General features: G+C 39.6%; 5 protein-coding genes across 5 annotated transcripts; 2 read left to right on the top strand and 3 right to left on the bottom strand.

Annotated features, from left to right (window-relative positions):
* Positions 1–7465: 7465 nt before the first annotated feature.
* On the bottom strand, positions 7466–10907 carry LOC306828164 (cytochrome P450 2J2-like). Its single transcript, XM_079350441.1, has 9 exons — positions 10637–10907; positions 10358–10520; positions 10017–10166; positions 9772–9932; positions 9488–9664; positions 9134–9275; positions 8790–8977; positions 8574–8715; positions 7466–8410 (listed from the first exon to the last, which is right to left on the bottom strand). The coding sequence occupies exons 1-9, from the start codon at positions 10841–10843 to the stop codon at positions 8235–8237; spliced, it is 1506 nt and encodes a 501-aa protein (XP_079206567.1). The 5' UTR covers positions 10844–10907; the 3' UTR covers positions 7466–8234.
* Positions 10908–17940: 7033 nt separating this feature from the next.
* LOC306828165 (cytochrome P450 2J2-like) lies at positions 17941–22277 on the bottom strand. Its single transcript, XM_079350442.1, has 10 exons — positions 22124–22277; positions 20813–21113; positions 20535–20697; positions 20277–20426; positions 20030–20190; positions 19742–19918; positions 19419–19560; positions 19086–19273; positions 18868–19009; positions 17941–18314 (listed from the first exon to the last, which is right to left on the bottom strand). Exons 2-10 carry the CDS (start codon positions 21017–21019, stop codon positions 18139–18141), a joined length of 1506 nt encoding a protein of 501 aa, XP_079206568.1. The 5' UTR covers positions 21020–21113; positions 22124–22277; the 3' UTR covers positions 17941–18138.
* Positions 22278–22599: 322 nt separating this feature from the next.
* On the top strand, positions 22600–26223 carry uqcrh (ubiquinol-cytochrome c reductase hinge protein). Its single transcript, XM_079350452.1, has 4 exons — positions 22600–22756; positions 23039–23074; positions 24066–24227; positions 25982–26223. The coding sequence occupies exons 1-4, from the start codon at positions 22712–22714 to the stop codon at positions 26012–26014; spliced, it is 276 nt and encodes a 91-aa protein (XP_079206578.1). The 5' UTR covers positions 22600–22711; the 3' UTR covers positions 26015–26223.
* Positions 26224–26815: 592 nt separating this feature from the next.
* faah (fatty acid amide hydrolase) lies at positions 26816–38777 on the top strand. The gene is made up of 15 exons (XM_079350437.1): positions 26816–27275; positions 27715–27828; positions 29704–29841; positions 29959–30092; positions 30231–30437; positions 30533–30573; positions 30662–30786; positions 31628–31753; positions 31878–31975; positions 32923–33022; positions 33173–33216; positions 35232–35271; positions 35731–35839; positions 36279–36424; positions 38012–38777. Exons 1-15 carry the CDS (start codon positions 27063–27065, stop codon positions 38132–38134), a joined length of 1758 nt encoding a protein of 585 aa, XP_079206563.1. The 5' UTR covers positions 26816–27062; the 3' UTR covers positions 38135–38777.
* A 5957-nt stretch (positions 38778–44734) lies between these two features.
* Positions 44735–49692, bottom strand: LOC306828446 (diencephalon/mesencephalon homeobox protein 1-like). The gene is made up of 5 exons (XM_079350929.1): positions 49460–49692; positions 47456–47623; positions 47100–47278; positions 46467–46899; positions 44735–46292 (listed from the first exon to the last, which is right to left on the bottom strand). Exons 2-5 carry the CDS (start codon positions 47607–47609, stop codon positions 45874–45876), a joined length of 1185 nt encoding a protein of 394 aa, XP_079207055.1. The 5' UTR covers positions 47610–47623; positions 49460–49692; the 3' UTR covers positions 44735–45873.
* Positions 49693–52266: the final 2574 nt, after the last annotated feature.

Below are 52266 nucleotides of genomic sequence, written 5' to 3'. Positions count from 1 at the left end.
GACTCTGACCCCTTCATTCTTAGATAGGGGATATGAGGACCTGTTAATCAGTGACCATTAAACAATATTCAGAGATTAAGATGGTGTCCCATGATAACCCATTTTATAACTTTCATTCTGTGTTATAATTCTTCTGGTGTCAGGTGGGTACTACCCAGTTGCAAATATATATATAATATATATATTTTTTTGCAATATATAATACATTGCAAAAATCTGGGAATAAATTCCTTACCAATAGATTTCTTCACAAATGTGTTCAAAAAGATGTCTTATAACACGTATAAAAACATTTAAATCCAACTCGGGGTACCTGGAACCTTATTGGCACTACTTATTGGTGAAAATTTGAAAATGTTAACCTTTGCTTTTGGTAGCTTGTGAGGAGTCAAACTAGGGGTTCATTGGGATTCTGAATCCATTGCAAACATTTGTTTATCAAAAAATCGATTCCTTGGTGGAAACGTTGAGACGCCCACTTACGTGTAAATTCACAGTAGCTTTATATGTTTATTTTAATATCTCAAATACTAGTTAAAAACTATACTGCACCACTACGTTCATTGTATTAGGGGTCCAGCTCTGAGTCTTCTCCAGACTCTGCTGTTCTTAAAGTGGAAATTGGGACCCCTGGGGGCTAGTGAGACACTGAGAGAGTGTCTCACTAGTGTCTCAAAAATGTTTGCAAAGACGACACCATCTTAATCTCTGAATATTGTTTAGTTCTGTTTTTAATCCGAATCCTTCCACTTTACTGGAGATGACACCCGAGACTTGTGAAAAATTCATCGCCTTTTTTAATGATAAGGTTGCTGCTATTAGAGCCACTATACCCGCTTCTGTACCTGCTCTTACACTAGCTACTCAGTGCTCTACTGTTTTTATTTGTTTTGAGCCTGTGTCATTGTCTGAGCTCACAGGGCTAGTTAACAAACCCTCCTCCTGTCCCACAGACCCAGTCCCTCCTCGCTTTTTTAAGGAGGTCTGGAGCACCACTGATTCTTCTGTCAGGGAGATCATCAACAGCAGCTTGACTTCTGGCATTGTGCCCTCTTTTTGTAAAAAAGATGTTGTTGAGCCCTTGATTAAAAAACCTGGTCTTGATCCGACACTTTTGTCAAATTACCGGCCCATTTCCAAATGACCATTTATGGCAAAACTTCGAGAGAAGTGTGTTTTTGCACAATTGCAGTCTTTTATGAACGGTAATGGTACTTTAGACCAGTTCCAGTCTGGGTACAAGGGATTTCACAGCACTTTTAATGATCTCTTTTTAATTACTGATTCAGGTAGTTCTGCCATTTTAGTGCTTTTAGACCTCACAGCTGCCTTTGACACAGTCGACCACAAAATTCTTTTAGACCGCCTGAGGGACTTTGTGGGTGCCAGGGGGACCACTTTGGAGTGGTTCAGGTCCTACCTGTCAGAGAGGTCTTTCTCTGTCAGGCTGGGGGACTCCACCTCGTCCTCTACTCCACTTCATTGTGGGGTCTCCCAGGGATCTATCCTGGGACCTATCTTGTTCACAATATATCTCCTCCCCCTTGCACAGATTTTTCAGAAACATGGCATGTCGTACCATCTTTATGCCGACGACTGCCAGATCTACATGCCGATCTCTAAAACCAGCCACTGCCCCCTGACACCCCTGTTTGACTGTCTATGTCAGGGGTGTCAAACTCCAGTCCTGGAGGGCCGGCTTCCTCAGACTGTTAGATATCTCCCTGCTCGGATGCAGCTGAATCCAATGAGTGACTCGTTATCAGGCTTCTGCAGAACTTGATGACAACACATTGGTTTAAAGCAGGTGCGTTAGTCTGAGGAAGCCGGCCCTCGAGGACTGGAGTTTGACACCTGTGGTCTATGTGATGTCAAGGCTTGGTTAGCTCAGAATTTTTTAAGACTAAATGGAGACAAAACTGAGGTTATGGTGTTTGGCAGCGCCCCCATCAACCTGGGAACCCTCCAAGAGTAATGAGCGTCCAAAAGTTACCAGCCTTGGCATCGCCATAGACAGTGATTTTAAATTTGCCAAACAGATAAATGGCGTTTTAATATCGTGCTTTTATCATCTTCGTCTTTTAGCAAAAGTGAAACCGTTTTCATCTTTTAATCTTTTAGAACAGATCGTGCACGTTTTTATTTCAAGTTGACTGGACTACGGCAACGCACTTTATTCAGCTGTTAGCCACAAAGCCCTCTCTCGTTTGCAGTTAGTCCAGAACGCAGCAGCACAACCTTTTAACAGGGACCAAAAAGCGAGAGCACATCACCCCAATCCTCGCATCTTTGCACTGGCTCCCTGTTAATTTTCGAATCGATTTTAAGATTTTATTGTTTGTTTTTAAAGCTTTGACTGGACTGGCCCCACAGTACATCAAGGACCTCGTCCAAATTTATACTCCAGTGCGCGACTTGAGGTCCGAGGGCCAGCTCCAGCTCATGGTGCCTAGGGCGAGACTTAAAACCAGGGGGGACAGGGCTTTCTCTGTGGTTGGCCCCCGACTTTGGAGCGCTCTCCCCTCCACGTCCGAACAGCCTCCACGGTGGAGTGTTTTAAGTCTCGTCTTAAGACCCATTTTTATTCCCTGGCTTTTTAACTTTGCGTGAGTTTTGTGGTCCTCTGTGTCTTTTACTTATTTTACTAGTTTACTACGTCTTTTATTGATTTTATTGTTTTATTTATGGAATCGTCTTTGAAATTTTTCTTTAGTTGTTTTTATTATCATATGTACAGCACTTTGGAGACATTTCTTTGTTGTTTAAATGTGCTATACAAATAAAGTGGATTGGATTGGGTTGCGAGATGCTTTCAATCACCAAATACAAAACTTAAATGATCTAAAATTGCATATCTTACCCTTTATGGTGAAGAAAACAGTCAAATATTAGTTGAATTTTAACTAATGATTAAAATGGTTAACAGTGGCAAAGTAATATTTATGCTTCCCATAAGTGAAACAATGCAGGTGGTTGGCTGCTCCCTATGGAAGTAAATTTGACACCTACATAAACTACTATATAAATATATAAAATCATATTATTATACAGCCTTTCCGAGATTACACTGCTGAAATACAGACGGTGGGGTTCCCTGGTCTCTAGCACAGTTATTTCGGGGCTCCATTGCTGACATTTTTTGGGAACCTCTGCTCTATATCATCATTGATACAGTTTTTGCAAGTCATATCATTGCCATTTAGCTTAGACTATGCCCAAAAAAATCCAACCTGGCCTGAGCCAGTTCAGTTTTGTCTCTGAGAATTCTGAGATTAGCCACATATCTGTTAAAAATTCCCTTACTAATAGGTTATTTCAGAACCCAAAGTGCCAATGACAAATCAGGCACAGACAAGTAGTGCCAGGGGGACGTTGATCGAACACCAGCTCCCTCTGCTGGCGACGAGGAGATTTGCGTGGGTGACTCTTCCCACTTGTATAAACAGTGAGAAATAGAATAAAGGGTGTGAAATGATGGAAAACAAAACACCCGATAGGCTGTGCATGTAGTATTCTAAGACATTTCAGATACATTTTATATGACAGATTATATGAGACCTTTTTACAACGTACATAGTACACATGGAGTAAAATTTTCCATAACACTATGTACTGAAGGGAGGTGGAGACAACAGGACACAGTTGAGACACATTAGGTAATCAGCAGTACAGGAGACAATGGGGAGAGGGGCAAAAAGGATCAGTCGTGAAACAAAACACAGAGTAAAGTCCACAAAGCGGTATGGAATGGATGAGTACAGTTTGGTACTATTTGATTCGTTAAAGCCTGATCCTGTTTTGATTTCTACAGCCAATCGTGCCCTATTTGGTAGGTGCCGTCTAAGCCGGATGTTGCTCCTGACTTTTTTAAAAAATTTTAAATTAAATTTAAGAGAGAGGGATTGGGATATGAGAGAGGAGAAATAACCTCATAGTATTTTGTGCGACGGACGCTTGATATCAGGACAATTAACACACTTCTGAGTTGGCATGTGGCTCTTCATTACAAAACGCAATCCAGCTTTGCTTCAAGAAAGGCTGTGTGCCGCGAGGAGAAATACAGCAGGAAAAAAAACAGTTTACAGTGTATTTAAACATGGCAGGGTTGTGTTTGTCTTTTAATGCTGCGGTCGTACTGCAGTGTTAACTCCACCTTTTAGGGTCGGATCAATATACTTGGCACCCCAACAGAAGGGTCTCAAAAAGTGGGACGGTACAAATCAGTAATTTGGGGATCTTTCCCGGCTTCAGTCTATGGAAACGCCACAAAATGTGTGCTACTGAGATGAACTAAACTGAACCGCTTGCTGGAAACGGGGCTTAAGGAACTAAAGTAAAAAACAAACAAAAGACATGAAACATGAGGAAAACAGAATAAAATGAAACACAACAGAGAGCGTATACAAAGAGTTGAGCACGCACAGATCATGTTTTTGGTTTGGTCAGATATATATTTGCTGTTCAAAATGAAAGTATGTGCTCACGAGAGGGCCACTGCGCTCTCAGAACTGTCTCCTCGTCCTCTCGCCAATGTGGCACAATAATAAGGCCATACTCAACTCTACTCATCGCCAGATAATTCGGTCTACTGAAGTGCTAGATATGATCGGCTCCTCTCAAAATTTGTTAGTTATTCCCTGTGTTTTTTCCAGTACTAACAGAGTTTTCTCTTCTGTCGTCCAGATTTTCCAACTGTGTCATTTCATCCAGTCAACTTCATCTGCAAACTCTTTAATTAAACCTTTAATTATTACCTCCATCAGTCTCTGCTTCTTATTAACTTGTAAACTTCCTGTGATTCAGTCTACAGAGACACACAAATGAAAGACAGAGTACAGAGTTCCTTTATATATGTCAGGGGTAAAACAAATATATTGACAAGCTCTGTTGGAGAATATAAGCCATTTAAATACATTGAACCTTGATAAGAGGAAGGTCAGATGTCCATGCAGAGTCACTCTTGTTGATTCAAAGTTCATCCAAACACTTCCACAGTAGATGCTGATGTTTACCTAAGCAGTATTTATTTTCAAATGTTTAGACAGTTCACAAAATAATTAGAAATAATATTAATATCTTCAGAAATAGCGAAAAGCAAGGTCATCAAAAGGGTGGATTTTGTGATGTTGGCTCTAATCATAAAAATAGAATAAAAAAAAAAATCAGATTTTATCGTCATGTGTAAGAGAACTCAAATGACCCCAAATCCTTTGTTACACAGTTAGTGTTAAGATCTCCTGTTAATTTAATTTGAGGGTTTTGGCATGAAATTTGTCAATACTACCGTGTTAAGTTACAGTTTATTAATCATAACAAAAAGTGTCTTAAAAGGCCTGCTGTGACCTGAAGCAGAACCACATTTTTAAAGATAAGAGATTACTGTTAATGATCCCTGTGCTGTCCTTAAAGTTAATCAGGACATAATTAATAAGTTAAAAAGTAAGCTATTGTCAGTTGGGATTTAAAAATAGCGTCGGAGTGAGTACTCTGTGTTTTTTGTTTCGTTTTTAGAAATAGCGACAGAGTGAGCGCTCTTACCACTGTTTGTTTTGTCGGTCTATCTTTGACGTAACTTCGTTTTCTTGCTAGTTGGCTAAGTCTCTCGTGTCGAGCACAAAGAGACAACAGAATTCATGGAGTTGCTACTGTTTTTGTGATACGCTTTTGCCTTGGAGAACATTTGTCTTTTTACAAAAAAGAACCATAACGGTCAAGACTCAGTAAAGGACAGGAAAAGCAAGCCCTGTGTGTTTATTGAAGACCTACTGGATGTTAACTAGCTGTCTAGCTACGCACAAGTTCACGCGCTGTGAGGGCAGCATAATCCCCAAACGTTGTATTCAAAATAATTTTAATCTCACAGTCTACAATTTATGAAATGCACAATGAGCTTCACAAAAAAGATGCTAACATACAGTCACAGTACTGTACTACATTGTTATTGAGCATTCTGGGTATAAAGGGATAATGATCAAACTAACCACTTAATTTTCTCATGTACAAATCAGGGTTTTTTTTATATAAAATGGTGGTCTCAGTTTTACTCGGGTTGTGTATTAATCCAAAATGTCATATAGCTCTTATTTTGAGACGCTTCACACACCTGAAACTTTACTAAGTGTACAAAGAGAATTGTGAAATTGAAGATGTTACACCCTGTAAGGGGAGAAATAAAGAGAAAGAAACAAAACGTGCTGTTGCTGCTAGGGATGTCCGATAATATCGGAGGGCCGATATTGACTTAAAAATGTAATATTTGGAAATATCGGTATCGGATTTTTACAACCGATATTGGAACCGATATTGGAATTTCCGAGTCTGCATGAACGCAGCACGAGACGTTTATGGGCGCGCGCTTGATGATGTTAACAACAACAAATACGACAGGCTAGACTCGTAGCTAACAAGTTAGCTCACCCGGTGAATGAGGTGTCCGTGGTTTGGAACTATTTCCAAGTGCCAACTACGGACAATAAATTTGCAATTTGCAATGACTGCAAAGCGTCGGTTATGCGAGGAGGAAACAAGGTGTCTTCCTTTAATACATCATTTAAAAACCCATGTCAAGAAGAATCACACGGAGTTGCTACATTTGCGCAGCAAAGTGATGAAAAGAAGCAACAGCTGAAACCGAAGAAAACCACACAGTTGTCGCTTAAAGAGTCAACTGAAATCCTTGTACCAAGAAATCCTTGCAGAGAATGAAGTTGCAGCTCAAGCACCTACAAGCGAGACAGGTGAGTAATGGATTAACTTAATCATCAAACTAAATTTAATCTGCTGTGCTGAGTGCGTCACATTAAAAATATACATTGCATACAATGAATACAATAACCATTTGGCAGTCAGTGCTTCAAAGAAAAATAAATAATAGAAATTCTATTAAAGAAATGGAGGAATTCTATTATATATTTATTCCCTGTCTTTTTTATTCTTTCTTTAGGTGCATGCATACCTAGGAGAAGCCATACCCTCGAAAGGATGCCCTTTGGAGTACTGGAGGCATCAGGAGAGAGGATTTTGTTACTCTTAAAAGAGATTGAGCCCAGTTTGAGTATATTATTTGACAAGTTATGGCCAGTCATTCATTGACTGTTTGTTTACAACTAATGGACTGAAGATATGCCTCTTCCTTTTTTTTAATATTGTCTGTGGTGTTGCACAGTAAGTAAACACTAAATAAATATGGCACTTTTTTCCATAATTTAAGTTGTTCTCTTATTTTTCTCAGTGTGTACATTTGGAAAGCCATGTTTCATTCACATATGCATCCAGTGGGGCATCACAATAAAATTAGGCATAATGTGTTAATTCCACAGGAGATATTTTATGTTGTTGTTACCTAACAGTTTTGATGTAAAAAGCCTGCATATATCGGTATCGGTGATATTGGTATCGGAAATTAAGAGTTGGACAATATCGGAATATCGGATATCGGTAGAAAAGCCAATATCGAGCATCCCTAGTTGCTGCCTCTCATTCGTTTTAATGAATCAATTGAATCATGCAATAACACACATTACATTTTCTCTGCACACAATAATGCACCCAAAGAAATATATATGCAGTGTAATCCTTCTTTAAACTGTATTAAGTAACTGCAATAAGTAACTGTAAATGTTCAACTACAAACATGACTCAAATATGAGCACTGTCTCAGCAGACGCACCAAATGTGTCTCTATCGTGCTCCCGATCCAAGCTAACATGCACGCAACACAGCCACCACATTCACACTCAGACCGCGCAATAAACACAACCAAACGACTTAATACACAGAGAACACATGACTCACTTGTTCTTGTGAACATACAAAACCTATGTACTTAGGTTCATTGACTTTTACACAGCATTCTTACCTGTAAGGGGAGAAATAAAGAGAAAGAAACTAAACGTGCTGTTGCTGCCTCTCATTCGTTTTAATGAATGAGGCTCAGACAACACGCTCCCCCCTAGTGGCGCAAACCTGGAAGTGTAAAACAATAACAAACGGTAAATCCAAAGCAATCAATCACAGACCAGTGAAATTAGTTTTTAACATGCGGTCTTAATAATTTTAACAAAATAATCTTATATCCATTACAAAGACAGGCTTCATTGCTTTAAGTGCTTTGGACATTCATTCACAAACTCAAAGAGTTATTAGCACTGAACAACATGGACTGTTGTAACTAATAAAATCCAAGTATCTGAAAGCAGACCCACGCAATCATGACTCAGGTTGATGAGCTTATTTTAACGTAATGTTGCACAGATTTCATAAGGACATGGTGCCAGAGTAATGCCAAAGTTAAAGTCCAATTTAGCCTTGACCCCAGCAGGCATGGAGAAGGTGAAGCGCTGCATGAAGGAGGTGAAGAAGAGGAAAAGCTCCATCCTTGCCAGGTTTTCACCGAGACACACACGCTTACCTGAAACAAGAAAATGACCTGAAAAACTAAACAGCAATTAGGCAAGAACTTCTAGAAAAATTCTTGAGAGAAAAGTCAGTTATCAACTCAAGAACAGATTAGACCAGTATACTGTATTAACAGTAAAAGATGTTTATAAAACTGGGATTATCTTGATACTCACCAGCAGAGAAAGGCAAGAAGGAAGCTGGCTTTACAAACTTCCCCTTGTCGTTCAGAAAGTGTCCTGGGTTGAAGGTGGAGGGAGTCTCCCATACATTTTTATCGTAAAGCACCGAGGTCAAATTTGGGATGATCGTAGCTCCCTTGGGATTGGAATATTATTTTATCATATCATATCATACAAAATGAACTTTTTTTAATAAAATATAAAATTGACCTTTGGGATTGTATAGCCTCCCAGCTGGATCTCCCTGTTGGTCATATGAGGCAGGCTTAGAGGTACTATGTTGCCCATTCTCATGACCTCGTTGAGGACAGCATCAGTATAGGGCATGTTTACACGATCTTCCATTGATGGCTGTCTGGACTGTCCGATCACTTTGTCTACCTCAGCCTGGACCTTTGCTGCGAAACAGGAAGGAAAAGAGTCAGGAGCTAAAAAATAAGGGAGTTCTTTAACAGGTTGCAAAATTAAATACCAGAGACTTGTGAAAAATGAATGCAAAGTGATAATATATTTGATTACCCCGTGTTTGTACATGGCCTAGTCTGTGCTCTTACCCTGGATCTCGAGGTATTTTGCCATGTAGAGGAAAGCCCAGCGCAGGGTGGTGGACGTGGTCTCAGAGCCAGCCACAAACATTTCAAAGCCAGAAATGACCAGGTTTTCCTCATCAAAAGTGTTGTCAGCTTGCCCCTTACTCTGAAAATAAATTACACGTCATCCATTAAACATTTAGCTGTTCTGGAAATTGTACCTTGCTATTTTTATATAAGGCAGTGCTTTATTTTATTTATGCTTTGATTAAATAGGTTGTATTCTGTCAGAAACACAACCTTAAAGATACTGCTGTGAGGCACAACAGATAGTGTCTTCCTCACAGCACAGTGTAAATAATACAAAACGCCAGTCACCTCCTGGATCTCATTTAGGTAGCAATCAATGAAGTCTCTTGGGTCCGAGGGATCCCAGTTATTTTTGTGTTCTTTAAGCTCTTCTCTAATGAAGTTCTTCACATCATTCCACACCCGCAGGACTGTATGATGTGGCCCCGGCAAACGTCTCATCAGCTTAGGGAATGAGTTGTAAAACTGCAGAGTTGAACAAATTAAGAGAAAGAAAAAGGAATAAGTTCCACAATGATTTTCTGTTTTTAACATTCATCCTTAATCTTGAAAACTCTGGTGAGAATTGGTACCTGTGTCCAAAGTGAGGCTTCAATCTGGAGCGCTATCTCAAACCAGCTGAGCAGTTTCCTGAACTTCTCATCAGTGTACTCAAATCGATGCCCAAAAACCAGGGAGCAGATGATGTTGGAGACAGTGTTGCCAATGATGAGTTTAGGATCGAAGGGCTTACCTACATATTGTAACAGAAAAACAATTATAAATAATGTATTTGTTGTTTCTTACTGCTGATGTGATTAAGCAAATCTATATTTACCCTCAAAACTTTGGAATTCTTTTGAAGAGTGTGTGAATTCCTCTAAGATGACAGGTTCAAGTGACTTCTTGCCAATTCCAAAATATCTGAGAGTTGAAAGGGCAAAACGCCTCTGCTGCTTCCATATGTGCCCACTACTGAAAATAACACCTGATGGGAAATACTTTGTCACAAATACATTTTTAGATCAACTTGTTCACTTACTAAAGATTACACAGGAGTCTGTGTGTGTGTGTGTGTGTGTGTGTGTGTGTGTGTGTGTGTGTGTGTGTGTGTGTGTGTGTGTGTGTGTGTGTGTGTGTGTGTGTGTGTGTGTGTGTGTGTGAGTTACATGGTCTTACCTAGTCCTCCACTTACATCATGAAACATAGGGAGGGGTGGGCGGTCAGACAGACTGTCTCCCTGATTAACAAGAGCTTCTTTCAGAACCTCATACCCATTTAAGACCACAACCCACTCCTGGCCCATCTGCAGGCTGTACACATCTCCATATTTCCCTGCTAACTGTGAGTGGATTCAAGACAGGAGAAAAACAAAGTTATTATGACAGATAAAAGGATGACAAGTCCTTTTAGTTGACCTCTTGGGGTTTTTTTAAAATATTTTTTTTGTTGAGCTACCTGTGTCATACTCTCATGACTCCTGCTGTGGTCGACAGAGAACATGCTGCCCACTAAAGGGAACGATTTAGGTCCTGGAGGATAGCTGGCCGGCCGACGGTTTTTAATATAGTCTGCAGTGAGAATGAAAACTGCTGTGAAGAGCAAAAAGCTTTTCACATCCCAATCCAGAAAGGATCCAATAACAGAAAAGATGAAATCCATCATCAAAAGAAGGGCTCAACTCAGTCCAACAGAAACCTGTGTTGTCCTTTCTTCTTCTATGATTGTTTTTGCCTGGAGTCACCCCTCTTTATTTCTTCCATGAGAGAGAAGCATTATATAATGGACTCTTGGTAATGGGCCAGATGCAATGACTTGATCAGACTCTGACCTCTTCAGTCTAGGATAGGGGATATGATGACCTGTTAATGAGTGACCATTAAACAATATTTGAAAATAGTAGAATGTACTCATTGTGCAGTGAAAAGAAGCCTAAATTTACTTTAATCCAGATACCAATAGAGAGCAAGATTGATCACCTAAACATCTGTACCTTTGTTCAGAGATTGTGTCGTCTTTGCAAACATTTAAATTAGTGATTTCCAAATCCCCTTCTTTTTGAATGGGATTGGTCTTTAACTGGGTGTTAAATTTAAAAGATCCAAAATAGGCTATGTTGCCTGAATGTCTGTAGGCAACATAGAATCATAGAGGTTAACACTTGAAACCTTTAACCCATTTTTTAACTTGGTGTAATTCTTCCAGTGTCAGGTGGGTCCTACCCAGTTGCATAGGTTCTTCCACCAGGAACCCAAGGTGGTGCAGACGAATCAGGCACAGACGAGTGGCACCACAGGGAAGGTTGGTAAGGAGGAGACGTGCACTCCCTCTGCCTCCCCCTTTTACTGTCAAAAAGTCTCTTGTCTATTTTTAAGGCAAGGGCTATTATTCCGTCCAGATCGAAGGGAAGATCAAGAGGTGCTAGTTGATCTTTTAAAGTGTCAGACAGCCCCTCCTAAAAGGCATCAACAGAGCTGCTGGATTCCGATCGCTCTCTGCCACCAGCGAGCAGAACTCAATGGCATAGTCCACTATCCGCCTTCATCCCTGCTATTATTTCACCAGTGCCCGGGAAGCCTCCCATCCGGGTGTGGTGTGTTGTTACATCTGACCAAAAATCTTAGTAAATGCTGGTATGGATGTACACAGGCAAATTTCTTCCCGACTCTGCCGTGACCCAAGCCTCAGCTCTCACTTTTAAATAGGAGATAATACGCTATTTTTGCACAGTCTGAGGAAAAGGAGGCAGCTTGTAACTTGAAGAGCAGCTCGCACTGGGTCAGTAAGGCTCTGGGTCCTCAGAGAACATTTCTGGTCGGGTCAACTGGATGGTGGAGGGAACAGAAACAGCTATCGGTGGCAAAACTTCCACTGCCTCTTCTGGAGGTGACACTAGAACGGGTTCTCTATCAACGTGATGTACCGCCATCACCTGCATCTTTTGCAGTGAGTTCAACTCAGTTCCAAAACTAGTCATCAAGGACTCCTGCCATTTGGTCAACTCTTTTACCTGATGGCAATGGACATCGATCTGATCTGCTGGGCAATCCTTTTCCCCTGTCCCTAAATGGCATTAGACACAGGATCAGAATCAGCTGGGTCCATTTCTGGCCAGTTCATACTGTCACAACTGAACTCAGAAACCCAAACGCATGACTCGGGAGACAAAAAGGCAGTTTCAAAGTCTGTTTATTACAATCAGGTTCGGCACATAAAAATCCAAAAACTCCAGGCAGAGGTATCCAAAACGAGAGGCTGAAGACTAGGTCACTAAACAAAATCATATCAGAAAAGGCTACTAGAAATTCTGGGATGCTGACACAAGGTAGAAGATGAAGTGGTGCAGAGGGAGGGAAACACAGAGACTATACACAGAAGTTAGTATAGGCAGCAGTGGTGCGTAGGCTATGGAGTTATTTTAGTACCAATAAGTCACAAAAAGCGTCATATTGCATCACATGAAGAAAACTTCCAGGCAAAGAAAAACATATTTTTCTCGTCTCAGGGCAAAATGAGGGTTGGATTCACGACCATTCAACACTACTACCATGTTTCTAATGATACAAAGCTTCACGCAAATGAGTGAAGTATCCCTTTAATTATTGAATTTAAACATGTTTTCTTTAACTCTGTGGATTATTAAACTGTTTCTCTTTACCAAAAAATGGACTAAACAAACTATTTTAAGCTAAGTTAGCAACACAAGCTGTGTACAGATCTTACAGATTTTCAGATGCTATGTTATATGATTAAAAGTAGTGGTAAAAGATGCACAAAAGTCACATCTGCTCTCTCTTGTTACTTGAAGTCTATGTACATTTCCATGAAAATTGATGTCCATAATGTGTGACATTATGTGTGTTTCTCTGAATTGCTGTGGAGTTGGTAAATGAATCTGTTTCATTAAGGTTCCTGTTTGTATGGACCTTTTCTCTGGTTCTTTACCTAATTCTACCGCTTTGAAGATGTTGTGTATCTCATGTATTCGATAGTTTTTTATTATCCTCATTTTAGACAAAAGGAAGAAGAAATATGGCTGATACAGATACCAGAAGTAAGTAATTAGGGTTATGTCTAAAACGTTATCCCATTGTGATTTATGAGTTTAATTTTTTGTTTAAAAAAGCTGAATGTTTCATACATCTTTCATGCTGTACCCCTGCCATCTCACCTGATGGTCTCCCTTACTTTTTTCTTCTCTCGGTGAACACCTTTGGACAGTGGAAGGAAGCTGGAGAGAACATGCAAACTCCTCATAGAGAGATTCCTGTCAGATGTGGACTCAAACCAGGAACCTCCTCATTTTTATTACTGAACCACCGTTTAGCCAATGTGTTATAAATAAAATAAAGTATTTATTGATTTAAACCTTTTCTCTCCTGTTTTACGCTGTAAAAAATATAATGTATCATGTTCTTCTAGGGCAAAATGCATTGTAGTTGTATTTGCATTTGTGGATCGTATTTGCATTTGTGGATCTTCATACACCCATTTGTGGATCTTAGGGCATTTACAAATCGCCTTCTGTTTATGACTTATTGGAACTAAAATAACTACATTGATGTGCCACATATTGACACACCAATATAACCAGTGCTGCAATTTTTTTTTTATTTTTTAGGAGAGGAGAAAATTAAATGAAAGCAAAGGGAGAAGAGAAAACGAATGCACAGAGCTCCTGCTTATCTCTTTAGAAACTAACATTATATTATTTGTGCTAAGAGCTCAAATGTGACCACCGCTGCTGATTTTCTTTTATTTATGAGAGAGGAACAGGGAAATGAGAGAGGAGATATAACTTAATAGTATTTTGCGCTACGGACGCTTTATATCAGGACAATAAACAAACCTCTGAGTGAGAAAATGTGCATTGGCATGTGGCTCTTTGTTATAAAACGCAATCCAGCTTTGTTTCAGAGAAGACTGTGTGACAAGAGGAGAAAAACTGCCAAAAAACCAATGGACTGGGTATTTAAACATGGCAGGGTTGTGTTCGTCTTTTAATGCTGCTGTTGTACGGCACAAATCACTGCAGTGTTTACTCCACCTTTTAGGGTCGGATTGATATATTTGGCACCCCAACAGAAGGATCCCAAAAAGTAGGAATGAGCCAGTAATTTCGGGATCTTTCCTGGCTTTAGTCTATGGACACACCACAAAGGGCATGCTGTACAGAGAGAAACTGGAATGAACCACTTGGTGGAAACAGGGCTTAAGGAACCAAAATAAAACACAAGACATGAAACATGAGGAAAACAGAATAAAAATGAAACGCGTAACTCGGAGCTATGACAGCTTTTCATTCAATTACACGTTTATTTTATCAAGTGAAGTAGAAAAGAACCATTATTCAGATAGATCCTTCAGTATTTTTTTTTTCTTTAAGTCTTCAAAAATAACTGAGTCCAAAAATACTGTATGTGTATAACATTTTGTTAAGTTTAGTTGCGTCCAAGCCTTGCTGCAAAATTAGAAGCTATGGTAACATGAAGCAATCATCACACAAAGAGAAAAATAAAGATCTGTTACTTAAAAACCCTACAGTATTGTATGATAACAAGATATGTTCACGCTATGAATCCTATTTTTTAAACAGTTATGTGAAAACTTTGCATTGGAAAATATTTTAGTGAGAATACGGATAAAAACACTGAACCAATCATCTTTGTGAGGTTTATTATTATAAGGAGAGAGTCTTCTGAGCGTATCCTAGTGATTCATCCTGCAGAGAAAAACAAATGAAAGACAGAGTACAGAGTCCCTTTATTCATGTCAGGGGTGAAAAAAATATATTGGCAAGTTCTGTTGGAGAAGATTAGCCATTTAAATACATTGAACATTGACAGGTGAAAGTCAAATGTCCATGCAGAGTCATTGTTGTCGATTCAAAGTTCATCCAAAACTACGGTAGAATCACATGATACTGGATGTTTACCTAAACAGCATTTCTTTTAAAATGTTTAGACAGAATTATTTTAACACAAATACATTTTTCCCAAATACATAAATACAATGGGTAAATGCACTTTAAATCAAGATTTCAATCATTTGGCATGGGGTGTGACCTTCAGTGTAAAAGCAGAAATAATATAATATCCTCAGAAATGGCCAAAAGCAAGGTCATTTGTGATGTGATTTTGTGATGTTGGCTCTAATCATACAAATAGAATACAAAAAATCTGATTTCATTTTCATGTGTCAATGAACTCTATTAACCCCAAATTCTTTATTACACAGTTAGGGTCTGAGTTACTAAACATTTGTGTGTCTTAAAACGTCTGTAAACTTGATACCACCAGCAAAAAATGTGTTATCTGATGTACTAACAGCGTGCAGTGAGGATTGCTTCTTTCATGCGGTGATCGTGACAGTGTCTAAATTTAACACCTTTGAAAGGAACGTGCTAATCCAGGAGCCCATTGACACGCACAACAGGCTGCAGTTAGGAGCAGACATAGGCACAATAAAAGGAAGCCTAAAGATCGCTTTTGTTTCCCCTACACGTTAATGTGTTTCAATGACAGAAAAATAAATGGCAGGAATTTATTTCTGATGTTGCTTCAATAATTTTAAACAAGGAGAAATACCATGATTAAATTAATCTAACTGAACATTCATAGCCTCTGTGTAATAAAGAATTGCAACACTGATATTTATGTCTTCGTAGTTCCCTCTTTTCGCCAACATTACTTTTTAAACTGGGCATTTCCTTTTCTCGGATTGCACGTCTCGCGGGTGCGCTCCTTTCGCAAAGGCATTTATGTCTGATCAGACACGTGTCTGGTGCGCAACCGATTCTCTTTACATTATATATGCTTCCTCTTAGACACCAACCAGCTACGTAAACTAGAAGCCTGCCTTAAGGACATCAGGACCTGGATGACCAGAAACTTCTTGCTGCTCAACTCAGACAAGACTGAAGTTATTGTGATTGGACCTAAGAACCTCAGAGAGACTTTCTCTGCTGATATAACGGCCCTTAGTGGCATCAGCGTGGCCTCTAGTAACACTGTTAAGAATTTAGGAGTTCTCTTTGATCAGAATATGTTGTTTGATTCCCACATTAAACAAATTTCAAGAACAGCTTATTTTCACCTTCGTAATATCTCTAAGATCAGGCAGCTCTTGTCGCAAAATGATACTGAAAAACTAGTTCATGCATTTGTTACCTCCAGGTTGGATTACTGTAGTTCTCTTTTATCAGGGTGCTATGGTAAATCTCTAAAGACCCTTCAGCTAGTCCAAAACGCTGCAGCTCGGGTTCTGACTAGAACTCGGAAAAGGGACCACATTACTCCTGTATTGGCTTATCTAGAATATACAATCCTTCTTCTCACCTACAAAGCTCTAAACGGTCAGGCACCATCCTATCTTAAAGAGTTAATTGTACCATACTATCCATCAAGAACATTACGCTCCCAGAATGCAGGTCTGCTTGTGGTACCTACAGTCTCTAAATGTACTATGGGAGGTAGAGCCTTCAGTTATCAGGCACCGCTCCTTTGGAATCATCTTCCAGTCGGGGTCCGGGAGGCAGACACACTAGGTACTTTTAAGAATAGACCTTTTTCGTTAGGGCTGGCTTAGGTATAGACCAGCTCATAGTTATGCTGCTATAGGCCTAGACTACCGGGGGAACTGGCACGAGGAACTCTTATCTCTCCCTCTTTCTCTCTCTGCTTTCATATCTTATTACTGCTTGTCACTATCTTTATATTCTAGTTACTAACTTCTCCTTTTTCTGGGAGCTCCTGAGCTCTCTTAGGTTCCTCTGGACTGTTGATGAGGATGGCCTGCCCAAACAACCCCCCACCCCCCCATCCTATCATATCCTACCTCTTCCTCCCCATCCTACATCTTATCCCATCTCCCCCATCCCATTATCAAGCCCAGCACAGTTTAGCAGATGGCTGTTCCGTCATGAGCCCGGGTCTGCTGAAGATTTCTGCCTGTTAAAAGGAAGTTTTTTCTTTCCACACTATGACGGATTAAGCTGGGCTCTTGTAATATAGCCATAAGTAAGGTCCTTTACCTGCTTTTTGTAAACATAACAATGAGCATGGTCTTGTTACCTGCTCTTTCGTTGTTAACAGACAAACAGTAAGGTCCTTTACCTGCTTTTGTAAAGTGTCTCGAGATAACACCTGTTATGAATTGACACTATACAAATAAAGATTGATTGATTGACAAGGTTTGAACCTGATGTCATTCACGCAAATGTTCTTAGTAAATCATCCGCAAAACCCCCACAAACCAAACCAAATTTTTTGGAGTGAGTAAATTTAGGCCCTTAGTGTTAAGATCTCCTTTCAATTTATTTTCAGGGTTCTGGCATGAAAAAGGTCAATAAGCCCGTTTTAAGTTACAGTTTATTAAGCATAACAAAAACTGACGCAGGACCACACTTTTAAGGAGAAGAGATCACTGTTAATAATCCCCAAACATTGTATTAAAATTAATTTAAATCTAACAAACCTACAAATCTAAATCTAACTACAATTTATGAAATGCACAATGAGCTTCACAAAAAAGATGCTAACATTGTTATTGAGCATTCTGGGTATAAAGGGATAATGACCAAACTAACCACTTAATTTAATGTGTTTTGTAGATAGATCATGAACGGTTCAAGTTCTTTTAATATTAAATTCTGGTCTCAGGTTTACTTGGGTTGTGTATTAATCCAAATGTCACATAGCTCTTATTTTGAGACGTATCACACATCTCAAACTTTGCTGAATAAAATAAATGAGACATACTCATATAATGTAGGTTCTTATGTAAGTGTACAAAGACAATTGTGAACTTGAAGACAGGCTTCATTGCTTTGAGTGCTTTGGATATTCATTCACAATCTCAAAGAGATATCAGCACTGAACAACATGGACTGTTGTAACTAATAAAATCCAAGTATCTGAAAGAAGATCCATGCAATCATGACTCAGGTTAATGAGCTTATTTTAACGTAATGTTGCACAGATTTCATAAGGACATGGTGCCATAGTAATGCCAAAGTTAAAGTCCAACTTAGCCTTGACCCCAGCAGGCATGGAGAAGGTGAAGCGCTGCATGAAGGAGGTGAAGAAGAGGAAAAGCTCCATCCTTGCCAGGTTTTCACCGAGACACACACGCTTACCTGAAACAAGAAAATGACCATAAGAACAAAACAACAAATAGGCAAGAAAAAAAAAAGCCTTGAGATAAAAGTCAGATATTAACCAAAGAACAGAATAAAAGACAGTGCCAAGATAAACTCTTCAAAAATTCTCAATAATTTTCCTTTAAATTACTTTGAACTATGTGTGACTTCAGTTTTTAATAGTTACAGAATTTAAAGAACTTGGAGAGATTATCTTGGTGAAAGTACATGTGGTCTTCAGGCAAATATTTCTATTGGGCCTCACTGCACTTTATTAACTCTTCCCACTCCTAATTTTTCTAATATTATTCTCTTAGTACTAAATGTTCATACACATTACAATCTCTGCAAATCCAAAAGGAAAAATTGAAAAAGATCTCAATATGATCCCATGTCTGTGTTCTCTTCGTGACAGTGAGAGTTTGCTCTTGGCCAATCTACAACATTATGGGAGACCTCTCTTAGGGTCTCATTGTATGCTGGTAAAAATCCAGTATACTGTATTAACAGTTAAAGATGTTTATAAAACTGGGATTATCTTGATACTCACCAGCAGAGAAAGGCAAGAAGGCAGCTGGCTTCACCAACTTCCCCTTGTCGTTCAGAAAGTGTCCTGGGTTGAAGGTGGAGGGAGTCTCCCATACATTCTTGTCGAACAGCACCGAGGTCAAATTTGGGATGATCGTAGCTCCCTTGGGATTGGAATATTATTTTATCATATCATATCATACAAAATTATGTAATTTTTTTATACAATATAAAATTGACCTTTGGGATTGTATAGCCTCCCAGCTGGATCTCCCCGTTGGTCATATGAGGCAGGCTTAGAGGTACTATGTTGCCCATTCTCATGACCTCGTGGAGGACCGCATCAGTATAGGGCATGTTTACACGATCTTCCATTGATGGCTGTCTGGACTGTCCGATCACTTTGTCTACCTCAGCCTGGACCTTTGCTGTAAAACAGGAAGAAAAAGAGTCAGGAGCTAAAAGAAAAAAATGGCTGCAAAATTAAATACCAGAGACTTGTGAGGAATTTATATAAAGTAATAATACATTTGTTTTTCACATATTTGTACATGACCTGATCTGTGCTCTTACCCTGGATCTTGGGGTATTTTGCCATGTAGAGGAAAGCCCAGCGCATGGTGGTGGATGTGGTCTCAGAGCCAGCCACAAACAGATCCATGACAGAAATGACCAGGTTTTCTTCATCAAAAGTGTTGTCAGCTTGCCCCTTACTCTGAAAATAAATTGCATGTCATCCCCAAAACATTTAGCTGTTCTTGAACTTGTACCTTGCTCATTTTATATAAGGCAGTGTTTCATTTCATTAATGCTTTGATTGAATGGGTTGTATTCTGTCAGAGACACAATAGTGTTTTCCTCACAGCACAGTGTAAATAATACAAAAAGCCAGTCACCTCCTGGATCTCATTTAGGTAGCAATCAATGAAGTCTCTTGGGTCCGAGGGATCCCAGGTATTTTTGTGCCCTTTAAGCTCTTCTCTAATGAAGTTCTTCACATCATTCCACATCCGCAGGACTGTCTGATGTGGCCCCGGCAAACGTCTCATCAGCTTAGGGAATGAGTTGTAAAACTGCAGAGTTGAACAAATTAAGAGAAAGAAAAAGGAATAAGTTATATAAGGAATGATTTTCTGTTTTTAACATTCATCCTTAATCTTCAAAACTCTGGTGAGAATTGGTACCTGTGTCCAAAGTGAGGCTTCAATCTGGAGCGCTATCTCAAACCAGCCAATCAGTTTCCTGAACTTCTCATCAGTGTACTCAAATCGATGCCCGAAAACCAGGGAGCAGATGATGTTGGAGACAGTGTTGCCAATGATGAGTTTAGGATCGAAGGGCTTACCTACATATTGTAACAGAAAAACAATTATAAATAATGTATCTGTTGTTGTTTTTATTGCTAATGTGATTAAGCAAATCTATATTTACCTTCAAAACTTTGGAATTCTTTTGAAGAGTGTGTGAATTCCTCTAAGATGACAGGTTCAAGTGACTTCTTGCCAATTCCAAAATATCTGAGAGTTGAAAGGGCAAAACGCCTCTGCTGCTTCCACATGTGGCCACTACTGAAAATAACACCTGATGGGAAATACTTTGTCACAAATACATTTTAGATCAACTTGTTCACTTCCTAAAGATTACATAGGAGTGTGTGTATGTGTGTGCGTGTGAGTTACATGGTCTTACCTAGTCCTTCGCTTATGTCATGAAACATAGGGAGGGGTGGGCGGTCAGACAGACTGTCTCCCTGATTAACAAGAGCTTCTTTCAGAACCTCATACCCATTTAAGACCACAACCCACTCCTGACCCATCTGCAGGCTGTACACATCTCCATATTTCATTGCTAACTGTGAGTGGATTCAAGACAGGAGAAAAACAAAGTTATGACGACAGATAAAAGGATGAAAGTCCTTTTAGTTGATCTCTTGGGGTTTTTTTTAAATATATATTTTTTTTAGCTACCTGTGTCATACTCTCATGACTCCTGCTGTGGTCGACAGAGAACATGCTGCCCACTAAAGGGAATGATTTAGGTCCTGGAGGATAGCTGGCTGGACGACGGTTTTTAATATAGTCTGCAGTGAGAATGAAAACTGCTGTGAAGAGCAAAAAGCTTTTCATATCCCAATCCACAAAGGATCCGATAACAGAAAAGATGAAATCCATCATCAAAAGAATGGCTCAACTCAGTCCAACAGAAACCTGTGTTGTTCTGTCTTCCCCATCGATTGTTTTTGCCTGGAGTCACCCGTCTTTATTTCTTCTGTGAGAGAGAAGCATTATATAATGGACTCTGTCTTGACCACCCACCAGAGTGACTGATTTAATCAGACTCTGACCTTTTCATTCTTGAATAAGGGATGTGATGACCCATTAATCAGTGGCCATAAAACATTAACTGAAAATAGCAGAATGTATTTATTATACAATAAAAAGAAGCCAAATTTTACTTTAATCCAAATACCAACAGAGAGCAAGATTGGTGTTACTTTTTACTTAAACGTCGTTTGGGTTAAACAAAACCAAAAATGAAAAAAAGGCTTTCAAAATAAAGGTCGACATTTGTTTACGTTTATTTATTTTATTATTATTTTTGTTTTTTATAATTATTTAAAAAATCAATAAAGTTTGTCACGTGACCAGGAAGTTAAAGACAGACAGACAGACAGACAGACAGACAGACAGATAGATAGATAGATAGATAGATAGATAGATAGATAGATAGATAGATAGATAGATAGATAGATAGATAGATAGATAGATAGATAGATAGATAGATGGATGAGCTGGAGTTACTCATTTACGTCTAGTCAAGACTACTGAGAGTGTCCCCTCAAATGTGCACTACTTGTGGAAGCTTATCAGTTCCCTTTTATTCACTGTCAAGGTTGTCACATTGACATGGTTTAAGTTAATCGTAAGAACATTAGGCTAATCATGTTAATAATTTTACAATTTAACTTCAAAGTACATTACTGTAAGCTATTTTATTGTGTTATTTGAGTTACCTGCTAAAGCAGTGTATAGCCTATATCGGCAGCTCTTATTTTGAAAGGTTCAAGGAACGGGAGAGTGTGGTTACGGGACCCGTGCGGGGTTCTCCCGCCGTGTGCGGCAATAAAGGAGCAGACGTGCGATGTTCAACTCATCGAAGACTCCGTACTTTATTTTATATTTTCCCAAGTATATGAATCATAAACACCCTCGGTTACATTACTTTATCATTCTCTCGCTATCTATCATCATCTTCTTTTTATACTTTCACACCCTGACCATTGCTCTCGTCCATGGAGTTTTGCGATGCAGTAATTATTTCCATACGGTTTAGTACCAACTCTCATCGCATGGTGGTAGTATAGTTTAGTTATGGCCGAGGGGAAGAAACATAACCACACTAAGGGACGGCCGTGACTTCAAAATAAAAGATATTTAATTAGTTGTTTTTAAAGCAAATAAATTAGTCTGAAAATTGGTGAAATTTTTAATAATGTAAATTCGGTACTATAACCTTTACAGTCCAATATAAAAAGTAAATTCAGCATGAACCCTTTTTAAACCACTATACAGACTTGTTGAATAATTGGGTCAAAAATCTTAAATTTTGAATTGTCCCTAAATCGGTTAGTCTCATGCCTACGAGCTGTTTGTCATTTTCATAAAACTATATTTCATCCAGGTTGTTATTGATGATGTATTTGTTTCAATTTTCCGGCAGGACGAGTGGTTTATTTTGAAAGTCCGGGGACTCGGAAGCTGTCGCAGACTTCTTCGCTGTTCGCTGAGCCTGTGTGACCTGCTGTGTCCTCCAGCACTCGAAATTTGACAGCCGGTCGTTTAAGGACAAGATCAATTAAAAAAAACATGGTTTTTGAGGAGAAGATGATCTTGAACGGGGAGCCAGAGGATGTACGGAGATTTGAAATATTTCTTTGTAACTCTGCTAGGCCAGCAACTGTCTGTTACTTAGCAAGCTAACACATCACGGCTAAATAAGCTACAATCATAGTTAGCATCAGCAAACATGAACACTAAATGTAAATATATTGAGGTTAATATTTACAGTAACGTCCTGGTATGTCATTGTTAAAGTTTATATACTAGTTGTTTAGGATTTGATGTAGGGTACGTATAGTGTCTACTAACACACGGAGGGTGAAATATGTTATTTATTTGGTCTTGTTGTTTCAGGAGGAGGAAGAAGAGGAGGAGGAGGAAGACTTGGTGGTACGTGAGATCCTAATCATAATCAGAATATTATATATTTATATAACTGTGTATATATATTTTTTAAGGTTAATATATGACCACACATCTGATTCGATTTGCATTTTAATGTATTGCTGAAAATACCAAAATGCTAATTATGTAGTGGAACAGCTACCGCTTCACATAACCAACAATGACCTGCTGGGGTTGTTTCAGGTCTCTCTCAGTGCTACTCCCTCCATTTGGCGTTTATCTATAAATAATGTCCTCCCTCTCTGTAACTTGCCTGTTCAAGTACCTTTACTGATTGATTACAACCTCACACTGGTTCAATATTAAAGCATACAAGTTGTGTCGAATACTTATTACAGCCGTCGAGGAAATTCTGACTTGACTCCACACAAAAAGTCTCCTTAGACTCAGATGGCTTACGTTGATGAAAGTTTATACATCCGATGAGAAGGCCCACTCATAGAGAAATGATTCAACATCACACGTGTGGTTCAGTGTCATGCTCAAACATAACTGCTGGACACTTCCAAAGGCTCTGCATATATTCAAAAAGACATGATCATTATCAGGGTCGTGCCACATTGACCCACCTAGACTAATCTATGACGTCTCGGAGCCTGGAGTGAACAAGTCTTCCCAAACATCCCCGCAGATATCAGGAAGAGCTGTTTACTGTCCAAGCTGTCCTCTGTGTCTCGACAAAGCTGAACTATATGAGGTCTGCTTGACATCAGCAACAGTGAATTAACAACAGCTCGGGTCTTTTTTAAATTATTTCTATGCTTCTTACTTCTGTATTGTGTCTCAGAGCGACGCTAATAACCAAATTTCCCGCTGTAATTACTTAAGTATTTTTGATTCTCATAAAAGGAATCACAACTGCTGTAGTCCACTCATTAACCTTTTTTCAGTTAATGAGCTCCACTTTTATGTTCATTTTTGGAGACAGTATTGATCATCTGCTATATTTTGTATATTCTTGTGTGTTCTTTTCCAGGATCCCATAGAGTCAATGCGACAAAAGTGTGAAGAAGCAGAGCACTGTGTTCACACACGGGAACGCCTGGAAGAGTGTGAAACAAGAGTTGGCTCTCGCTCTTCTACGATGGAGGATTGTACTGAGGAGCTCTTTGACTTCTTGCATGCTCGAGACCACTGTGTAAGTGTACATTTGCGAAATGTACCCAGCAGAAATAGACTAAATAAACACCCCACACATAATTATAGCTTGTACAGTTAACTTTACAGATTGGACTGATGCAATCTTGTATCTGCATCGGATCCAACATTGAAGCAGTGCATTGCTGGGTTTATTACAGCTATGTGAAGCCCGACACTTACGACCAACAACAACAATAACATTGTTTATGACATAAAAACATTTGTGTCAGTACACATGTATCGGAATTGGATCGTACCTGGGGGAAAAAAAGTGGATCGATGCATCTTTAATGAATTATAATCCAAAATTTTGGGAATACCAAAAAGAAACCTTACTACATTTTTAGTTTTTGATTGTTCACTGAAAACAAAAGTCTTTCTCCACTCCTTTGCTCAGCACCAACCTTAAAAGCAGCAATATCTTACTTTTGCACTTGGAAATACTGTAATAGATTCAGGGGTAGATTGAATAGCACAGCAACTTTTAAAAGGGATAATAATGTCTCAAATCAGGGCCTGGGTGAATGTTTACAAAATAATGTAACTATGGCTTGTTGGGAAGTCTTCTTTTGAGAAGTGCCAAAAGCTTTATGGTACTAGTTCACACTCAAGCCTTCATTTCTAAAACAACAGCCAGTTATCCTGTCTGTGATTATGCAAGAAGCAGAGTGTACATTCCTGCAGATATTCATAAACTATCTTGATGTAACCATTAAGCAGCCCAGTGTTTCCAACACGAGCGCAAATATTTTAATATCATTTTGTAATATTACAAAATGGTATTAAAATATACCCTAAGATAAGCATACAAATGATGACCCCCTGCACCCTTTCTGGGTGGACTAGAACATAGAAAAAAACAAACAAAAGAACAATCAAACAAAAACTATTGAATATTTAAGCATACTTATTATGTATACAAGAAACAAAATACCCATACCCATAAAGTCAAAACAGACCTGATCAATTTAACTAAGGGAGACACTTATAAAGGCTGATCAGAATACTAAAGTACTTAATTTCAAATCCCTACCTACTGAGTTATACATGAACTAAAAAAGAACAGCTGTTCAATTAGTGTTTATATTTTAAATTTGAACCAAAACCAAATACCAATAAAGGAACAAAGCCAAAAAAAACACACCAACATCTCCAAAGTACAATGTGTTCCCATTTTGTAGTCCACTCTTGATCACCTTCTTGTTTTTCTGATCTGCTTCAGTGGGTTTATCTTCTGCTCAGACTCGACAAGATGCTCACTCAGCATCAGCACTTTCACCAAAGGCTATTTAAAACATTAAGAAACACTAGAGACAAAGGAAACAATACTTTGTCATGTAGGAAATAAAGACCTTGAGTGGTAATTTAACTGTTTTCTTGTTTGTGCAATGTGCATGTATTTTTTTTAAAGACAGTGTAAACAGGTTAACGGCACTCTATTCTGCTCCCCAGTTGTCAAAAGGCCTCCAATGCCGACAGCTGTTTAAAATAACTTCAAATAATTAGCAGCTACATGCATCATTTCCTCAAATGACTTATTCCTCTTCTTTTAATAATCGTCTTTGTTACTATGTACTGTACATGTAAGTGTACACAATTACTTCTGTACTGGGGGTATTATGTGAAAGAACCTACTTCTGAACAATATTTAAATGTGTGTTTGCTTTACTAAACCCTTTCAAACCAGTTAGCACACTTGTTCTTGTGTGTTGTGGTTTTACATCAATGGATTTCCTCTTGTCTTTCCTATAGGTGGCACATAAACTGTTCCATTCAGTCAAATGAAGTCCCATCTGCTTGTTCCACTAGCGACTGATGACATCCTTCAAACATCGCATGGCCAAGAGAACATGCTTTATAATACATCCATATGTGGATCTGCTGTATATTCTAACTAAATGTGTACTGTACCGTACTTGCTCATTTGAACAAACGTAAATATTTAACAAGGTTACCTGAGGCAAATTCCAATAAAGGGAAAGGCTTGAAAACCATTTTGTTTTACAAGTGTTGTTTTTTTTAATATATGACTGCAGTCATAAATATAAAAATTGGTAAATGATTCATGACACTGCAAAAACATTGTTTTCGGAAGGCTCCTGATATTTTGTTGGTATTTTAAATACAACTGGCTCAAACTATCAAAATGGTAATTGTTATTCATGTAATTTAAAGAAAGCTATTTCAAGTATAACAAATGCATCATTTACATTCACTCACATCCTGCCAAAATGTTTAGCTGAAATGATGGATGTAATCTGGAGATGTTCACAATTTGAATTAATGTCGGACCCTCCAAACATTTTGTCAGAGTGTGCAACCAACCTTATATATTTATAATCCCTGATGTTGTGCAACTCAGTGCCTGATTGTGACTTCAGATGTGACCTTTAGTCCAGCAGCATGTGATACTACGTTTTCCAATGTGTTTGGCCGACAAAATGACTCATCCTTGCTTTTCTGAAAAAAGAAATCGTGTGCGCACAAGATGCAATTTTATACGACACAACAAATTCAAACTGTTTTATAAATACAAGGGATTCACTATAGCTGAGGCCACACTGCACTGGCGCCCTCTATCTTTCAAATCGTAGTCTCCTTTCCTCGAGGCCACTACCAGCATGCTAACAGGCTAACACTCCTCTTGGTTTCCGGAGGAGACATAAAATGACACCGAGGCCAGACTCTTTAACCGCGCCCACTAATCTATTTAAAAGCTACTGAAGGTCTGAATCTGAGACCTTGCCAAAGCAGTCGTGACAACAGTCTCCTAGTCTGACCTGTCCACGTTGGTCGTGCACACTTGTTTTTGAGCAGGTCAACTAGAGGAGCTATGGGTTTTGAACGGATACTACAGCATGTGGAGCCTCACAGCGGAACAGCTGCTCTCGTCACGGGTGCTGCCTGTGGTGTGGGAGCTCTGATACTTCTGTTGCAGAAATTCAACAACCACCAAAAGACGAAGGAGAAGATCCAGAGGGCAAGAGCACGGAGGGATGAGAGCCTGCAGCGTGCTGAGCAGGCTGTGCTCCAGTACAAGGACTCGGTGAGGGGGAGGGAGGGAGGGGGGGGATTAATACGGCGAGGTTAAGGAGTTACGTGTACATTAAAACAAGCTTTATACCAAGCTAGAAGTCACGTGTAAATGATTAAAATGGTTAGTTATAGAGGTCAAACATGCATGATGTTAATAGTTAACTTAACATTTGTAATAGATATCTCTATAGATGTCTCTAATTGACAGTGGCGGTGTTTCATACAGAAAACCTCAATTTAATGATGCTTCAAATGTATGAACAAAAAGTTAGGGAGAATACATTTCTTATGCACATTTAGAATGTGAGAGCTATCATTCTCAAAGTGTCATATTTAGTGCAGATGGTGTAGTGTCAGGGTCCTTTTGTTATTCAAGTGTTTCAACTGATATGAGCACATACTGTATGTAATGTAAACGTGTGTGTGTGTTTGTTCTGTTTCTCTTTTAGCATCCCATGACCGACTCTGCTCTCATCTTGACTCTCTCCCTGTCTGAGTTAACAAAGCAGCTGCAGGAAGGCTCCCTAAGCCCTGAGGATGTCTTCTACTCTTACTTGGAAAAGGTCCAATACTACACAGCTCATGTCTAAAATATTTGATACTGAAATTGACCCTATTTCTAATTGTTTGATGTGGTTTTTAAATGTAAATGTTAGGCTGAATATTTAAAGTCATGACATTTACAGTGGGTACGGAAAGTATTCAGACCCTTTTAAATTTTTCTCTTTGTTTCATTGCAGCCATTTGCTAAAATCCAAAAAGTTCATTTTATTTCTCATTAATGTACACTCAGCACCACATCTTGACAGAAAAAAACAGGAAAGTAGACATTTCTGCTAATTTATTAAAAAAAAAAAAACAACTGAAATATCACATGGTCATAAGTATTCAGACCCTTTGCTGTGACACTCATATTTAACTCACATGCTGACCATTTCTTTTGATCTTTCTTGAGATGGTTCTGCTCCTTCATTGGAGTCCAGTTGCATTTAATTTAACTGATTGGACTTGATTAGGAAAGGCACACACCTGTCTATATAAGACCTGACAGCTCACAGTGCATGTCAGAGCAAATGAGAATCATGAGGTCGAAGGAACTGCCCACGGAGCTCAGAGACAGAATTGTGGCAACGCACAGATCTGACCATGGTTACAAAAGAATTTCTGCAGCACTCAAGGTTCCTAAGAGCACAGTGGCCTCCATAATCCTTAAATGGAAGAAGTTTGGGCCGACCATAACTCTTCCTAGACCTGGCTGTCCAGTCAAACTGAGCAATCGTGGGAGAAAAGCCTTGGTGAGAGAGGTAAAGAAGAACCCAAAGATCACTGTGGCTGAGCACCAGCGATGCAGGAAGGAGAAAGTTCCACAACATCAACCATCACTGCAGCCCTCCACCAGTCGGGGCTTTATGGCAGAGTGGCCCGACAGAAGCCTCTCCTCAGTGCAAGACAGGAAAGTCCACTTAGAGTTTACCAAAAAACACATGAAGGACTCAAGACTATGACGAAAAAGATTCTCTGGTCTGATGAGACCAAGATTGAACTAGTTGGCATTAATTCTAAGCCAAAAAGGCACTGCTCATCACCTGCCCAATACAACCCCAACAGTGAAACATGGTGGTGGCAGCATCATGCTATGGGGATGTTTTTCAGCCGCAGGGACAGAACGACTGGTTGCAATTGAAGTAAAGATGAATGCGGCCAAGTACAGAGATATCCTGGAAGAAAACCTCTTCCAGAGTGCTCAGGACCTCAGACTGGGCCGAAGGTTCACCTTCCAACAAGACAATGACCCTATAAGCACACATCTAAAATAACAAAGGAGTGGCTTCAGAACAACTCTGTGACCATCCTTGATTGGCACAGCCAGAGCCCTGACCTAAACCCAACAGAGCATCTCTGGAGAGACCTGAAAATGGCTGTCCACCAACATTCACCATCCAACCTGACAGAACTGGAGAGGATCTGCAAGGAAGAATGGCAGAAGATCCCCAAATCCAGGTGTAAAAAACTTGTTGCACCATTCCCAAGAAGACTCATGGCTGTACTAGCTCAAAAGGTGCTTCTACTCAACACTGAGCAAAGGGTCTGAATACTTATGACTGTTATATTTAAGTTTTTCTTTTTTTAAAAATTTGCAAAAATGTCTACATTTGGTTTTTTTTCTGTCATGATGGAGTGCTTTGTATACATTAATGAGAAATAAAATGAACTTTTTTTTATTTTAGCAAATGGCTGTAATGAAACAAAGAGTGAAGATTTCAAGGGGTCTGAATACTTTCCGTACCCACTGTAAATGCATTTTATATTATTTTGTGTTCATAGAATATGTAACGGCTTACAACAGGTCTCATGGACACTTAGTCTTAAATCACTTTGTTTAATAAAGCATATTTGATTGTTCAGTTTGAACCTGTTTATCATGTTTTTACCTACAGACTCTGGATGTAAACAAAAAGCTGAACTGCTGCACTGAAATTTTGGTGGATAGTTTTGACCAGCTGAAAACGGGTTCCAACAAGAAAGGGCTTTTGTACGGAGTTCCAGTTAGCATTAAAGACAACATTGCATACAAGGTATTTCTGGTAGTTAATGTATAACCACAGTATTTTTCAAGACATTCAATATTGCTCAATCGTAGTCCTTGAAAATGTGCAAATCTAGCATTTCATTTTTTTACATTTCAACACAAGAACCATGACTCCTCCTGCGGTGTGGTGTATAATTTGGAGCGGCCTGCTGAGAAAGACAGTGTGCTAGTTGAACTTCTGAAGAGACAAGGAGCTATTCCTTTTGTGAAAACCAATGTGCCCCAAGGTTTGATGAAGTAAATATCTCTCAATTGCGTGGTGACTATAAACGCCACACACAGTATTGTAAATTTATGCAATCATATTTGCACTTAGGTTTATAATCACTCTAGTTAAGTTTGTAGTTAATGTGTTTCCTTTTATTGCCTCATCAGCTATGACTGCAGTAACCCAATCTATGGTCAGACTTTGAACCCCCACAACCTCAAGAAGACCTCTGGAGGTTCATCTGGTGGGGAAGGGGCTCTAATTGGGGGAGGCGGCTCCGTGCTGGGCTTAGGCACAGATATTGGGGGTAGTATCCGTATTCCTTCCTCATTCTGTGGGATCTGTGGCTTCAAGCCAACAGTAGGTCGGCTGAGGTGAGTGTTTCTGCTTTGCTCAGATTATGAATTATGGTTGTTCAGTCATGACCCTTTGATCTTACTTTTACCTTTGTGTGTGGTTTCTTGGCCAGTTCACAGGGAGTAAATGGCCTTTATGGAGGGCAAAAATCAGGTTGGTTACAGTTGTTTTATAGTTGTACACTTATATGGGTCAAATAAAAAATATGTTAACTTTTTTTCTCTTCATTTTATTGTATAAGTGCTGGCAACCCCTGGACCTATGGCTAGGGATGTGGAAAGCCTGGCCCTGTGTATGCAAGCCCTGCTGAGTGATGATCTGTTTAACTTGGACCCCACTCTTCCACCTCTACCTTTTAATGTGCAGGTGCGGTCTCTGCAGAAAAAAAACATCACATTCAACACTATAAGGGGATTGGGGTTATGTGTCAGTTACTGTTTCTTTGCAGGCTTTTCAAGTCACTTCCTGGAGTCACTTTTTTTTTTTGTTCAAAATAGTCCTTCCACTTCTTTTTTTAATGTTACCAGCGTTTCACCTGTGAGTCATACAGAGTTTCATACTTTTGTTTTTGCACAAATTAAACAAACAAACCATAAAAACCTTCAGATTGCTGGTAAGATGATGTTAATTCTGGAGAGAGTGCGGCGAGATGCTTCCAGTATTTGTACTCAACTAATCAGCTGCTGGGCCCACTTGAAGGGTTAAATTTCAGCACCAAAATATATTATTTACGTTAGGTTCTCCAAGCTATGAAGCCATTCTGCACAAAGCTTGGTTCATATAGCAATAAGGTTCCAAGTTTAGACAAAAATACATTTTGTTGGCCTCAGTAGACTCTCTACCGCAAACCCAACATACACTATGGTGCTACTCTGATTTAGGCTTATAGTGCTCATGAGATTAAATTCCCACTGACGGGTTCTTGTGAAACACCTTCTCAGAACAGTTGGACAGGGAACAAAAGAGCATATTGTATTTTATAGATCCATCATGATGATTTGAAAGAATCCTGGAGCTGCTCCTTTAACTATAGGAATTATGTTATTGCCACACAAATTCAACAGGACAATGTGCAGATACAGTTTAGTCAAATCAAACCAAGTGTTGTTCACCTTTTTTTTAAGTAAAAAAGTAAACTAATTTTAACTCTAACTTTATTTTAAGAGAAGCATCAAGACTTATATTAAAGTGCTTGTCTTGTCTTCAGACCTACCAAAGCTCCAAACCACTGAGGATTGGTTACCTGGAGAATGACGGCTTTTGCCAACCGTCTCCGAGCATGGCCCGAGCCGTCAGAGAAGTCAAAGCTCTGTTAGAGCAAGCTGGGCACACTGTGAGTCCACACTACACACAGGAGCACATGCACAGCACATAGGAATGTACTTAAAATGTGTTTTTTGAGCTTCATGTTATTACAACAGCCATTTGTCTTACCCTTCTCATCTTGTCACCTCTAGTTGGTGCCCTTCAGTCTTAAGAATGTCGGCCAGAGTTTCTATGAACTGGTGATGCGGGGAGTTACTGCTGACGGTGCATACTCGTTTTGTCAAAAAATGTGAGTTGAAGTTCCCTTTTATTTGTTAGATATTTAATCAGGGCAGCATTTTTTGATAACCACATTTGTTTGAAAAACTTTGGGTGACGTCAGAGGACTTTTAGTATAATATGTGGATTTATTAATATGAATCATTGGACGTCGCTCAACCCAAAGGTTAGTGTTTGATTCCCAGTTCCCGCGTCACATGATGACATGCACGTCCCTGGGCAAGACACTGGTCCATAAATTGTTCCTGCTGCTGCATCAGCGGTGTGTAAATGGGATTAATTAATTCTGATGGACACTCTGCACTTCAGCCTTAGTCACTAGTGCATGAATGGGTGTATGTAAAAGCACCTTGAGTAGTCAGAAGATTACTTTACACAAGCTGAAGTTCAAGTTCATTATATCCCACACTTGTTTACTAGATTATCAAAGAGTGTTGACATCTGTCATCTGTTATGCTCAACCAGCACTCCAAAACTAAAATGTTTTGTTTGAAACGACGGAACAGGAAATCCAATTATTACATCAGAAAGCAATAATGTGTTGATTGTTAAACTTCTCCTCATACACAAAGATGTGTGACAGTGTAAACAAACCTACTACACTTAAGCATGTTAGCATTGTCAGAGCCATTGCCCCTGAAAGTTTTAGTATATCGGTCTTAAAAATAAAGCCCAAATAATAAATGTTCTGTTTAGTTACAGTATCTTTTTTGTGTGTGTGTGTGTGTGTGTGTGTGTGTGTGTGTGTGTGTGTGTGTGTGTGTGTGTGTGTGTGTGTGTGTGTGTGTGTGTGTGTGTGTGTGTGTGTGTGTGTGTGTGTGTGTGTGTGTGTGTGTGTGTGTGTGTGTGTGTGTGTGTGTGTGTGTGTGTGTGTGTGTGTGTGTGTGTGTGTGTGTGTGTGTGTGTGTGTGTGTGTGTGTGTGTGTGTGTGTGTGTGTGTGTGTGTGTGTGTTTTAGGAAAACAAGCCCACTGGACCCCAGTCTCAGACCACAGGCTGTAACTATTTATCTCCCTGTATGGTTGCGGAGAATTCTTTCATTCCTCCTCAAGCCATTGGTGGGGTCTCTACCTGCATAACACAAACACACACATGCACTACACTAAATATAGGGTTTTTATATACTGGTTTTAAAAAAAACCCTGCATAGTTCTGTGTCAGACGTACCATGTGATATTTATTAAGATGTTTCTTCTTGTCTTTTGCAGTCTCCTCGTTCTTCTGCCACGCTCAGCGCTCTCTGCGGTGTTGGGTGAGAAATTACACTACTCACAATAAGTTAAGGAAATTGTTATTTACATGATATTCATGAGTGCTCTTCCTATTTGGTCAGATTTTTTTATGAAATAAGTAATAGTTCCCTTTATTACTATTGATGAATATAGAAGCACCATTTTTATTAGTGATATATTTATTACCCAAACAATTAAGACAATAACAAAGATAGCCCCAAATAACCTAAATTGACAGTCAGTAGCGGGTGTTTCCACCATTTGCGGCAATGACAGCTTGACAGCGACGTCTCATGCTCCTAACTATCCTCATGATGTTGTTCTGAGGCAATGTGTTCCACTTCTCCACAAGTGCTACACACAGTTCTGTCAGGTCACATGGGGGTTGGAGTGCGAGCATCAAGTCGCTGCTTCAGCTGGTCCCAGACGTGCTCTATGAGGTTCAGGTCAGGGGACATTGCTGACCATACCATATGAGGCACTCTGACTTCCTGAAGTCGAGCTGTGCCAATTCTGGGGGGGCTCCACTCGTGGGTCTGTCACAAACACTGTCAGTAGTTCTATGGGTGGATCCCAAGTGTCTTATTTGCAGTCTCCTCGGTCCTCGGCCGAACCGGAAGTAGTTCCAAAGCCGCCATGTTGAGAATCGTCCCAAAGCTCTTATAGCGAACGGAGGAGAGAGGATCGAGGATCGAGGAGAGAGGAGGCTGATCCGAGGAGCGATGACCGAGGAGACACGAGAGCTGACTTCACGGAAGTCTTTTCACTGACAGACACGCCCCCTTCTCGTATATCACTCACTGATTGGACGCTGCACAGGATCAGACTTCAGTGAAACTTCTCCACATGAGCAGAGTTTAATACCGGAGAAAAGACGGACATTAAAAAGACGCGAAACCGTGTGTCGGACATTTAAACAGATGATGAACATCAGTGAGTTTGTAAAGAGTCGGTCTGTGATGAGCTGGGATTAAAAAGAGTCTGACATGAAGATTAACAACCAAATATGAAGCTCTATAACTTCTATCAAATCAATACATCCTTCATGTTCTGTTCATCATCCCTCAGACTGTTTGAATGTCTGATGATGATGAGGATGACAGTTTGATGAAGAGGGAGTCCGTTTTATATTCACACTTATTTATCTTCACAAAGTTTCATCATTTAGATTCTAATCAATCATTTTCAGTATCCTGACATATATGTGTTTATAAAATACAGAGTTCGTTGTCTAAATACAGGCTAGGTTAAGTCAAAACTGTTTAATAATAATAAATAATTATAGACAATTCAAAATGAAATCTTTTAGTCAGTAGAAACAGTGTTTAGTGTCTTTACCTGATAAAAAAAACACATGAAGAACAACCTGCAGTCTGTTTCAAACCAAAAGCACAGTAACTGTATTTGATGAGAAATAATACAGTGCGTGTTTGTGTGGACATAAACAGCTGTTCGGCTGATTGACAGCTGAACGTGATCAGCTGATGTTGCGTCATGTGACGCTGTCGAGGAAACGACGTCTCATGTGTCTTAAAGCTGATTTCCTCGGTCCTCTCTCCTCGGCTTCGTTTCCTCCGTGCATCTCTGGTGGGCGGGACTAAGACGCAAGTGGAGGAGACAACTCCAGGACAGGACAGGACACTCGGTGCAAATAAGGGACTTGGGATCCAGCCTATGTCTTGCTGCAAGTCTGCTGATGACACTTTGAGACGCACCAAGTTCACGAGCAACATCTGACTGCCTGTTACCGACCTGAAGGTGCACTATGGCCAGGTGGATCTGCTCGTCCGTTAAGTGACATCGCGTGTTCATGGCTGCTTGAATGACAAACTGGGAATGACTTACTGACAATAACAGCTTTTTATACCCCCAGAATGTTGAAATTGATGCCACGTTGAAAAGGGTTGTCTTTTTGTATTTTTTGGTATTGGCTCCAATATGTAAGGTACTTAGGTACTATACACATTGAGACCATTACATGGAAAAAGCAAAATGAGGTGTCTTTCTCACATATTCTTTCTCTGCCTTCTTTTAGATCGGTTGCAGATCTGTGGAAGCAGCATGTAGCTGTTGAGGTACTGTTGAGGCCAGTCAGCCAAAGATCAACACAACGGTTTTTGAATGTTGCAAATAAAGTTACAGTTCTTTCAAATTGCCTCACAAGTCCATTCGCTGGTGGACTTCACAACATGTGATGATACATAGTAAGGAACATTAATAGCAGATCAGCTCATAGAGGTGTGAGCTTTTTATTGTTGCCTAAAGAACAAACAACATGCTCACACCTCAACACAACCCTATGACAGAGTGCTGATATGCGTGTAGCTCAGCCACACCCTTTGTCAAACAGACACACAGGCCTGCAGCTCTTTGATTTAGGCTAAAACTGTGACACGTACTATACAGCGAACAGACACTGTCTGCTCGAGGCACGTCTAAACTGGTAGGTTTAAGTGTTGCAGACTTTTGACTTTAGTTAAGGATGCCTGTGCTTGAATAAACTGTACGGTTAATGCTCTTATGTTTCCCATTAGGATTACATCAAAGAATCGATAGAGGATTGGCGACGAAGTAACATAGACGTCCTGCTTTACCCTGTTATTGGACCAGCCTACAACTTCTTATACTGCTGCAAGAATACCCGTACGTTTCCCTGAACACTTGCGTGTGCTACATCTGAATGGGCATGCTGAATGATAATTAGTGAGAGTTTGGAGATATCAGTCAAGCCTCCATCTAATTAATCGGTTCACTATGAGCCATACCATACTGTTAAAGGGATGACCATACCATACTGTTAAAGGGATGACCATACCATACTGTTAAAGGGATGACCATACCATACTGTTAAAGGGATGACCATACTATACTGTTAAAGGGATGACCATACCATACTGTTAAAGGGATGACCATACCATACTGTTAAAGAGATGACCATACTATACTGTTAAAGGGATGACCATACCATACTGTTAAAGGGATGACCATACCATACTGTTAAAGAGATGACCATACCATACTGTTAAAGGGATAAGTGAGCAGCAGTGATTTATGGAACATGTTTCTTTGTCTGTCCTTCCAGAGCTGTGCACTTACACAATGCTCTTCAATCTCCTCAACTTTCCTGCGGGGGTTGTCCCTGTTTCCACGGTGACAGCAGAAGATGAGGAGGAACTGACGCACTATAAGGGCATTTATCAAGACCTGTGGGACAAGAGTTTCAAACAGGTATGAAACGAAGAAAATAACTGATTCTGTGCAGCCTGTAAAAATCTTATTTTTGTGAAACTTGTAGATTTATTTTCAGGAAACTATTTTGTGCTTTTGAAGTTCTAGTCAACTAGACTAGATGCTAGTGGTCAGGCAGGATTGATTGTCTACCTTACAGAGGGAACAGTATGAGCTGACAGGAAGAGTTTAAGACCTCGTCCACAAAGGGAGTTTTTATGAGGTTTTCACTGGATGCCATAGTCTTCTTAATGGACTAAAGTGGACTAAGAGATGGTTAGAAAAAAGGTTGTGATTTATATTCCCTACACATTAGATTTTTTTTTCTTAATTGGCAAATGATTTTATTAATTGACTACTTCATCTTGTATTTGTCTAATCACAGAAAATAGTCAACATCACATTTTCCATTTTTAACAATGAGGGATCTTGACGTAGCCCATTTTGTTCCACTTACAGTCAAAAACATACAATCATATCAGCTGTTATTTGGAGTGCACCTAACTATGGGATTAATTCCTTTTGATTTTTTACGTATTTGTTAAATTTGTTAACAAATATTTTATCTAAAGCCCTGGTTCTCGAAAGGATACAGCATGAAGAGACTCGCATAACCTTGGACAGTGAATTATACGCTTTGCATTTTCATTCTCCGTGACAGCTCTGCTGCTGCTGAGTGTGTGTTTAAGAGTTTGTGCATGAGAAGCCTTCCAGAAAACCGATTCTAAGACATTCAGAAAATAGTTCACAGTTAAGCTGCTACTCTGCAGGTGTCTGAAGGATTCGAGGACAGTCAGTGTTACAATTATATCCTGAGATTATATCATATTTCTGTCGTAACTGGCCTTCTGGGAGGCTATATAACACTGATACTACAAATCCCACAATGCACCGCAAGGGTCAGCGCACCAATCAAGTCTTGAAACTCCAGCTCCCTCTTCCCGCTGCTGTGTGGAACACCTTAGTGTGCGAAACGTGCCGCTTCAGAGAAGGGCTGTTAGAACATGGACATGTATGATGCAGTGAGAGCTTTCAAAGACAAGCGGAGCCTGCAGGAGACTCCAATTAAGAAAGCTACTTTTGCCGTGTCAATGTCAAGTTGCTGAACAGTTTGAAACCAGGTTTTCACTTCTGTTTTTTCAATGTGCAGTTAAACTGAGCACTCTTTGCATCGAGCTGTCACAGCAATTTTCAGACTTGTCTCTCAAAAACTTGATTTTGAACTGCTCGATAATCCGCAGTTTACAATAAAAACGCCTCTGTACACGTCCAAATGGAGCTGATAGAACTCTGTAATTGGCACAACCCCGGAGTCTGTGACTACATAGTTCCCACACTACATGACCCCTTAGAGCAACTTAACTATGTGATAAAGGTGAGCAGACCCTCATAAATGTGTCTCTCACTAAAGCACACAGAGTTTCCACAGAGCTCGTTCTTCCAGCCCTGCCAATACACCTGTCCTTTTTATATTCATACCACAGTGTGAAAAGTGTAGTTCCAAAGATGGTCAGTAGGAGGAGTCCAAAGACTGTAAAGGTTCTGGTTGTCCACAGTTGACTGACTGTAGCTTGCGTTTCTGTGCAGGCTGTGACTGGAGCCGAGGGTCTGCCTGTAGCAGTGCAGTGTGTCGCCCTGCCGTGGCAGGATGAGCTCTGCCTGCGCTTCATGAAGGAGGTGGAACAGCTGGTCAAACAGAGAAGGAATTAAAGCCTGCAGGCCACAGGTGGGGACGCACACCTCAGCGGCATCAGGATCAATCTTGTGAAAACAGAATTAGTCCCTTGAATAATAAAGATGACTTTTAAGATAGATATAACTGTTTAAAATGCACAAAACAACAACCAGTACAGTTATAATTAACTTTCTTTAAAAAGTAGATGGTTATTTAAAAATCTTTAATCAAATATTATCATGCAAACATGAACAAGGTCTCGGATGCTTAGTGACTTGTTAAGGCCATAAAAACTTTTAAAGGTCGTGATGATTTTTACTTTTGAAATCGGTTAACATTTTTGTATTTGTAAGTTCACATAACTCCAAGATTTAAACATTTCATTCGTTTGTATTTTGTATAGTTAAAAATATTTATTATTCATTACTGGAAACAAATGGTGATATTTAGTTGGGTTTTATCTTCGAGAAGAGAGGGGAAATTAAAAACCTTTCACCATCTTTTCACCATCAGGGTAAAAGAGGCACTCCGTCCACATGTCGTGATGATGTCAAAGACATGTATTTATTGAAATTAATATTGTCTCCACAATCATGTTTGTGTCTTGAAAAGAACTGACAGTTTTCTTTTGTGTCATGTCTGAGAACACAATAAACTGATCACTCTAAAGAGAAATAACTGGTGGTTATGTGTTTCAATCTGTTGTTCTCATGGCAAGCCAACAAAAATGCTACATGAACAGATTAGACTTAAACCTTAAGTTCTGTTCTATCTCATCTGTGTCTCCAGGTATGATACATTTTGTGATGAACCTCTTGGATACGGCTTTTACAACCTGTGTCGTTAATATATTTGTAATTCATTTTGAATATTTGATTAGCTGACTTAAAAAAGTGTTTGAGTTAAACTGTGGACCTTGAAGGCATCCACCTGGTTTTTCGCCGTCTTCTTTTGCCTCCACCTGTCTCTCTCCCTCTCCAACATTGTGCCTCAGATCAACAAAGACAATATTCAATTCAAAAAATATATCATATGAAGTGATTGTTACACCGATGCCATAACATGAAATAGAAAAGAGATAAAGGAGACTAATGACACATGGCGGCTCTATCAACAAGGCCAGCGCACCATGTCGTTATATTGTGATTACCCTGTGCTATTGTAAATATGTGTTTCTGTTAGGTTTACATAAATTTACATATGTTTGAAAACTCTCCTGGGATGGGAAACCATTAGGAACAATGTAAGTGTTTTCCATTACAATCTCCAACGTTTACGCTGCTGTCTCTTTGAATGGAAATGGCCGTGTGCATGTGGTTGAGGAAGGGCACATTAAGCGAGTAGGAGAGCTGGAATTGAGAGGTTGTTCTTAGCATTATCTGTGGCACATAGAGCGATAGTGTGTGGGTCTCACTGTGCCACTCAGTCAGGGAGCATTAAGCTTTAAGAGGCAGTGAAGGGACTCAGGTCTTCAGAGGGAGCTTGACATTGTTCATAAATCCCTGAGGATCTGAAACAGAAGCAATGACAAATACACATGCCCAGAGTCAGCCTTCAAATGTGCCCATTTAATACATTGAATAATTACAATTTTGCAATTGTGTTTTTATAAATGCAGATCAAAATCAAATAAAAACTACATGTTCATCAGAAGAGGTTATCAAGCTAGAAAGTGTGCTGGAGAATATTAATAAAAAAAAAAAATTACCATTTAAAATAATTAGGAAAATGTTCGGATAAGATCATGTTGGGATAAAAATCATTTTATCCTAACATGATCTCAAGCACATATATTCTGTAAACTGCAGATATATACTGTATTTATAGGCATACCACAGAATGTTTCTGTGTTAGCTTTTGTTATAAACACATTTTGGATGATAATGCTGTGAAAAAAAAGAGAATTTTGTCAAACCCATTTTGACTTTTATAGCTCTTTATGTTTCATAAAAAGGCAGTTCAACCAAAAAACACAAATAAGAACCAAAGACATTGAGATAGTTATCCATTTATTTCCATTAATTGGGGCTGTTAAATGATTTGTTAAGACAAAAGGAATAAGATGGATTTTAACTTTTTGTATTAAAGTAATTCTGTATATAGCTGGGAGTGGATGCAGTTGACAGATGATGACTGAGGTAATGGAACATCTTTGGGTTGATTGAGTTCTCTATAAACTCTATAAATATCATGATGTAGTCATGCTAGTATCTATTTTATTGATCCAGTATATGACTTAAGAAAGTTAAAAGAGTCAGAGTTTAATGGAAGAGTTTGAGAAGTTTGATGTTGAAGGCATCTGGCCAAAGCTCAGCCTCTTGTAATCAAACTGCTGAACCATCCAGCAGCCCTGACGTGCCAAGGTGCTCTTCTCATGTTACGTCTCATTGATAAGAGGTACAAACACCTCATTTACAGGAACCTTAGGCTATAAGATCAGGTACTTTAAAAGCCATCAAAACATATTCAGAACCTGCCTGTGTGCCACCAAATAAAACACCTTGATATCACCCCAACTAAACTCGGATGATTCTGTCTTAATGTCCCATTTCAGGGACCAAGGAGCCCATAGTCTTTATGGCTCCACAGTATTGCAAGTAATAATGTTTGACACAGCTGGACTTCTGCCTTTCAGATGATCAAAGTGACAAGTTCAGCCTGCAACCACAGCCACTTACAGTAGACATCAAGAAGCAGCAAGATTGGCAGCTTTTAGTGCTTTGGTCCATTTCATCAGCCGTTACTACCAGCAGAGGCGACGTGCTGTGGAGGACTAGCGGGAGGAGGGGAAGGCAGATTAACAGACAGCTGATACAGGTGTATAGGCGGTATCAAACAGCAGCTCTGTCAATACAGCAGGCTCCAAAATTCTTTAGAAGGGGCTGGGATCCTCAAAGTATGCCCACAGATTTCACTATGACAGGATTAACTGGGAGCTCCGTCTGATTTTCTCAGATTCTGTGACTCAACAATTCAGTGATCCACGTTCTATCGGCTTTAAAGGCCCCTATCCCAAGTTTCAAAAGCTTACCCTTCGGACAAGGGACATTCTTTCTCCCATGCAGTTCCGCTTCCCTTTTTTTGCTGCTTTCAGTTGTTCATCAACCCCCGCGTCCTCGCCAGCTCTCCCATCCTCCCTTCTCTGCACATCTGCCAGGTTTGAGTTTTCCTTTCTTCCCTCCAGCGCCTTGCTTGGCCCAAGGCCCTTATAGCCAAATTGGTTTACATTGGAGAGATAAATGCTCTGCAAATGCGCTTAAATACGTACAGTAAAAATGCAGACAGTGCGTGTCAGGATTATCACCCAAGTCAGGGGAAGAAAGGAGAGCGTCTCTGTCGCACAAAGCTGGGTAGCCGGAGTGAAGCCTGCAGATATAGTCCGAGAGAGGAGGATTTAGCATTTGCATGCTAGACTGTAATTCCTGGCATTATATAACTTGTTGCCAACAATCAAACTCCTGTATTGTGAAAGTATTGTTTCACATAGGTGAGCAAAGTGTGGAGTTAACACTCTCAGGCGGAGGGGTTTTAGTGGCAGCATGGAGACGAGTGGTGTAAGATGCCAGTCTATAGGCCAATGTAAGAAGTACTCTGCAACCCAACCTCAGGCCGAACTACAGAAGGTGCATCTCGAAATCCTTTGGAAATATTCAGCTTACAGCATAAATGACTCACCTGACTACATTGAGTGACATGTTGGAAGAAGCTCATCCAAATAGCTACGGCTATGGGATGAGAGTGCAAATACAATCAATCCTCCCTGACCATACAGACGGCAATTAGAATGCATTTGCAATAGCCATTTAATTACTCATTTAAATGAGCCAGTAAAAAAACTGTAAAATTCAGATATTGACATGCTAGTGATATATTTGTAATGCCTGAAGGCTTGCATGTTTTCATAACATTTTCTTCCATTTTTTTATTTTACTGTCATGTACATTTATGTTAATGTTGTCACCTGAAATGTGTTTTATTCATTGATCTTTAAAACAAAAAATGTCCTGCGAAATTGCATTTGACTAGCTATGTTACATCTTTTTTATCGAAAACAGACCACATGAAATAAAGATGAAGAAAAATGTTATTGGCATTCTCTGACTGGTTTCCTAATTCTTATGTCTGCTATGAGCACTCTGTTACTGTCCCATTTCTTTCAACAGAAGATAAACAATCAGGGTTTTTAATTAAAGGCTTCAGAGAGATGTTTTTTAAGCAAATGATAACCCAAACAGAAGGGAAACGGGTAATTTTTTGGGACTACTTTCTGCCATGGGAGAATGCAAATTTCGTGCTGAGTATTTACGGCGGCATTAGAGTTAAAATGTGGAAAATCCCAATATAACTGTGTGGCTCATTGTTGGTGGGTTTTGTTTCAAAGTTGGACTACAGTGTAGGTCTATAAACCGAGAACAGGCTTAAAAGGCTTTAGCTGTGCAAACAACACTAGTTGACAATAAATGAATTACGGTGTTTGGTTTTTCAATGGGATTTGTTGACGATAAAATTAAAGAGATTATCACAAGAATAATCCTTAAATGAAATAAAACATCTTTCACACCAAAGAGCCATCTTGTATTATCAAATGGTTTGCATGCATGAAACACTCTCACATATTTAGAACTGTAACATCCCAAGGTGAAGATTGGATTAGGCTTTACCAACAAAACTATATTCTGATGATACAGGACTCCCTCCTTCCTACCCCACCTGTTCCTGTCTTCCCTTGGTGGACACCAATCTGCTGTCCCTGTCTGCTAGCATCAGTGTTAAACCTCTCCACATGCTCTGCCATGGGGATTTGGGTGTAAAACTTCCAAGAAAGACCACATCCCCCCCCCCCCCCCCCCCCCCCCCCCGCAAAAAAAAGCTTCCCCCTTTTCTTGTCCCCGAGACCTACTCCTCCTTCCAAATCAACGCCTTCCCTGCAGACCTCCCAACACAAAGCCCTCAGAGCAAAACCAGCACAGAAATCATAGCACACCATTCAATCATTGTTTTTTCCCCTCTCTCACCCCTTTTATGGTCCCACTAAAGGTTTTAGCCGGGCAGAGAAGGAGGGCTGTCACTGAGGAAACCTTAGCCCATTGATGAAGTGACAGGAGCTGCCAGAATATGATCCTAATCCTGTTTCCAGCATTCTTTTAGCCCGCTGGCATCGCAATTCCTCCACACATTCTCTGAGCTGTCAACTAGGAAAATCCCTCTAATAGCGCATTGCCCAGATACACATCAAAGAGCTCCTGGAAACCTTCAGCGGATTAGCTGCCATTGACACACTCACACACATTCTTTCTCTCTCACACATGCACACAAACAGCTTTTCCATGAACTTACTTCCATGTCATATTTAAAACACAATGCACAGACAAATTGACCACATATGTTTAGACTACAGCTGATAAAAGCCCAAAGGGTTGACACAAAATAATTTTTGCATACTGTAATCTGCCCTTTCTTGCCCCCCCCCCATTTCTCTTTCTCCAGTTAGACAGTGATATAATCTTTATGGTCAATGGGCGGTTAAGTGGGAAAAGACCAGGGAAAAAAACAGGTGTCTGAACTTTGCTGACTCCAGCAACCCTTTCAGTCCTATTTTATCTCATTTCTATTCTTACTTAATCCATCGATATCCCCACCAAAGATAATCTTCTTAAGGCAAAGCATTCTGTTTCGGTGCAGCCAAACCTTGGCTGACATGATGGGGGAAGAGGGGAGCAGAAAGAGAGAGTGAAGGGTAGGTGGGTGGGATGTGGATTGGATTGGAGAATCTTTAGAGCCTGACACAGTGCTTCAGTCATTTCATTTAGGATTAGTCATTCCACACTGGGTGAACAAGTGGCAGGTTCTCCCCTATGTGGTGTGTAAACCTCACTCACCATCAGTGATGGTAGACCTCCTGTGTCTAAATTATGAACGGTTCATCTAGGTGTTTTAAGTGGAAAATGTCAACCAAACTTAAATGTGTGCTTAAAAAAAAAAGTTTGGAGGTAATGTGTGTGTGTAAACTGAGACTGTTATTTAGATTTTGGTTTTCCTTTCAGTCCCTTTTGGCGATGTTAGCAGTCCACTGTGGAGCAGTACCCACTCGTCTATTCCCTTCACTATCCCTCTACAAACTTCATATTTTACTGGAAGCTTGTTAACAGATTTTGTTTGGTGTGTTTGCAAGTGATTCTTGCTAGTTTCCGATCTTGGTGGCTTCTCAGATCTTCTTTTAACTCACGACTTGCATTCAGAAGTCCAAAGATTCAGAAGTTTGCAAACATTTTGGAGATACAAAAATGTCAAAGTGGGATATCTCTTTCTTCTTCATTTGAACAACGATTTTTAAAATGTAAGACTTCAGTTTCAAAGGGGTGGCAAAATATTTTTTTTACATGTTTCTTTATTTTCCTGTTTCAAGCCAATAGTTTTTTTTTTTTCTAATTCCAAGTTCCCACTTGGAAGTGGCTGAGGCGCCAGAAGAAGCAGATATTTAACTGACCACACTGAGAAAACGAGTTGTTCTTATGTTTGATTTATTCCCTTGCATTGAACAGATAAATTACTCACATCTTAAACAATTAAAGAAATACATGTCTTCAATATACAGCGATATTTTACATAGAGAATGGGCCTGTGCTACTTTCTGCGAACATATCGGCTGTGTTCATATTTGTCACCGTGCCTCCTTCATTTCTACCATAGGTCCCTCATTAAAGCCAAAATCCATAAATAAATTGAATGTTTCCTCTCAGATATTTCACTTAAAAGGAAACATGGCGTTACTCTTTAGCCAGACTGATGGGGGGGAAAACACATATGTACAATGCTAAATTTATTCTTGAATGCTGCGCTGACTCCTGTAACTTTAAACAAGAGAGAATTGTGTCATCTTTTAATATATATTTATATATACTTGGCCTGGGATTATACTGATTCATCTGAGCTTAATTATCAAGATCAGAACTGATGAAACTGCATTTTGGCTTTTGCGGCTGTAAGCGATGTTTCAGAGGGAGGCATGCATACATAGTTTGCATTTAGGGCTGTAATATAGAATACTTAAATATATTTTATCTGTCCTGCAATAAAACTGACAGCTCAGTGGTTCAAGACCTCCTGCCCGTAATTCACATCGGATGCTGATATGAAAGTGTGAGGCTTGAATTAGTACATGTTGGCTGACCAAGAAAAGTCAAATGCAAACGGCCAGAGGTACAGTCACAAATGCAGTCCCTTTGAGGTCTTGTTATATTCTTTGTTCATTTCATGTCCGTTCAGCAGAGATGTTCTTCATGTTTTGGTCGCTCCCCGTAGTGAGCTGCATGCTGTTACAATAACGATAAGGAGAAGAAGGGAGGGGTGTGTTGAAAACCCATAGACCCAAACTGAAGGAACGTGTCTAATAAACATATTTTGAGTTTTCCATATGCCGAAAATTCAATAGATCTTGTCATGGAGCTTTGGTTTTAAAATTGGATTAATTTGAAATGTAGAAAACTGCATCAAAACATTCCTAGAATTTAATTGACTGTTTTGAAACAAGCATAATTTTGTACTGTAGTTTAGACTCTTGGGACTTTCAGCTATTTTCGTCGAGAGAGCTTTTGCCTGGGTTATTTCTTAAGACCTTACAAAGAATTTTGGTTCAACACACACATTCTCAGACAGAAGTGAGTAGACAGAAAGAAGTTGAAGGGGGACCAAGAGTATGAAATGTTGACAAGACCCATAGTCGGTAGGTATGGCCTCGACTTCAGTGAACACATAGACTGAGCGAGTCCAGGCTTCAGTTGGGGAGTGTGTCCAATCCCAGTGAGGCTGCATGCTGCTTGGCCCTCAGACGAAGGTTCTCGATGCTGGTGGTCTTGCTGTTGAGGCTGCCAGGGAGGCTGCTTGGAGCTGCTTGTAACAGCGGACTGTTCCACACCTGCTGTGCCTGCGTCAGGGACTGATAGTAGGACTGGCAGGGCAGAGAGCCCAGCGGAGCCGGCATGTTGACGTTCATGCCTAAGTAAGGCATAGAAGGTGGTGTGCTCATTTCAAAGGATGGGTAGTGCACAAGGTTGTTGGTGGCAGCCATGTGCTGCCGGAACTGCTCCTGGAGCCGGAAGAGGCTGAGAGGAGAGGAGGCGTAAGAGTTGCTTTGCGCCAATCCAGTGGTGGCACTACTGGAGGAGGGTAAGGTGAGGGGGCTGAGGGGAGAGTCTGTGAGAGAGGAAAAGGACATTAGTACCTTTAAGTACACACTGCATATATTTCCTTTTATTTTGAAAGAATGTATTGTTTTGATTATAATTTTAAAAAAAATATATATAACAATATGTAGTTAGAATATAACAAATAATAGCAGCAGTCATTAGACATTAGCGATATTTTTACCTGATGTTGGGCTTAGTCGTTTGCAGGATGGTGATCCGCTCCCCAGCTGCACTCCCTCTTCCCTTTGGATCTCCTCCCTGATCTTCACCCTCGTCTCTCCTCTCATGTCCTCCTCCTCTCTGTCAGCGTTATCTTCTGCTGCTGACTCGCTGTCCGATGGCTCAGGGGAGGTGACGTTGACTTCCACGCTCATCTCTCCAGGCTGTGGTCGAGTAGCTGCAACTCTCTCCGTCTCTGAGTGACAGGAGGAAGTGGAGGAGGGAGGAGGAGTGCTGACCTCAGGAACCGGGGTGTTGGTTGTGTTGAGGTCAGTTTTGGATTCTTCTGTGGAGCCCTCTGCCGGTCCAGATGCCTCTTTCTGTTTCTGTAACTGCTCCTTCTGCAGGCTGCGCTGCTTCTTACGAAACTTGGCTCTGCGGTTCTTGAACCATACCTGGCAGATGGATCAATAGATGATCATTGCATTGGGTATCAGTGATGTATCACTGGACAACTTTACACTCCATTTCTGTCTCCCCATTTTTCATCTTATTGTAATAACCAATTAAATGATAAAGTACCTCTGGGCTCATCTTTAGGGTTTAAATAAACAGGGTTTTTTTGTGAAATAAATTCATTCTAAGGCAGTTTTACCTGAACGCGTGCCTCAGGCAGGTTAGTGCACATGGCCAGACGTTCCCGCATCACCACGTCAGGGTAGTGGGTCTTCTGGAAAGTTTTTTCCAGGGCTTCCAGTTGCTGGGCTGTGAAGGCTGTCCGACTGCGCCGCTGCTTTCGGTGCTGGGAGCCATACCGGGCCTCAAGGATAATGTCTTGAAATGTACAACCGTTGAGAAACAAAAAACACACAGTTTAATTGTAAGTCAGGTCAAAGGGCACCCAGAAATCAATACACAGTGAAAAAAAAAAATCAACTATTTATTTTAAGAGTTTGAGAATCTGACAAACAATGGATGATGGTTAAATATTTAACAACAAGATGAGCTTACCAGCCAGTCTCTCTGCCAGAGTGAGGGCATGCACCGACGGCCTGTAGTCAGGCGCGTGCTGGGCCTGTTGCGCCGCCTGCTGGTGGAGATTGTACATGGCACTCAATGAGTTCATGGCGTGGAGTGAGTAGCCGTTCACCCCGTAATGCTGCATGACCGGGGAGCTGTCTGCAAAGAGGAAAGGATACTGCAAGGGTCAGACCAAGGAGCTTTGAGCCAGGTTTGAACACGCGTATCTGAATATCTTTTTGTCGTTGCATCATTACCGTGCTTAAAAGCAAATTAAAGAAAATAATAATTTTAATCGGTCTTTGCTGAAATCTGGTGGCAACAGGTAAAATATAGACCAGGATTATAGCACGGCGCTTCAAATAGAAACTAAGCCTTCAGATGTATTTCTTTTTTAATCGAAAATGATCTAGAGAAGAAAGAGATTTATACATATTTCACGAGCTTAAGATACATTTATATCCTTTTAAAAATCGACAATGTTTGAACAGAGGCTTATTTTTTTTCTTACTTTTAAACAGATAATTGTAACCAATGGATAAGAAAAAAAATCTGTGAAATTGTTTCAGAAATGCACAGCGCAACACTGAATATTGTTATAATTAATGTGGATTTATAAGATGGCCAAATAGTGAGAAGAGGTGTAAACACAATTGATTGGTATTTTTTTTACAGGCTATCAAGCTAATAAACTATTTATTAACTAAATAAAATATAGTTTAGTCTTTAGGCCTACTACATCTGTTAAAAAAGTTGACATTTTTGTAGAAGTAGTTTGTTTCATTATTAAATCTAAGGAAACATTTTATTCGTATTATTATAGACCCAGCCATTCATTTAAAGCAATAACTGTGTAAGGGGAACACTTGTAGAATTACTAAATTGTTAATCTGAAGAATAAAAATAGCCAATAAAATAGACTTAACAAAATTACAATGAAATGAGGTAAGCTTGTAAAACTTCTTCAGAGAGAACAGTTTTGAGTTTGAAAAAGGCCTAATTATTTCGTTGCTACATTTCAGTAGGATGGACCTACAGCTGCGATAATAATTTTACTTTTCTCCTTGAGAGTTTGACTCAAATGCAGACCGTTTGTTTCAATCTTTTGCAGGTCCCTGCAGGTCAGTTTGTGGCGCCTGAGGGCTCGCGGTGAAATGTGACAGGTCTTCGGTGAAACATGCACGCGGGATTCCCATTGTGCTTCTTCCAATGTTTGTGAAAATAGGCTCCAACGATGCAATTTATCATTATGCCTGACACCTAAAAGATGGGCCAGGGTGTGTTTGTTTAAAACCTGTGACAAATGCAATAACAATTATTTTCACGTCTATTTTGTTACATTATTATTATTATAAATCAGCCTCTGGCTGGGTTCGTGTAATCTGTTCGATTTTATTTTCACCGTAGAAATGAGCATATAGCTGTTCTTTCAGGACAATATCTCCCAGCCGTGGGCTCTGCTTTAAGCCTCATTATGCTAATTGCCGTGGATTTATAAGTTACACAGCGTTTAGTAAAGACTGCCTTGGGCCGGAGCTTTAAATGCGGGTCTTTCGAGCTCAGCACACTAAAAGAACATATGGCGATAATTGACATTTAGTGAAGTCATAATTATGAGGAAAAAGCAGATTAATAAACGTTATAGGATTGTCGCCATGTAGTTTACACTATAGGTCCAGCCCTTTGAAATATTATAAAAAATTAAATGTCTTAAGAAATTAAGAAACTGTTTTAATGACACTGTTGGTAATTATAACTCTGATCACGTAGGCTGTATTCTTTAACTTTTAAGCCGAATAGGAACTTCGTTTGTTATATTGTTGAGGACATGCCATAGACTTCTCTTTAAATTGACCGAATTGAAAGATTGAAGGAAAAAAAGACGTACATCCTTGATTAAAAAAAAAAAAAATCTAAACACAGATATAACAGTTAAAAAGATAATTCAAACGATTTCAGACTATTGTTAATGAATAGTTCTCATAAACTTCTTACCTCGAGTAGTTTATCTGAAGCAAAGAAAGAAAAATGTCCAAAAGCGGCCGAATATTTTCCTTTCAAGTCTTCTTCTCTAAAGTCTCCAGATTATTGTTCATTTTAAAATGTTATTTTTATAAGCTCTAGGGTTTGTTTGTTTTTTGCACAGCTATCCCGCAGATATCCTGGCGTGCTGAGCTCCGTCCTGCTGCTCTCTCCTCTCTCTCTCGCTCTTTCTGTCTCTGGATGTGGGAGGATGCTGAGCTGCCATCTCTCGGCCTTTAAAGCGCTCCGGGTGGGGTCACTGCCCGCTCACACACTCCTCTGTGCCAATCACGTAGCTTCCCCCCCCCCCCCATACTCTGCACCTCATAGCCCAGGACTCCTCTGCGTTCGACGTGAAGACTTTACTGCTCCATTATCGTAGAGTTGAAAGAGGACATACAGATTTTTGTCTTTTTTTATGTAATATAATTTTAAGTCAAGACAAACAGTATTTGTTTTAACTGTTTTTACATAGAGCCTATAATGATAATGATAATGTTTACATTCATTAAGAAAAACATTTAGGCTTAAAAAGAGGTTTCATCCAAGCTTTTAATTTTACAAACAGAACAAGATGCATTTCAACATTGCACCTTTTTTTCTTCATAATATTAGTTTAATGAGAAATGCATTACTCAAGGAGCAGAAGCAATATTCGCAGGGCAAATGCATTTGTTCTTAATTTCCCTTTTTGAATCTTGACTGAAAAATGCATAGGACCTGTCATCCCTTTCATTTAAACTGATGGTTAAAACTGTTTTCCAAACATCTACGATCAACATAATAATAGAAATTTAAGCTAACATTTGTACTATAAAGGCTGTTTATTATTCAAAGAATATAATAAAATAAAATAAAACAAGATATTTTTTTTTCATCAGCATATTATTAATAACTATTAGTTCATGCTGGGGAAACTGTAACTCATGAAAGGCTTGAATTCATCCAAAAAGGTTTAAAACGTAGGTTTAATTAAATTATATGCAAATGGAAAGTACTGGCCTATACCTTTCCTTCGCAACGACTTGTGCATAGTGACTTTCAGGTTAATACCATGCTTTAATTTGGTTTTCTTCAGGCCCCTGTGTCTGCATGTTTGGTGGGAATGCAGCTGAGATGGAGAGATGCAGGCTGGGCTCCAATGCTGCCTCCAGCAGCTCCCCGGCCCCAAGGGATTTAGGTTAGGATTGGGTAGACAAGACGCCATTTCACCCTCCAAAAAAATGTCTTAAAATGACTGCTGGTATAAGAGGATTAAAACAATAATGCCCCTCTCTTCTTCGAGGTTTTTAGAAAAGATTTCTTCTCCCGAAGAAAAAAACGTTTAGGCTGGAATTAAGGGCAGTGGAAAGTAGCCTTTTAATGTAAAGCTTGCATATTTTGTTGAATTTTCTCAGAGTGAGGGAGAAGAAGTAAAGGTTGGGTAAGGGGGTTAAAATCCTACACTGATTTTGATCTTTAGCAACAGTCATATTCTGAACTTTACCCATGATAACTGCCATGCATTATGAGAAAATTTAACTTTTGTCTTTTTTTCTATATGTTCACCCAATGGTCACTTTTGTTGTTGTGGCTATCCTCACTTTATTCACTTGTAATTGGCTTTCTTATTCAAAACTCCAAAACATGAAAGGAAACACTGTTCAATGAGGAGTTAAGTGGATTTTTTTTTTTAAAGCAACAAGTGTTTTTCTGTAGCATATGTGAACAGATGGTTAAGGGGAACAACTGATCTACAACAATCAAAGATAAATAAAGATAAAGTTTATATTATTTAAATCCTGACCTTAATGGGGTTTTTTTTGTTTTTTTACAGTAACTCTGCAGAGAATTTTGGCATACAGGAGGAAAAAAATGGGATTAACTTGTGAACCGATGGAAATAAGAACTTAAACTGGAGGTAAATCTGGCTAGTGTCTCTTTGTGGGAAGCGTTTCTAAAGCAATTAAAGCGAGAAGGAATTCCTCTCAGCTGCTCTTCCTCAGATCAGCTTTTTTACGGAACTTAATGCGGGATGATGTCCGGCAAGGCTGAGGGCTTTAATGCAAGTGTCAGAGGGTCTGCTATTAGAGCGACATTAGGGCAGTGGAGCAGCAACACTTTCAGGACCAAGCAGCAAACTGACTCTGTTTGCAGAGCTGTTTCAAGATTTCTAGACATGTATACTCATAGAGTTTCAGACATATCACAATGATGTTCTGAACTCCTATAAATATAATAGTAAGGACATACATTTCACACATTACACAAATAGTGTGAACTGTTTTAAATGCCTGATTTATTTCTCTCACACAACAGTAATGTGCTGCAATGTTCTCTACAAACTGACTTCCTGTAGAAAAGACCATTTTCAGAAGCCAAACACTATTTAAGCACGTTACTGAGTTTAACTTCTGTATTCAAAAATACATTGTAGATGAAGGTGGCCATGAAAAACTAAAAAGGAAATAAAAATTGTAAATATTATAATGGAAAGATTTGATCAAAGCCTGAGAGACTTATACGATTTTCTAGATCTTTCCCTTTTATTTTTTGAGAGTTGTTCCTATTCAAACGTGCTTTATTTTAAACTGTTTTGTCTCTTATGTTTCAGAAAATGCTGAAAGAATCCCCCATAACTTGCACCGGCTCAGTTGCATCAGCAAGTGTGTCTTGTTGAGATTACCAGATAATTATTTGAATGACATAAAACATGTTTTTATAAATCCTCATTTTGTAGAAACTGCACCACTTTCTAATTTGAAAAAAAAAAAAAGAACAATTACACGATCAAAAATGTT

Source organism: Symphodus melops (genome assembly GCF_947650265.1).
Source record: "Symphodus melops genome assembly, chromosome: 8".
Taxonomy (NCBI): domain Eukaryota; kingdom Metazoa; phylum Chordata; class Actinopteri; order Labriformes; family Labridae; genus Symphodus; species Symphodus melops.
Note: the sequence above shows the minus strand (reverse complement) of the source record. Positions and strands in the feature narration are given on the sequence as shown.

What these genes read in the sequence shown, in the direction of transcription:
- LOC306828164 (XM_079350441.1), bottom strand. Translation starts at nt 10,843, where the DNA reads ATGATGGATTTCATCTTTTCTGTTATTGGATCCTTTCTGGATTGGGAT. An exon ending in GTCATGAGAGTATGACACAG is followed by an intron (nt 10,521 to 10,636) that starts GTAGCTCAACAA and finishes ATCCACTCACAG; the next exon opens with TTAGCAGGGAAATATGGAGA. An exon ending in GAGGCTATACAATCCCAAAG is followed by an intron (nt 8,716 to 8,789) that starts GTCAATTTTATA and finishes TCCAATCCCAAG; the next exon opens with GGAGCTACGATCATCCCAAA.
- LOC306828446 (XM_079350929.1), bottom strand. Translation starts at nt 47,609, where the DNA reads ATGCAGCATTACGGGGTGAACGGCTACTCACTCCACGCCATGAACTCA. An exon ending in TCTGGCAGAGAGACTGGCTG is followed by an intron (nt 47,279 to 47,455) that starts GTAAGCTCATCT and finishes GTACATTTCAAG; the next exon opens with ACATTATCCTTGAGGCCCGG. An exon ending in TGCCTGAGGCACGCGTTCAG is followed by an intron (nt 46,900 to 47,099) that starts GTAAAACTGCCT and finishes TCCATCTGCCAG; the next exon opens with GTATGGTTCAAGAACCGCAG.
- uqcrh (XM_079350452.1), top strand. Translation starts at nt 22,712, where the DNA reads ATGGTTTTTGAGGAGAAGATGATCTTGAACGGGGAGCCAGAGGAT. An exon ending in TGAACGGGGAGCCAGAGGAT is followed by an intron (nt 22,757 to 23,038) that starts GTACGGAGATTT and finishes TTGTTGTTTCAG; the next exon opens with GAGGAGGAAGAAGAGGAGGA. An exon ending in AGGAGGAGGAAGACTTGGTG is followed by an intron (nt 23,075 to 24,065) that starts GTACGTGAGATC and finishes GTTCTTTTCCAG; the next exon opens with GATCCCATAGAGTCAATGCG.
- LOC306828165 (XM_079350442.1), bottom strand. Translation starts at nt 21,019, where the DNA reads ATGATGGATTTCATCTTTTCTGTTATCGGATCCTTTGTGGATTGGGAT. An exon ending in AGAATTCCAAAGTTTTGAAG is followed by an intron (nt 20,191 to 20,276) that starts GTAAATATAGAT and finishes TACAATATGTAG; the next exon opens with GTAAGCCCTTCGATCCTAAA. An exon ending in AAGCCTCACTTTGGACACAG is followed by an intron (nt 19,919 to 20,029) that starts GTACCAATTCTC and finishes TCAACTCTGCAG; the next exon opens with TTTTACAACTCATTCCCTAA.
- faah (XM_079350437.1), top strand. Translation starts at nt 27,063, where the DNA reads ATGGGTTTTGAACGGATACTACAGCATGTGGAGCCTCACAGCGGAACA. An exon ending in TGCTCCAGTACAAGGACTCG is followed by an intron (nt 27,276 to 27,714) that starts GTGAGGGGGAGG and finishes TTTCTCTTTTAG; the next exon opens with CATCCCATGACCGACTCTGC. An exon ending in CTCTACCTTTTAATGTGCAG is followed by an intron (nt 30,787 to 31,627) that starts GTGCGGTCTCTG and finishes TCTTGTCTTCAG; the next exon opens with ACCTACCAAAGCTCCAAACC.